At 37.5% G+C, this 72,089-nt stretch overlaps 1 protein-coding gene across 1 annotated transcript; it reads left to right on the forward strand.

Moving 5' to 3' along the window:
* Positions 1-19,851: 19,851 nt before the first annotated feature.
* On the forward strand, positions 19,852-58,228 carry LOC150091671 (uncharacterized). Its single transcript, XM_090369187.1, has 7 exons — positions 19,852-20,174; positions 27,090-27,143; positions 29,866-29,969; positions 47,466-47,491; positions 52,128-52,382; positions 54,435-54,743; positions 57,188-58,228. Exons 1-7 carry the CDS (start codon positions 19,852-19,854, stop codon positions 57,911-57,913), a joined length of 1,797 nt encoding a protein of 598 aa, XP_090225313.1. The 3' UTR covers positions 57,914-58,228.
* The last annotated feature ends 13,861 nt before the right edge of the window (positions 58,229-72,089 follow it).

A 72,089-nucleotide genomic window follows, 5' to 3' on the forward strand; every position in this document is an offset into this window, starting at 1 on the left:
CAGAACATGAACCCAACAACATGCCTTAATATCGCTTGCTACTAGATTCTAGAAAAGCGATCCACGCAATTCAAGTATTAAAACAACATGAATTATTGGTAGTGATTTGCAAGTTTAATAATTTGCAACTTACCAATACGAAAAGAGTTACTTTCGCACTTTCTTTTTAACACCGTTACGAGAAAAATATTCTATTATGAGTAAGTAACTAAGTTAAGACATCAGAGAGAGTTGAGGTAATAGTCCTGTTCTGTTCCAAATCTATTCATTTCGAACTGGATTGTTTGGATTGTGTTCAGCTGGAATCCTTTCCTTTCTGATTGAATTTGAAGAATCAGAATGATATATAGTTACTAAATAGGTTTCTTATCTTATACAGTGGAAACAGCATCATATGAAGAAAGGCACATTAATCATTTGTCCTTCCAAGGCATTCAAAAGAAAATAAGATGTTATCAAACTTTTCCCCCCAATCTTTCTTTGTTATTACTTCTTTCTTTCTTACTCATTGCATGAAATAAAAGGATTGCATCATTGTGACTTAACTTTAAATCTCCAAGTAAATTCGCCTAATAATTCAGACAGAGAGAGAGAGAGAGGTCCAAAATTGCTACTGGAACACTGTCATAATCAAAACAGCTTCTCACGAGCTAGTATCGTTGCTCACGTTGCCTTCAAAGCTAACTTTAGCGGAGGCGTCATAGTTTTATCTAACGATCATAATCCTCTCTCTTGTTTTTGTTTCTTTCTTTTGATCCTATTGTTCTTTTGGATGCTGTCATTACCCTTGTCCGCATTCCCCGCTGTTATTAATGTCCGCATTTGGATCGTTGTGTTGTTCTTAGTGCCCACTTTCTTTGTTATAGACACTGCCTCCTAATTAATTTTTCGGGATGAAAAAAATGACACTTTAATGAATTTTATTGTAATACACTAATCGTGTTTGACTTAAGTACAAAAGAGCGGATTAGTTTCTCAATTATTTAGTAATATTCGACCTGCAATAGAAGTTTTAATTTCCCCGATGCGTAACATACCTACCATCTTAAGGGGTGTACATCCGACAAGTTTACTGAGAGTTAATTTTTAATTTTAAAATATTTTCTTAATTTAACCTACTTTTTTAAAAATCTCTGAGAATTATAGTAAGAGAAATTTTCAAGTTAAAATTATGCATCAGTGAAGTAAAACATGACCTTACCATTCTGATCAGCTAGTTTCATATTACATGAACAGATAGACATTCACGTTACTTCCGCCAGTTTTTTATATAGACTTTTGCATGTCGAAAAAAAAAAAAAAAAAACGTTAACAAGAGCACTTAATGTACTACATGCTGACAACTTTCTCTTATTTCCGGTTTGCACACCTCGCAGCCTACTTCCTAAACGTTGCTATGAAAAACTAGCAGACAAAGGATAGTTGTTCGGTAAACTTTCTAGATAAAACTGAAATCGCCTTAAGTTGTTTGGTTCATAAGTTGCAAACAGGTAATTCTACAGCTAAAATAATAAATAGACCCAAAACAATACAAAAAATAATGCGTTTTAATTTTAATAACAGACCTGGCGTAATATTTTTATTTAAGAGTAAATATTTCGTTATAATATATTTCTTATATAACTTTAATAACATAAATATGTAGCAAGTTGCTTGTGTGCATGTGTTCTCTTATCACTGAAGAATAAGATGTCCGATGGTTACCACACCTTGAGACAAATCTGGGTCGAATTTTCACTTAATGCAAATTAGGTTTGTTGAAAACTCTTTGCCCAGTTCTCTTGCATTAATTGCATCATCTTTTGATATTAGAGTTAGTATTAATATTAAAACAAATTGTGAAAGGAAGCAAGCTTATGCAGTATTGGCCAAAAATAAAAATATAATAAAGCATAACCAGTGTCACCTTTCCTCATTTCATATACAGTACTTATTTCTTTCAAATAATTGTCCAACCTTTCTATAAATTTAATTAAACAGCCAAAAAAGTAGATGGAGTTTATTCCAACAGTAAAATTACTTCCTTGACTAAATGAAAATTTTCTATTCACGTCTATTCTACAATCATCTCCTCTAAATTTAAATTTATTAATTATAATATTGGTAATTATATTTATAATATATTCAAATTTGTAACCGTTTCTATTTTTTGTTTCCCCCATCAGCATGGTCTGATGATGGGTATCGGTAAAATACCTGAAAAGTCACCTTAATGTATAGTAGTTTAGGCGAATAGCTTAATAAGTAAGATACCTGAAACGTATCCGAACAGCCTATCTATTCACAGATCTTCATATCAATATGAAGTTATTCTCAATTCCTTTTCATATCAACTAGTTTGAGTGTGGTACTGTCTAAATGGTAAGTTTCTCTAGTATTATGCTACTCATATATAAGACTTTGCATTTTAATACCTGAGGTCTCCATAGCCCACCTAAATACGGTCGATCTGCCAACCCGCACTAGACCAGCGTGGCAGATTATGGTCCATTTTCCTCAACATGAATTGTTGAGGAAGCTTCTACCCTCCAGTGGGTTGATAATGGCTGCAGTTTACCTCTTTTTTTTTTTTACCTCAGCTGCCAATCCTCAACTTGTCCCACAGATCGAATAAAATACATTTATTCTGTTCGATTTGTGTGACTACACAAATTTCCATAGGCTGCTAGGATCGACTGAATTTATGTCGAATTCTGCACACACACACACGCTTTAAATGAATTTTACATCTACACGCTTGTAAAAATCTAACAGCCCGTTGTTAACGGTATCTTTTTTATCTTTTTCATTTAAGTACTAAATTGCTAAATGAATCGGAAAATCTCTAGTACTGTTATACTATCGACAACCAAACTTTTGTTTCGAATTGACCTCTATTTTTGTTTGCGGAAGGCCACGCGTATATTCTTCACGAACGGTTAAGTTTATCTTGAAAGAACACTGTAACACAGGAAATGGGATTGTTCTCTTATATGTCCCGAAACCAGTATAACCAATATCCTGAGTCCGTAGGATTTAATTTTTGTTTCTTTTGTCTTTTTTATTTACTAATTAACCTATTGCACACTACAATAATTATCACTTGCACTTTTTTCCCTCTGCCCTGCTGATTCCACCTTAAACTGTTGTTTGAAACAGTTTGTTTCTCCCCCTAAGGCTTTGTTTCCCCCTAAGTTGTCGACCATCTGTTGACATCCATAATTTAGCTGACTGGATCTTAATGACGACTTGTTTCTCGTGATGAGGAACAAGTTCGTTGCACGCAGGCACTGACAAATGACCTACAAAGAATGATAAACGCAATAACGAGACGTACTGTTTTATTTTGGCCAATAAAAAATAGAAAAGAGACAGGTACATTCCACTACATCATTTTTGTACGTCAATATTCAAAGAACAAAAGGAAGTCACCAACAGTGTTGACGTGGCCGAAGGGTCTTCATCGCAAAAATGTGATTCAAAACACAATAACCATCACTGTGCTTCAGCGGAGAGCCAGTTGGCATTCAAGTTCTCACCTTAAAGAGGAGATGAAGATTTCACAGACATATCTCCTTCCATATTTTAAAATGCCTTTTTAACAAGAAGGAATTTATAAAAAATATATTTAATATATTTTTACATTAATAAAAATATTAATACATTAAAATTTTATACATTAAAAATATTTAATGTGAAGAAAACATAAAACCACCCTCACACATTAAGTGATCTAAATCATAAAGAACCACTATGTTTTGTTTATAATTAATAGCATTAAACGTACAATAGAAAATATACTCGTGGTTCGTTATATTAGTCTTATGAGTTAAATAAGTATGTAATTTAACTTAAAATTTCCCCTGAAAATCTTAAACTGTAATATTTTTTTGATTACGACAGAAACCATTACTTAAATTTGGTTACCTTTTATTTTCTATTCGTATAATCTAAGTTGTTTGATTACTCTCGAAGTATTATTTTTTCCTGGGAGAGCAAATCATTGTTATTGGGATCAAGGACATTATGTTGTCGTTTTATATATTTTTGAAGAAACCTGATCTATAACGATTACGCTGGTGCTATTTGTTTTCTCTTTTATTATCAGCTAAAGAAGCCATTGGTTGTAATGGTCCTTAATGCTTTCGAATATTTTTCTGGCATAGAATTCAATAAATTTGTGTCATCTCACGTGAAGTAGACAAAACGTGTGGAATACATTATTTTCTTCGAACCAAATCACACAACAGATTTAAAGCAATGTTGTTTACCAAAAGTTATACATTACTTTAAAATGGAGCAAAAAACAGTGGACAGTTACTTTCCGAACTGCAGTAATTCAGGCAGTAAATAACTGAATCATCGTTGTAGTGATAACAGAATTTACAGCCCAAGGACTACATATTGAGGTCAACTTTTGATTCTTATATATATCGTATCTGATTTAGTATAGTTTAGTTCATGGGTTTCTACCTCCTTGATTATATCGTTTTGTTTGTCAACTCATGCATGTGTTCTTGCTAGTAGACAGTACCTAATTTGTTCTGGCTAAAGTTGGATTTTTAATTGACGTCATCGAAATTTAATTAGTCCAATATTCTTCTCTCAAATTGCTTCGTGGCGCATTCTTCTGATATCTTTGATCTGTTAATGATGCTATACACATCTTGCTAGTAGACGGTTACGGACAATGAAATGTAGGAACCATATCAAAGGATCTTTTCAAATAGATTTTAACTACAGAGTTCACTGTACTGTTATTACTGAATTAAGATTCTGATTTTTAACTTTGTTTTGGTATTTTTCTATTTCAACAAGGCAGAACTGATTTTAGCTTAAATAATTTCGCTTAAGAAGTCTTTATTGCAATAAAGAAGGACAAGATGTATCAGTTGCACTGATCTTCACAATACGTACTACAAGTCTAACATCAAAAATAGAAATAAAATTACAGCGAAACTTCGATTTAACGGACTAAATCCGATTTTACATTAAACTAGAAAGAAATACATAAATTCGCCAAATGTAAAGGTGCTGCACTATAAAAATACTAATATTTATACTAAAGACACTAAATGTATATCGCTACATTTAGCATGTGGAATAAACTAGCTTGCAATTTTGTCTTGTACTATAGTGGTAGAGGAACCAGTGACTAAAGCTTTTTTTCAGTGTGAAGTGTTATTGAGTATCCTAGCTGGAGGTTCAAACGATTTCCTAATGATGTCTCACAAGCTCGGCAGGCTGATGGAAGGTGACGGTTTTAAAAATCCTGCTCATTTGCATTCTATACAATGTGAATCGTGCAGGATATATACATTTGGTTTGTTTTTTTTGTACAGTCTCTTCATAATAGCAAGAACTGTACAACCTAGGTACAGAATTTAAACAATTTACTTCAATGGTCACACAATTTATGAACACTGAAGGATGTTTCGGTTTTTCTATATTATTATCTTATACAGTAATGATTAAACTAAAACAGAGTCATTTTCCTCATTAGCTGTGAATTAAATTAGGTTCATCATTAACTAAACTGTTTTAACTGATGGTAAATACCATTAGACTGAGGGATTAAATCTAGAGTTTATTGCAATGGTCTCCAAACTTTTTTGGTCGCGCACCCTTATTTTACTCCTGAATAAAAAATTAAATATATTAGTTTAATATTTTTATTTTAAAATCATTTGCATGGAAGGCATTATATCTAAAATCACATATAATTTTAAAAGATCACAAATAAAAAAAAAAAATACAAAACAAAATTAAACTGAAGTTCAAGTACAAAATGCATGTACTTGAACGTGCATGATCGATGGCATGATCAAATAAAGCCGCATATTGAAGTATTAAAAAAACATCTATTTATAATTTTTATTTTCAATTACGTTTCGAAAAACTAAAGTTTTAATAATTAATAAATATTGATTTATTGCAGATTATCTCGTGCACCCAACTTTGGAGACCATTGGTTTATTGTATAATTATTTTACAAGAATTAAGCAAAATTATTGGAATAAAAAATAATTAAAGAGAGAGAGAGAAGGCACTTGGCATTTATAGACTTTCTTTTTTTTCTTTTTTTTTTTTACAAGGGAAAAGTGAGTCTTAGGCAACATTTGCATGGATTTTTCTCCTGTAAGTAGGATTCTCATCCCCAAACCTAAAAAAACAACAACAAAAACAAAAATTGACTTTGTAAGGTACGCAATTTACAGACAAGATACATCGAAGCTTTTTGGTCTTAGTTCCTCTGTGTGTCATTTCAACCAACTAGCCAACTCCTACTGGACAAGAAGGCCTCATAAATAAATATAATTGTTGCGTATTATTTCATTGTCAAGTGGGATCGCCTTTTCATGTTTCTGGTACCTCCTGCGTATATTACTACTCGTAATGCTTACTGGAACTACCAATTTTGAATAACATCGCATTAATATTTCACTTAAGTTTGCCGATCAACGGATAACAGATATATTTTTATTTTACACCTAGAACACACGACATGATTCAGCGGTTATATAAATTATGACAACTCTAAGAGATCTTTCTTCCCTACTCTTAAGCCTTGTTCCGGTAGGCTATTTAAAATAGGACACAGAGATATCCTAGTTTAGAGTAGACCAATATAACCGTCTTCCATTCACTCTACCTCATTATCCAAACGAATAGTTCTCTGCTAGAACTACTTTCTTTCCCTTTATCAAACCGGTTACTTTGAGACCCAGAGGTGTACTAATCGTGCTCGCTAGTGTGGAAAAGAAGGGGGAAGAAATGTTGGAATGCTTACGTTATTAAACAGGGACAGTCAGTTGGAGGGGAAAGAAATAAATAATAAAAATAAAAACCGCATTTTACTTGTTATCCGCAGGGTGTCGTGCCTGTTGACACATAACCAAAGTAAACAACCAGAAATCCATTCACTTCTAGCATAGTGCAATTGATGACCACGGGTGTTGCATTCTTTTTTGGTGGCGAGCATTTGGAACCTGAATTGTTCAATTCTTATAAACTGTTTTGTTTTAATTACAAGGTCACTTTTCTTATAACTTCCTAAAATCGTTTATAAATGAATGAAAAAGAATGGGGAAGGAAAGGTTATACTGCAAATGCCAGAGCATTTAAAAACCAACAAGAAAAACTATAGAAAACTTCTGATAATAAAAAAAATACGAAATACCTGATGTTATTCGGTAACAGAATTTTAAAAGTGTATATATAAAAAAAAAAACACTGTACATTTGAAAATAGCATAGCACAAGAAGCAACTTATCGAAAAGGTAAAGTGGTCCTGGGCAGGAAACTAGGATCATAATAAGAAGAATTTTTCATAAGAAATTTTCACTTTTCTGCAGACATACTAGCCAAAAAAATGCGAACCGTTATTCAATATCGAATCGGGGTGCCTTTGTTTCGAATAACAGCAAGTGTGCGGCATGGATTCTACAAAGTGTTTTAGTGCGTTTTGGTCTAGTTGTAACTATTCTTCCGGTAAAACATCACGTAGCTGCGACGAAGTTGAAGGAAGAGGACTTCGTTTTTGAATAGCTCTCTCCAGCATATCCTACAAATTCTCAATAGGATTGAGATCGGATGAATGTGGAGTCCAGAGAAGATGGTAGAAATCCGTGTCATGTTCTCCGAACCATTCTTGCACGATGTGCTATTGCATTGTCATTCATAAAGTGGCCATCACCTCCAGGGTAAAAGTGTAACATTGCAAGGTGCAGTAGATCTGATACAAAATTTAGGTATTCCCTGGATGGCATTTCACCTTCCACCGATCAATGGACCCAGTCTCTGTCAACAGACATTCCATGATACCACCTCCAGATGCTTGGTTTGTCTTAACAAGGCAAGCAGGGTCCATTGCTTCGTGAGGTTCTCTCCACACTCTCTCTCTCTGCCTACCATCAGTACAAAACGAAGTGTATCGTGATTCATCTGACCACATAATTCTTCTATTGTTCTACTTTTCATAAACGTTCTCGGCACCACTGCAGGTGGATTTTTCTCTGAAACAAGTGGTTTCCGAATACCCAATACCCAATTTCTTGAATTTCTTACACATGACTCCTATACATAGGGCAGTTCTTTGCTTGGTTGAATTCAGATGTTATTTGTTGCATACTGGACGCCTTTTTTCCCGTAAAGTCTTCCTTAGAATACGACGGATTCGCTCTTGAAGAATTGTTTTTCTATCACATTTTCTGCCTTTGAGATGTGGCAGAACCCCTGTTTTGGGGTTCTAAAACTTTTGAGATGGATGCTCTTGAGAAACAGTTACGTCTTTCGTTTCTTGAATTATGGCTCCTGCTGTTGTTGTTGTTGTTATTTGGTTTTTAGGAGCATTAGCAACTAAGGCCATATTGCTCCGGGAATATGCGGTGGTCATTCCCTGACCTTTCCGCATCCTCCGTATTTGGTGGTGACGGGCTCGAACTCCGGTCTAAATCAAGACGCGTGTGCTACGCACTGCTGCTCCTTCCCACCTGGCTACGAAGGCGTCCATGGCTCCTGCTAAACGAACACCCATGATAAGACCTTTTTCAAAGTCTGATAGATCCCCCGTTTTCTCCATTCTGGTTTCAGATTGCAGTAGAACAGCTTGTGTAATATTTATACTCAACGAGACAACAAGCCGCATTTATTTGCATTTCTTCTTCTATGTATGTCTTAATACCAAGGTTCGTATTTTTTTTTGGACAATGTGTGTATTTTCTTAACATTTCATTACTTATTTCTGCACAACAGGCGACAGCAATCATTACCAACAATCAACGTCAGTACATAAGTTATGGTATTCATGAATGCCATGGTATGTCATGGCATTCATGAATTCAATGTTAAGTAACTAAGCCACCTTGTCACCGTTCACATAGCTACTCTAATACAAGGCTACATTTCAATGCACCGATAAAAATATTTTTATTTAATATTTAATTTTTTTATTTTACGGATATTTATCATTATTACATGTTTAATGATCAACGACAAACTGGTAAATTCGACATTATTCAACATTTGTATGACTACTTGCTACATGCGGATGAATGCCAAGCAAATTATTGTGCCGTATTAATCAAATTAGCAACATAACTCATTAACACTAGCAAAAAATTAAAATACCACTTTTCAAAAGTTTCCGTCCTATTTAACTACCTCAATAAAAATTTTCTTTTTTTGCTAGGCTGTGTTCAGGGTTATTTATGCATGATTACAAATGCGTGTTTGTAATTAAGTGTACTTTTACTTTTTAAGAAAATGTCAAATGATTAAGTGGATTCGTCGTTATACTTATGAAATTTATAAATGCTTGGGACTAATACATTTTACGTTACCATTCACTCTACTTATACCGCTGCTGGTAAGGTATGCATTATATAGGTTAATTCTAAATGACCTTCCCTATTTCAAAAAGCTCTGATAAAACTAGGCTAAGTACAATGTAATTTTTTTTTCCATGTCGAACAAAGGATAATAGACACCAATGGTAGTAATCGCAGTCTTCAAAGATTGTGGTTTCACCTTTTAAGATGTGTTTTCTGGTCTTGCATTTCATACCATGAGGTGTTGCGTTAAACAGGAATGCGAAGAAGGTATGCAAAATGTTTCATCAAGTGGACCATCCAAAAATCAGTGATATCAAACACTTACAAAATAAAGCAGCAGCTAAACGTGCACGATAAACTTTCCTTCATAATCCCAAAGAATCATCTAATCAAGGCCGTCATGATCTTAATGTACCCAGACAACTATGCAGAGTTCTCAGTAAACGTATCAACTTTCACCGACATATCTCAATCCCTCGAAGACAGCATATTTGTTATGGTCATGTCCTCTCATATCGTATGTCAGAGGACTGGGTTCAAATCGAATTCATTCTCCACTCGGGAGACTTTTATAATCTTTTCGAACAGCAATCGAGTTAATTGGTGTACAGAGTTGCATTTTTTTTCTTCTCCCAGAAACTCTGGTTTTTCATCCCACAAAACAGGAAAACGACCATAAACTGGGTTCAGGTTAATTCTAAATGACATTCTCTCTCTCTCTCTCTCTCTCTCTCTCTCTCTCTCTCTCTCTCTCTCTCTCTCTCTCTCTCTCTTTCAGGGTAACTCAGAAATTTTCTTTTGGCTGGTGCAGCATAAGGTTCAAGCTTCCTTGCGCCATACGGATGATGATGATAATAATTGGGGAAAAGAATGTGGTTAAATGTGAAGAAAAACTAAAAAGAAAAGTGCAGAATAAGATTGAAGTATGATGTACGAGTAGAATAAAACACGAAAGGCCGAACTTCAATTCGTTTAAAGTTTTTTTTTTTTTTTTTTTTTATTAGTTGCTCTGTCTTAATATGAAATTTTTGATTATATCCAGTATAATTTTTTTTTTTTTTTTTTGTGAAATCTGGAAAATCATTTGGAATTACTCTGCACTTATTATATACACATAACCTATAGCAGGGATTTCTGTCACTGTTGAAATGTTATTATCACTAATGTGGGTTAGTCGAAAGAAACAAGATTTTGAGATAAATTGTGCAGAGAATCCCGTTACACTTCCTTGCAACTAAATCTACTAACAATTGTCAGCCAATTCACTTTAAATGATTCATAGAAACGAGGCTATCCAATTAGAATAGAAATTCAAATGCGTAGGACGAGCAAACGACATTTGCAATACAGAACAGTTTCGAAGAATTAAGGTGAATGAGAGTTTGAGGTTACTACTCATTCGCATACGTTACTAGCATTTTTAGTACCTGTTTATTAAAACTTGTGCCTTTCCACTATTTCGATTATACCCAGTGATTACTTTTCTCTTTTGGAGGTAGCGATCTGGTCTCACAAATCTTTGCCTTTTGTAGCACTTTAATAGCAAATTTTGTCACGTACGATATAGATATCAGTCTTTTGCATTCAGCTGTACTATCAACTTATTAAAATACATGCACGACTATCTGTGATCCATCTTCAATTTCGTTATCTCTTTTATCTAAAAATGTCAAGGTTATTATAATAAACAAGGACTCAATGTAATCCCAGACATCCATAACTTATTTTAAGAAAAAATAATAATAAAATAATAATCAGGTACGGCAAAGGAATACATTATATATGCATCCAGGCGCTTAAAAGTTGACACAGCCCACAGTCACGAATCTTTAAAGAATATTTTTGAACTAGAAGAACTCAGATAAGAAAAATGATACATACAATTGGTTTTTAGTATTTCGTAATACGAGTTGTGATTAAAAAGTTCGGGTCTGAACTAATAGTTAAGAAATTAATCTTACCGGATGTAAGATCCATCATTTCGGATGTATCTAGAAGGAGTCTCCTTGGAATTCTATACACTGATACTAACGCTTCTGCAACTTCTAGAAGCCTTCTGATAGGTTTCATTTGGAATTGTTAATATTTCCTGTGTCGCGTTCTGAATAATTTCATGGGTCGTTGCAAATCTGTGACCTTTCAAGGGAGGTTTAGTTAGGGAAACGAAAAAATTTCACCACAGAGCTATCTAAATTCAGTGAATATGGCAGATGAGGAACCACAGTGATGGAGTGCTTTAGAAGAAATTCTTGAATGGAAAGCGCTGGGTGTGCAGTGACCTTTTCCAGCCATTTTCTCCTAACAGCATCACACAATCGCCGTAGAACTGTTCCTGGTGGTTCATTGTTTGACTACGAGGGGAAAATTCATAATGAACATGCACAATCTTCACATTTGAATTCTAGGAAGAAACAAAGTGTGGGCCAGCAACAGCACGTTGGCGAAGATCCTGACGTGTGAACTTGCTGGTCTCTATGATAATCAGCGAGGATGGGAGACACAAATCTGACTGAAATTGTCACATTCTAAAATCTTGTGTAAAAATTGATTGACAATGTCTCATATAAAATTAAACGTTGATCACTCCTGATCAGATCAAGAACACAAGCAATTGAATCATTGAATTTAGAAGCCGAAGAGCTAGAGCAAGAATCCTCTTTGAGTGATAACTGGCCCTTTTTAAACTTTGCGAACCATTGAAAAGTTTTCGAAAAACACAGCATCAGCTGCTCCAAAGGCAGTTTTTAACATTTCGTGGGCTTCTATTGCACTTTTCTCTAATTTGAAACAAAGTTGAAGCAGATTATCTGCTGAGTAAAAACGCTCATTTTAAAATTCATAGAAACACAAAACACCTTCCATTTATCCAGCGCTAATTGAGAATGACAGATAATCTGGTGATTCATACGTGCAATACCTACATGAGCCACCGAACATGTCACAACAAGTCGCAACTCACTCCACGTTGCAATTTCAAGATATAAAGTCAGTCCCCGAACTTTTTAATCACACCTCGTATATGGAAATGATGTACTGCTAAATATGTTAGAAAAGTCTTGAAAAAATTTGAGTGATATTTTAAGTTTGTATGAATAAAATCAGGATTTGGGAGGAATGTGTGGTTAGTACCAATGCAGCATGAGGTGTCATAATATTATACCTGAAAATTGTATTCCAAGGACGTATTGTCTGTGAACATGAAATAAAAAACCAAGGAAACTCTTAGAAGAACGCTAGGCCTTCTAAGACCAATTAGCCAAGCTGCACTTAGAAAAGATTCGATAAGTTTCTTTCGTTGTCTGTAGGATTAGCATTTCGATATTTTAATTTTTTTTTAAAATTTTAATTAAAAAAAATTAATTGCCATGTTGCATACAATAGGCCAACTACATTTTTTTAAAAATCTGTTCTACACATTGTACGCAGCATGAGAGAGAGATGTTCTTAAAAAAGAAAAAGTAAGCGGTCACTTGTGATTTATACGTCAGTAATACTAAAATACCTTTTTTTTTTTTTCACATAACCAAATACAAGGTGACCTTTAAACTTATTCGAACATAAAAGATTCAAATACCGAACCTTCAAGAACGTAAACAGGTTATACGTATAGCGGATACAAGCAAAGGTGTCAAGGATAAAATAAAAATACATTTGTATAAACCAAAGGAGCAATTAATTTTTTTTTTTTTTTTTTTTTTTTTTGTGACAAAGGTAGCTGAAGTATATCACTAGCAACCAATTTGGAAAGATTAAGGCTCGAATCCATCGATGACGCAATGAACTTATTGAAGCCTTTTCGCACGTTGCTAAGTTAGCAAATCTCAGGGAGAAGAGTAGAAATTCTGTAAATCGTAACCCCCCCCCCCGCATTTTTTTTTTAGCTACACTCATTCCCAAATCAAAAAATTGTTCTTAGAACACAATACATCGATTCCTAAGAACGAACACAGAAGAGCACATTTTCCAGTGGATGACCAAAGCATATTCGAAAAACATATTCGATAGCGAAATCGTAGCGGCTTTTGAGACTTAGTTGGAGTGATCAGGAGCGGGATTGCAGTAGTACACGCTCCACGCTCTTTGAGTAGACCTGGGTTCAAGCCCCTAACTGCTAAATACGGTCGATCTGCCAACCCGCACTGAACCAGCGTGGCAGATTATGGTCCATTTCTCTCAGCATGAATTGTTTGAGGAGGCTTCCATCCTGCAGTGGATTGATAATGGCTGGTGCTTTATTCAACCCAGATGTTCGGTCTCGAATTGCTAGGTTGAATACTGCCTACAGACTGAAAGTGTGACCAAGTATTGCGACGTCGTGCACTGTAATCGCGAGGTCAAGGTCAGTGGCATTGCGCATGACATCCAGTATATGAGACATATAAGAATGAACGTTACGCAAAACTTGAAAAGAAAAATGGAGTATGGTCGACAGGATGGAAAAACACTTATAGTTTCCTCATATGCAAAATTTTCATCATGATGAAAATTGTAAATCTTTAACGTCAGCACTCATTTAAACAATATTTTTAAAAGTTTAGCCACTATTCCCATATTAGCTGGACTTCAGAACATAAATTTGCTTAGAATAATTCTTCTTTACACACTCGCTTTCCCTCCAACCCACTGACACGAATTCCACAGTATTGTCAGTATTGGGTGATTAGCACAGTCTTAACTGGGATATATTAGTACCAGCGATAATCCCAACTTGTTCTATAATCGCATCCTTCGCTGACTTTCTTCACCATAGCAAAATTTGAATGTCTATATGAACCTTTCGTTTTTCACAGCTAATGTTTTGTCCTTAATTAGATTATTCAACCCCATCAATGGTCATCGATCTACTTTCTTTTTAAACATCTAGCTATTAAATTATTTTATTTTATTCTTCTATCGTTCCGCGCTTTCCCTATGATAAAATGGGAGGGGTATGGGGAGGGGCCTATATTATGAGTGGTAGTCAGTGTTCACATTTTTAGTCCATATTTTTGGCCCTTCCCCATACCGGGTGGAAAAGACCTGCGTTCGAGTCCCGTCGATGATGAGGAATTTTTATGGGCCTTTTTCACAACATGGCTGAGTTGGTTACTCTCAGACGAAGATAATAAGGTTTTTTCTCTCGGAAACTCAGGTTTCGACAGAAAATCTACCCCAGAACATACGCAATTTACAGACAATATACACAGAGAAATGTGGCTAGTCACTGATACTTGACAAAGATTAATGTTAGTGGTTGGATTAGTCACAAAAATTGGTGTTTAAATTAATGATCCCACTTCGTTTCGATCACTTATTCCGATGAGTAAAATATAACTGAATAAAATAAATTCAAGCAAGATTTCTTTTTTAAAAAAGTATTGTTCGACTTCTTCTTTCTAAAGCTGAGCAGGTTTCCAAAGGTGTGGCGCACGTCTTTGCTGACTGAGGCACGAATTAAAGCGACACTCCCGTAATCATAAAGCAGAAATGCAACACAGGTTTTGGTTTATTCTTATACTTCCTTGTACCTTGAATGGAAACAAATTCCACGAATTTGAAGCTTAAAGACCAATACAGGTTATGAACTACGTCATATCTATTACTTTTATAGGAATTATGAGGATTACTCTTATAGAATTCAGCGACATCTGATACAAATGGAAAGTAAATACGAAACGAATCAGAAAATTCCTGGAGTAAAATGCAAGTAAACAGCCTTGTAAAATGGTAGGTTTTCAACCTTGATTAAACTAGACCTTTTTATCCTTGTGACGTCCAAGTATCCAACAGAGCACAGGGGATCACGACTTCCCTCTGGTATACAGCTTAGACCTTCAGAATACTGGACTAGCAGGTTGAACTATGACAAACAAAATCTTTCCAAACAATCTGTAATTGTTTCCATAGTAGCTAACATAGAACTACGTACAAGAACAGAAGAAAGCAACCCCACTAAAGTAAGAAAAAAGTTTTCCTGATAGCACCTGGCGGGCGTTACCCAATCACAATCACTGGCCATTGCTGTCGACGTGCGTTCAAGTGAACTTTCAAGTAGTACCGAAGGCGGAGTTCTGAGGGCGTAAGCAGGTACATGGCCTATTCGTAAGATGCCTTCTTGTGCTCTATGTGCGTGGCACTTGAACAAAAAAAAAAAAAATAAATAAATAAATAAATACAGGGGGGGGGATCGAATTGTCTAAAAAGGCCTTCATGTTCCGCGATCTTAAAGTAGGTTAATTATGCGCGCGAGAATCTGAAAAACGCCGTATAAAAGCGCAAAAACCGTCGCGCACGTGCCATTCTGTCTGACATTCGCCGATCGACAAGGTAAGAGTCCTTTTGCTCTCTGAAGTTTGGCCAATCATTATTTCAATATCAATTTATCGATTTAATATCAATCAAATATTTGGCGATTAGTAACGAGGAAAAGTGGGCATACAAGATGGATTTTAAATGGTCAACGAGGAACTAGATCATTATACTGTGATTTATCTAGTGGACTCGTAATTTATATTCTTTTAGGGAGCGTCCAATATTACGAGAGTCTACCCATAATTCCGATATCGGTGATCTTTTATTTTAGAAAGGAGAAAGGAGTTAAATACTTCTTTTTCTTTCTGGATGAAACATGAATAATCAAAATGGAAGCGAAATAATCATTTATGACGTTTTATAATGTTAGATATACTAATCCGAGTTTACTGTATTTGAATGTATTCTACAGTCGACGAGATGATAATATAATTGGGGCTTATTCAATTGATGATCCAATCTATCGGTTGATGCAGCTTGGGAAAGTTTCTAGAAATGTATATTATTTATTTATTGTTTTATTTTAGACAGTGGACAAACGTTGATTATCCAAACCATTCGCGAACTAGCAGATAACGCCCCTCATATGCGTTGAATATATGTCAGTTTACATCATTATTAAGATATTTTAATTCATACTGCAATTTATTTATAGCATGGGAAAGTGTTTGCTAATCTTCTCAATTCTCTTACGAGTATTATAATATTTTTCTCTTCTCGGAACGTGGCTTACAGTAATGTATTCAGCATCGTGATTAACACGGTTAGAGTTTTCATAACGCATTATTAGAACATTGGAGTTATTTGAGTAAGCTGAAATATCAAATAATAGAAATGATACTTTATCCGCACACTTTACACTTAATGTTGGCGTACCCCAAGGTTCATCTTTGGGCCCATCTTTGTATACGGTATACGCCATTGACCTATCTTATGTAAAGCAATTTAGTTTATATCAGTGATTAAAGTCTTTAAATCGGTTGGTAATGTTTTTAGAATAATCATTAATAATAATAATTTATTTTATTTTGTAATTTAACTATAATTTATTATTTATTAAATATTATTTAATAACACATGATTATATTAAATTAATTAATAAATATATTTGTCTACATTTTAATAAGTGCATTCATAACTATTATAATTAGCACTAATAATTACTGCCAGACAGCTCTGCTGAATTTTTGATAGTAACGATATTTATGATTGATGATTTCTGTGGTAGAAGAATGATCCTCCTTGCCACCCATTAGGAAAGGATTGGGTTCTAATTCCATTTTGTACAAATGTCGTCTGATTTGTACAGAGTGGCTTCTCGGGGATTTGAAGGTTCAGAAAATATGAGATGATTTAACTTTAATTTCATCTTCTTCTGCCTTCTCTCGTGTCGACTTCTCCATACAGACTTCAGCTTGAATTAGCTGATGTACACTGAGTGGCAAATTTATGAGTTGCGCCCACCCTTTAATGGAAGGAACGGAGCGCTTCTTCAATAACAGCATCATGATTTCGTATCATGCCATGTAAAGCAAATGGACAGATACGTAGGGATGCTGTATTGTGGAATTTAGTGCGAGAATGAGCGAGATGAAAGATGTGACTTTGAACGTGGTATGGTAGTCGCTGAAAGACGCTCCAGTATGAGTGTCACCCTGCAACCCTGCTAAAGTTTTTACGTACGACCGTGTCGTGAGTGTATCGAAACTGGGCCAATAACCAAATCCTCGATGGAAGCCTAGTCTGCATGATGAATCGCCCTCTGCCACTCGCTTGGAGATGTCTGGGTTCGATTCGGTCGATTACTGAAGAATGTCCTCTTCATTCGAGGCTGTAGTTAGCCGAACTCAGGCGGATGGGGATAAGGTTACCCCATGATTTATTCGCGTTTTTCAGCCCACACAGCATACAAATCAGACTTAAACACACTTCTACAGACATAATAGAATTATGGTTATTAGCGCACACTTGGGGGGCCGTTAATACTAATAAAATATAATATGGTCCAATAACCAAAAATCTTCCAGCGTGTTTGCGAGAGACATCCTCGCGGTAACAGAGCAGCTACAATCAATCAAATAACAACTCAGTGCAACAGTCGTAACCAAAGAGGCATTTCACAACGCACAACTCGTCGTATCATGTCACAGATGGGGTATCACAGAACTGAATTGCACTGCTGTCAGCAAAAAACAAGAAGGTACGATTACAGTGGGATCGGGAACACCAACACTGGACAGTAAAGATTTAAAAAAATCTTGCCTGGTATGATGAATCCCGGTTCCTGCTGTTTCGTGCCGATGGGAATGAAATACGGAGAAAACAGCGAGTTCTTAGACGCCTCGTATCATGTGTAAACAATACAGGCTGTGGTGACTGTTTTCATGGTGAATATAAGGTCCCTTGCTATATGCAAGCCATGTAACGATATATGTAACCATGTAACGCTATATGCAAGCTATATGTAACCATGTAACGCTATATGCAAGCTATATGTAACCATGTAACGCTATATGCAAGATATATGTAACCATGTAACGCTATATGCAAGCTATATGTAACGCAACCAGGGCTATAGCCCTGGTAGTAACGTATCCATCTACAAATTCGGTCTGCCTACAGGATAATGCCCAATGTCACAAGGCCACACTTGTACAGAACTGGTTCCAAAGATTTCAGGCTACTATGGTGGCCTCCCCAGTCACCAAATCTCACTCGAATAGTACGGGTTGGATGAGGTGGAACGCGCTCTTAAGAGTGTAGTCCAAAACGATCCAATTTGCAACAACTGGACTTTAGCAAAGCGGATGGATGACTTAGCCCGTAATTTTAGGAAAGATGTAGATCTGCTGGAATGTATACAGAGAAGGGCAATGAGATTGGTGAAGGGAAAGAAAAGCTTCAGTTTTGCAAATTTCAGCGTCTGGAGACTAGGTCAGAATTCCTCGCAGGTTAGGCACCTGCGAGGAATTCTGACCGAGGTGTTTAAGGCTTTGAATGGATTGAGTAAGCTCAACCCATTCAATTGAGGGCATTCTTCCTCTTGCTGAAACTACACACACATGAGGGGACATAAATTTAAGTTGAGGAAGGATGGTTGCAGGATAAATGTGTGGAAGTTAGCCTTCAGCCGGCAGGTGGTTGATTGTTGTTGTTGTGGCCAGACGCTATATTATATTATGCTATATATATTAACTGACCATAGTGGACATAGTATGTTTGTAAGGCGGTTCGATTGGTTTCCCACAAAACCGCACTTAGTGGCACTGTGAAAATGCAAGACTGCAAAAGCCAGATGAGTGGGCGGAATTTTTTTTTGGTACCGCGAGTTGTGTGTTGGCATGTTGTTTGTGTTCTTAATCTGGCCGCTTAGTTACTGAGAAGCGCGATCACCAAGGAAGGCACTCACAGCTTCCGTTCACGGCATGAGGAGCCGGGACAGGACAGTAGAAGGATATTTACGAGGCTGGCTCTACTGTGGCCAGGACAAGAACAGAGGAGGCCTAAAGCGAGACCTAGAGAGGAACAAGTAAGGTAGGGGAATGATGACAGAGAAGGAATTCCCCTGACGAGTGCGAAGAGAGAACCTAAAGTAGGTGGATGGAATAGGGGACTACGACAAGTAAAAGGATGACAGGCAGAAAAAGCCATAGTGATCGTAGTGCGATCGAACACCCCATAAGGAAGGGTCCAGCAACACCGAGGGTCCTCAGAGGAGCGGAAGAACCCACAGAGGACAGTATGCCGTCAGCACGAATAGACTAGGACTGCAGAGAGGTATGACTAGAGCACTGGTCGAGCGAAGCAGCAGAGGTGCAGGTACAGGAAACCAATCCAGAGCGAACCGAAGCAGCAAAATGAAGCAAAGCCGAGAGACGGTGGCCAGAGCACTAACGCCTGTGGTAAGAGGCATGAGCTGCGGATGGAATACTGCACCCGAGGCAGTGCAAGCGGGCTTTAAGTATCCAAGGTAGTTGCTTTCACGGTGGATGTAGTCTTTGCCCATGAAAGGTGTGGCGTTAGAAAACAGTTTTAACGTACGAGGTCAAAGCTGGGAAGGCTTCTTTGAATGCGATACGCTGATGTTCAGGTTGAAATGTCGTGATACCCAGAGCTTGAAATAGGTTCAGTCTAAGGGCAAGAGAGATTGGACAAATATTCATGACGTGGTGCCCAGTTTCCTCTTTTCCACAAGAACATAACGCATCTTCATGGATTCCCAATCCCGCAATTTATTGTTAACAGTTCCATGTCCTGTGAGGAGAAAAGCTGTCTGAAGGTTTGGATTCAGCCAAGTGCTTGTCTTATTCATGATAATCATGTCAGAAAAAAGTTTTCTGGTAATTTCACCTTTTGGGTTGGCTGTCCACCTATCCTGCTACCGGCCAACATGATCCCCGTTTGTTCTCGCGAGGGACATCGGTGTTGTCTTGGTTCTGATATTGAAGCTCTCTGTGATTTGATTGTGTTTAACGGAATGAGAGAGCCTGCAGTAGGCAATGTGGAGGTCAAGTGGGAATTTCCCAGTAAGGAAAGTGCGACGATGGAAGCTGTCGGAGATGCCATGGAAAGGTAAAGAAGGATGGTTCACCGAATGTAAAAAAGTTGTTCAGCTACAGAGGTTTTATCTGTGTGGGCGAACCAAACTGCCTGCCACTCCGTACGTGATAATGTGGATGAAAACAGTGCCGTACATCAATTGGAGAGAGCTCTGTCCTTCAATCCTTACTCTCTTCTTATAATTCTGGCAAGAAGAACAGTGTACTTCTTCACTTTTTCTCTGAGGTGCTGAGCATGCGTCATGAAGGTTGTTATCCAAGATAATGCCAAAATTTTTTTTAACAGAACAGCGGTTTTGGAGAGACTTTATGTGCGTAGACCTCACATGATTCGCTCCCAGGAAGCGCACATAAAGCTTACCTTTCAGCATTAATGTGCAATATTTATTAGGAGAAACTGTAAGCATGTAAGTGGAGGCCCAAGTCAGAGAATCTTCTTTAAGATGTTGTTGGCAGTAGTTTCCAAGGCCGCTCTTGAAGGTTCACAACAATGGCTAGTTCATCAGCATAAGAGGACATGGCAACATTAGGGAACGAGCGAGTCATCCACACATCAAAGACTATGTTTCATGCGAATGGGCCAACAATCGAGCCTTGGGAGTAGCCTCTAGTGAAGGGTCTGGAAATGTGAGAAAACTGGTCGAGATGGTCATTTTCCTGTTGGAGAAATAAACTCTGGAAACAATAGCACATCTTTCTAGAACAGCCAGCTTTGCGTGCCCTTCGGTTAACTCTAGGCCACCAGAAAATCGAAAGCACCTTGGAAATCGATGAAAATTGCACACACATGCTTGGAAGTAGAAGAGGCGGCACTCTGTAAGATGTTCAAGGTCTGGACAGTGGAGCAGCCTTTCTTGAAACCAAACTGATGGATACTAGTCAAATTAGCTGCAGAATTTGGAAAGACTCAGTCTGGCAATTAAGATCCGCTCCAGGACTTTCTCCAAGATAAGGAGGAAAGCAATGGGTTGGTATGCCTTACGTGGATCAGAGGAATTGAGCGGACTTTTAGGAATAAGCCTAAGATTTTCATGTTTCCATCGAGTTGGGAAGACGCCTCTCGGAGACAAGCATCGTAAAGAATAATAAGCTGTGAGGCCATAGACCACAGATGCCGGATAGCCTCGTATTCAGTGAGGACACCAGCAGTTGCCTTTCTTTTTTTTTTTGATACATTTAACTGCTTCTTCCACCTCCTCCCTAGTGAAGGGTGGTTCTCAATGAGTCGTTTGAAAAAAAAGGCTATCCCGAATGGTCTTCAATTGGCATTTCTTGTTGATAGTCAGATTATCCTTGATGATGATGGCAACCAGGACAGTGCCCATCGTATCGCCCTAGTTCATTGTTTCTTGATTATTATTGTTGTTTAAAGAGTTGATATCAGCAGTGCTGGTAACTTCGTGGACAATGGCCCAGGGTTTGAATTCTCTTCCGAGCGAACCAGGTTTCGCCATTCTGTCTGCTTTTCATGGCATATGGCACTGCAGAACTGGCGTTGTGCATTCTTGAATTGTGAAGCTAAGACTTTATTTGGTTGGATGGGCCTCTTCTATGTGTCCCAGCCAACTTTCCTGGTAACCCCGCCGCCTACACTCCTCCATAAATTTAACAGAACAAAACATTTTTCATGAATATTTTATTATGAGCAGTATTGCCAAAGGCGAATATTTGATATAATAGGCATCCTGGCAAATTCCGAGTATCCAATAGAAATCGATCTACCACCTTACAGAGCCGCACTTTCTGCAAATTATTCATGTCTATAAAAACACCGGTTGCGACTACATCACTTCATTCCGTTTTTTTGGCTCAATGGGATAACCATATCTTCAATACTGAGGATTGCAAGCCATCGTCATTTAGATGATTCTTTGAGATGATGGGCCATTGGAAAACTTGAAGCCGGGCAGTCGCAGACAGAGGTGGCACATTGACTTAATATGTCACCCAGTATTGTCTCGGAACCAAGGAAGCAGTTTCAGGAGAGAGAGAGGAAGCATTACAAGAAGAGCTGACCAATGTCGCCCGCGTGCTACGTCAACCAGAATAGACAGCTATCTGGCTCTAACAGCAAGACGGAACCCTATGATGTCCTGTCATCAACTGTATTTTGAGGTTGCTGCGGCCACAGGTGAAAACATTTCCAACCGGACTGTGTTAAGAAGGCTCTATCCATTGGACTTTACGCAAGAAAGCCACTGGTTTGTATCCCATTAACCTCAAACTACCGCAGAGCTCGTCGAAACTGGTGCCATGAACATGTTACTTGGAGCTCTGACAAATGAGGTATAGTTCTGTTCTATGATGAGACCGGTTTTAGCCTACAAATATATACGTTATTTATATGGAGGCAACAATGAAGGCGGTACCATCCTTCCAAAATCTGAGAAACGGACACTTATGATGGGGGTGGTGGGGCGGAATAATGATCAACGGTCACCCCCTTCACGTTTTTGATAGGAGTGCCATAACTGCCAAGATGTATCGAGAACAGATCCTCGAACCCTATGTGCAACCTTTAAGGGTTGGCCCAGATTTTCTTTCCTTGCAAGTAGAGCTCAAGTGGTGGAGGAATATCTTGGAACTGAAACTATCCAACGACTGCCATGGCCAGCACGATCACCAGACTGAACTCCGATTGAACATGTGTGGGACGCCTTTGGGCGTCGTATTGCACACCGACAGCCAACTCTTCGGCCACTTGGTGAGCTAAAGTCTGCGCTGGTGGAAGAATGCGATTTGTTGCCACAGAATCTTATAGACACCCATATACCGAAGATGGTTCACAGGCCTGCTTAGCCGTTGGAGGGGATCAAAAGTCTTACTGATGTCGTGTGACCATATTTTCGAACATCTTATATCGACTTCTGTAAGGTGACTTTTTTGGTAATTCTTATACAACCCCTACAAATGATCCTTATACCTGCCAGATGTTTCTATCTGTTTCATCGTTTCTATGGTACACCACCACCATAACAAATTTTGTCCCTCTTCATCGCAAGCTGCACGAGTAACACCACGTTTTCTACGTGTTCTGTTAATATTATCGAGCAGTGTGCTTACAATACTGCTGATAATTACAGACTTACAGCCACTAATTAATACCACTAGTGAAGCAAAACCTTAAGCAAAATCAAAGCAACTATAAAAGTGTTGGGGATAGAGTACCACAAATATCACACACAGCCAATATGTGTCGAATTGGAGCATATAGATTTCAAAGAGATCGACTGTCGGATAGCTTATCTATCATTCGTAGAAGAAGAAGAAGAATCGATCGTAGTTGTCCTCTACTACAACATCTTTATAAGTGAATCAAAGCTGATTGATGTTCTGAAGAGTTAGTTCGAGAGTTTGTGCCCTTTTCCAGAATCACTGTGGGCCTGTCCTCAACAGTTGGAATATAAGAGTAGACGACCGTAATGCTACTAACCGATCTAATGTTACGGTGAAATAATGGTGCCTGGAGCATATTGAACGGATTACCAGCGATTGATAAAGGGTTTTTCTAGTATGACGAATCAATCATCGTACCTTTTAAATCATGAATATTCCAGCGCAGATGTTCCCAAACTTTTATACTTTGTGCCCGTCTTAGTATTTCTAAATTTCATCCGCCTTCCATCTTACAGAAAAGGCGAAAATAAAGAGAGTTCACATAAACCTTTGCTATGAGTATACATACTTTTTTGAATTAATATATACTTCAATACAGTTAATGAAATAAAATCCGTTTCACAGCTGGATTAGTGGGATGGTTTGTTCATAGGTATCACGGAGTTTCGAAAAGGCGTGATTGTGGGAGTTCGTGCTTTAGGTGCTTCCATATCGGATATGGCACGTCTTGTTGGTTGCGCACGGCCCACTGCGGTTAAGATGTACGGTTAAGGTGTTAAGGTTAATGGTGTCGAACGGTTAAAACCACCTCCCTCCCTCCCGCCGACAGAACTGTAAAGGATTGCGCAAGGTGGATGTTCCTGTTGAGCGAAGGGTGCAGCGCGTTGTGCAGACTCAAAAGCAGTTCACTGGGCCACAGCTGATATTGCAATATAAATTGTGGAATGCAAGAACAATATCTCAAATGACGATTTGCTGCACACTCAGACATATGGGGGTGCCACAGTAGATGACGTCTCCTCACCGCTGGTCATCGTCGATGGCGAATGCTGTGGTGTCAACAACACGCGGGTTGGACATTGGAGGACTAGAAATGTGTGTACTGGTCGGATGAGTCCAAATAGCTGGTACATGTCAACGGACGCCTTCGTGTATGGTGCAAGCAACGTGAGTCCATGGACCATCATGCATGGTGCTCACTGTGCAGGCAGATGGCGGTGGTTGCTTAATTATTATGGGGCATGTTTTGCTGGCAAGAACTAGAACCTCCGGTGCGTATGGACCAATATTTCACTCATAAGGCCTACCCGCTGCTCTTAGGAGAACATGTGCACCCCCATGTTGCAATTTTTCCCAGACAGAAACGAGATCTTCCAAGACGATAATACCCCTTGTCATCGGGCCCACACTGTGCACAAGTTGTTCGAGGAACACAGTGAAGGTATTATACATCTTGATTGGTCTCCAAATTCGCTTTCAATCCAGTCGAACACAGGATGTTTGGAACGGGAAGTGAAGAGTGTGGACATGTAACCGTCATCTGTTCCGACACTGTATAAAGTCTAGCATGGCTCCAGATTCCTATGGACGTCTTCAGACATCTGGTGGAGTCAATACCTAGGGGAATAGGCCTGTTCATGCTACATGATATTATCAGTACGAACGGTGGCCTACCACGGTATTAGGTAGGTGGTTATAATTCAGTAATCACTGTGTGTTAGAGCCATCTTTACCTGTACCCGGTCTCAACTCTGTTGAGCATACTTTTGGTAGGCGTCGGCAGGAATTTGCCTTTATTCCTTCTGCAAACCAGGTTCAAGAGTCTGAAAAGTTTTGGCCGCAGTCTAATTCGAGCTCCGTTTGTCATACAGAAGTTCCTTGGGATTTGAGTTATGGCCCTGAGCCAGCCAGTCCAACTTTTCGAGTTATTTAAAATTAAGATTACTGGCTAGTAATTATCCACAAAGAAGTTCTGTATGACCGCTGTTCATGACATGGAGCGCTGTCATGCTGATACTGGTAGATTCCGTTTCGATAGCAATGCTACAGTATAGGTAGCGGATAAATTTTCAATGCATCCAAGTAGGCGATTGACTTCCTAGTTTCAGGCAGTACCCCAACGAACCAAATCCTACCAGCTGAAATAGCCCCATATCATCAGACCGCCAAATTCATACTCAAGACAATACACCAGGAAATCTCCACACCCAAACATGTCCATCAGAACGAAACATTGTGTTGTCCTTGTGCGACTGTTCTAGAACAATGAATGCTGGAAACGACACCACTCAAAATGCCATTTCGCATGTCGATTGCAATATCTGGCTCATTCGTATCTTTCTATCGAATCCAAAACTAAGCAGTTCACTACAGATGATTGATGTATTGATGGATGTTCCTGTGGCTCTTAGACATACTACATGATGGTTTCTATAGAGGTATATAATAATATGTGAGGCATCAACTACCCTTTTTATGATTCGTCGAACCTTCTGTCAGTTTGTGAAGCCGTTCAAACCTTGTTTATTTGAGATATCACCTACGGTCCTCCACCTATGAATAACATCTAAAGTTCAGAGGAGTCGAAGTTACACATACGTAGGGGTTATTGATACAGCATCCAACCACAAATCCGTGTTGAAAAGTCTGTAGGTTCGGTTCGCGACCTATACTGGCTTTTATAATACTTCCACTGCATATGCAGTCACCATGAGATTTATACTGGTATTTCTGAGCCGATGAGTACGCGCAGAGGACTTCTGATGCGCTACACTTATTCATGGAGGGATTTCAGAACACTTTTGTAATATAGTGCATATAAAATAACACATTATACAATACACTATATTATATAACTTTACTACACTTGCAGATTTATTAATTTAGTATGGCAAACGTACAGTGATGGACAAAAGTTAAGATATAGTCGAGCTTGCACACTTACTCCCTGTACAGCGACCTGCACATAGATCAAGCAACTGATGCAAATACACATGAACAATGCGCGAGTATGTGTATAGCATTTTAATATACAAATACTGTATAAATGGTTTTAATAGAGCAGCCTGACCATGACAGCACAGCCACTCTTTTCTGAGATTGGAACTGCCTCGTGACGGATCTTCCCCCCTCTCCTCTTATCCATTTCCTCTTATAGTATTGTGTACCTTAGGATTCTCTCGGCACCAAGCTTTTTATCAGGTCTTTTCAAATTTGCGTTCCATGTTTAGAGATTTGAATTTTTCTAAATGCATTAAGATCTGAATTATCTATCACATCCATGTATATCAATTTGAAACAGGACCCCAAGTCAGTGCAGAGGTGTGGTTCTTCTCTAGGGGTGATCACCACTATGACCTAGTTCTCAGAATATTCTAGTATCGGTTAGCCAATCATAAGTGGTCACTACAACTGACAACATGGCTTTCACTTAAGATATATCACTTCCTCCCCAGTTAACAATAAATGTTCTACATACCTCGTTCTAGGGTATGACACTCATATGGGTTGCTATTGATTAAACAATATGTGTTTCTCTACTTTCATTTATTCATTATGAAAGTTCTTTGAGTATTAAACCTATGAAAGTTCCTTGGTTTCATAAAATTATGATCATTCTTCAATTTCCATGTACAAGAGATTGAAACGAATTTCAGTCACTTTGTACATTTCGTCCAATTAAATTATTATCATATCTCTAATGTCAACGTATATACACGTCTAATTTGTTTAGATAAACAATATATAGCCTGATTATTACTTGTTATTGTCAATGTAAAAACGGCAATAATATTTGTCTAATATTTTTCAGTTGCCTGGACATCTATCATGATGAAAATCTCACTTTGTATTGTCTTGTTCCTTGGTAAGTATTAATGTTTTGTAGTTTGTAGCTGTTCTTATAGCGTTCTTTAAGGACAAATAAAAGTCATAAACTATAACTGTCTTATTGTGCAGTCATTCTTTCTGTATTTTTTTTTTTTTTTATTTATGAAATTTGCCACACGTTATAGCACCATGCCAAGTCGACCTATATCTCAGCTCCAATGTAGCGAATGCTAATCATAAGCATATCGCGTGTAGTGATTCGTGAAAGGCAAGATAAACCCCCAAATGGAGCATGACTAAAATCCACAAAGGGCGGAGGTGGAGTTGTATTTTAATAGTGAGGCCTTGTACTTTGGCCATTTATTTGAGCGAAGCAAATTTATCATTGAGTTTTGTCTTTATGAATGAAATATTTCTAGAGCAAAGCTGTGCAGTCTGGCGATTCGACCACATGTGATCCCTTGATTTTATACGATCCGCTCCCATTGCGCATTTAGATGTTATTATTTTTGTCTTCGTGCTGTTAGACCAGAGGAACTAGTTGTGATAACCTACATTTTCTGCTGCTAAAATGAAGTAATTTGTAGAAAAGTGATGAAATGAAATAACGCATTTTTGCTCACGTAAATTGATAATGGATATGGGTTGGACATTTTATGGCTTCGGAATTTGGGTGATAGAAACAAGTGATGTCTGGTCACCTTCCGCTCAACTCCTGAACTTTGCATTCCCCAATGCACTTCCTCTATGTTTAATAACATATAGGAAATGCACACCAGTTTGGAAATTATGTAAACAGGCTGAAGGAATAGTTGTCAAAAAAGCTTGTAACACTCTAGGCAATTATTTCATCATATTTTCTTTCATACTTCTTATTGTAAAAGTGTTCACAATGTAATTATAAGCGCTGTTGTAAACCACGTGATACATGTGGCTGGTTTTCGAAGGTCTCTGTAATGAAATGTAGAAATATGTCCGATTTATTTGATTTATCTGTTGAATAACACCTGTACAATTTCAGATCTGGTTTTATTGTTATTCATATCTTTTTCAAAGGGAACTTATGCGTTATCTCCCAACAAGTGTAACACAAAATAGGGATAAATAAATTATCAAATACTTGGTAAGAAAAAACAAGGCAGAGGAGGGAGAGGGCAAAACCAAGCTACACACTGAAAAAAAACAAAAAAAAAAAAAACACGTATTTTTAATAATAATAAGAAACACGTATAGGTTTGTGCTATAGCATCATGTTTATGCGTAAGCAACTACTAAGTAGTTATTCACAACTAGTTTCCATGGTATTGCACTACCTCGAATAAGTAGACTTATTCGAGGTAGTACAATACCATGGAAACTCGTTGTGAAGGCATTCATAATATCAGATATATTTAAATAATGCCAATTTTGTAACTACTTAGTTGCCTACGTATAAACATGATGCTATAGCACAAATCTATACATTAGTTAACTTCTTCGTAACCTGAGGTTATTGCCCTAAACAGGGGCTCACATCTGGTGAGTATGGGCATGGCACACCCAGGGTCCTGAGCTGGATATCATCATTCTTCTCTTTCTTGGTGATTCCCTTCTCTCTCTCTCAGGGTAATTCAGATTTTTTTTTTGCCTGGTGCAGCGTAAGCCTCAGGCTTCCTTGCACCATAAGGCTAATAATAATAATAATAATAATAATAATAATAATAATAATAATAATGTAATAAGCAAAACTTGCTTGCTTTTATGGATTGCAACAAGTTTCATTCTTTATTTAAGCGTTTTTTGTTTTTTTTTTTCAAACTGGAAAAAATCTAAGAAAAATTATGCACTGCGGATATTTGTGAACATTTGTCATTCTAAATACCATGGACATGTTATTACAAGTATCTTAAGCATGCAAGTTGAATGTTAAACGTCCAAAACTAATTAAAAAAAAAAATATATATATATATATATATATATATATTAACAGCAAAGATCTAATAACAAATAACTTACTGTTGTTGCGAGCAGAGCGCCATCTAACTGCAAGAAGACCATACAACACGCTAATAGCGTTGACCAACGTGAAACAGGTGCAATGATCACTTCTCACAAAACACTGATGAACTGAGTATAGAGAAAGGAGTAATTTATTTTAAACAGCCTAACTTCGTGGCGTTTTTACAGAAACAGAAAAGAAATTATAGTTCAAATGAGGTAAGTAATTTTACAAAAATAAGAAAGCAAAGGTGTGATGTCTATGTAATTAACAGTCATAACTAGGGCAGGTCAAGCAAGGCAATTGCCCGGAGTGCATCTTTTCTCAAATTATCTAATACCCAGTTATTGGATAATTTTGGTAAAGACGCTATTTGTTAAACTTAAGCTTCTTGTTGAACGTAAGGCAGCGTAGCGTTCTCATTAAACATAATGCAGAGTAGCAGGCTTTTTCTCAACGCAATGTACGCTAATATGTGTGTTGGTGATACGATTTCTGAAATTGAATGAGGGCTAATTACAAATAAACAGATCTTTCAAATGAAACAGCCTCCTTGCAAATCGAATTTGGATCCACTTGACTTCTATCTATTCCAAACTATCAAAACTGTTTTGTAAAAGACATAGAAATCGTTATCGGTGAATGAGTTCATGTAGCGTTGCCTAGAACTACTTATACAGTCATTCCGGGAACTTCATATTCATGCCTCACCTGTTTTGTCGATATTGCATCATTTTTATACTCTACTGTAAGTCTTTGGTGAATATTGGCTAAATTTTAGCCTTCTTCCACCAAAAAAGTCGTATTTCATTGCTCTACCTTTCTTACCAAGTTCAACAGACGTCATCGTGTCATTTTGTGGTGTGACTATGCCCATGCGCACAAGTATGATTAGTTGAAGAGGAGAAGAGAAATTAAACTCCCTCCTCACTTAAGTATTGGTGTAATTTAAAGGTTAAGGAGGTCGAGAGCTCCTTAATACAATGCAAAGCCATTCCATTTTTTCTCAATTATATTTTTCTGTTTCCATCTAATTCAGGATGAAAATTCAATGTGCAGTCAAAGAGTATTTCTAAGTATCTATGAATAGAAAAATTTGAAATATGAATGCATTTTTGAGAGAAAATTAAGTGTTATAGATTTTACATGGCTGAAGGCTAGTGAGAATTTTAACAAGAGACCAATTGCAGGATATTTTGGTTTAGTTATAATTTCTTGGGAGAAAGACCTACGCGGAAATTAACTAATTGTAATAAGAGATTAAACAACACTGCACTCCAAACTAAATTTTAAAGTAAATAAATGATCGAGTATTAAAATAAGAAAACATTCCAATAACCGAACCATTTAGAGGCCAATTTTGACAGTACAAACACTGTACAGTTTTATGAATTAAATAAATTAAATGAATCCACTGAATTGTAATTAAAATTCATAAACATAATATGTTCACGTTCATGACATGCACCTCTCCTTCAGTAACAGCCTCACGTGTATGATAACATGTGAGAGAGCGGACGTAGGGATGCTGTATGTGTGCAGTGCAGATTGAGAGTGGACAAGACGAAAGACTTAAGTGGCTTTGAATGTGAAATGGTATTCGGCGCCAAACAGGATTGCAGTATCTCCGAAACTGCAATCCTGTTGGGCATTTCACTTGCAACTGTTTCGGGTGTATCGGGATTGGTTCATTAACGAAATAACATACAGCATGGAGATCCACTGGTCGGAAACAGCTCTTTCATACGAAAGACTAACAAGACCTGTACAAGTAAAACTCCTGGCCATATCGCCGTGATGAGTATTATTGTCTCTCTCTAGTACATGTTCTGCTTATCAGCAATAAAGAATTTATTTAAGAGTAACCGAAAGCGCACAGTCAGCCAAATAACAACCTAGTGCAACATTGTAACAGAAGCGGCATTTCAAAAAATCACAACTGAACCGGTTTACACTCCAATCAGCAAACCGCAAGGTGCGATTACAGTGGTTGTTGTTGGGTTTTTAGGCGCATCGGCAACTAAGGCCAATGCTCCTCCATGTATATTGTCAGTAAATTGTGTGTTCTGAGGTCGATTTTTTGTTTGCTAGACGAAAAATCCGAGTTTCAGCGAGGAAAAACCATGCTACCTTCATCTGAGACAAACTAGCTCAGCCACGTTGTGAAATTCCTCTCGTCATTGACGGGATGAACTCAGGTCTTTTCCACCCGGTGGGGGGATTACGGTGATCCTACCAACTGGGCTACCCACGAGGGCGATTAGAGTGGGTTCAGAAATACTAACAACGGAGGACTGGAAAACCACTGCCTAGTCTGACGAATGTCAGTTCCTGTTGTTTTACCATAATGGGAGTACCAGAATATGGCATAAAAAGCATGCGTCCGTGAACCACCTTGCCAGGTGTCAACGACACAGGCTAATGGTGGCCGTGTAGTGGTGGGGAAGGTGTACGATTTTGTCTTACGCATTGAGCTTCTTGATACCAGTGGAACAAAATTTGGATGCCACAAATTATCTAGGGATTATTTTTGACTAGGTGCGTCCCTTCATAGCTGCAGTGTATCCATCTGCGAATCGATTCTTCCAATAAGATAATGCACGATGCCTCAAAGTCAGATTGAACAGAATTGGTTCCTGAATTATGAGAAGAGTGAATTCTTCCTATTGTGCTAGCTTCTCCAGTCACCAGATCAAAAACTAATTGAGCACCTGGGACAGATGGGATGAATCTTCGGAGTAGATATCTGCAATCATCCATTTTCAACGACTGTAGCAGGCAATTAAGCCAATGTGGACTACCATTATTATTCAAGGCGTGCCTCGTTAAAGACTTCGACCCCTTTTTGAGTCCAGCAACGACAAGCTGATCTCAGAGCTAAAGGGGCTAATGTTGCTAATGGATGTTCCAAAGTTGAATTAACATAATCTTTAATCCTTCTCTTAAAAGCCAATCTGTCAGCCTCAGCAGATGGCCAATTAACTGGTATTCATGCTGTGGTGTTTCTCTGTGTGTTTCAGAGTTTGGACGATGGCTGTGGTGTACTCTGCTCTCCATGGTGCCAAGAACAATCAGCTGTGCTGAGATCTCATCCAACAGGAACATAAAAGCCTTCTTGGGTAGCATTGGCAGGATCGCCATCCTCCCCAAATCTGGTCGAGTCCCGTTGATGACATGAGGAATTTTTATGGGCCTTTTCACAACGTGGCTGAGTTAGTCGGTCTCAGGCGAGGGTAGCATGATGTTTTTTCCCAGAAACTCGGGTTTTTCGTCCAGCAAAACAGAAAATCAACCTCCGAACACACGCAATTTACAGATAATATACACGGAACAATATAGCATTAGTCACTGTACTCTTAAAATCTCATAACAAACAAACGAACAGTAATTTTCAGGTATTTTGTTGTACTAAAGCAACTATGGTTATGAGGCTTCAGTGTGTTTTGTCTGTCTGTAAATTGTCATGCATTTTATAGTCAGTTTTCCCATATTTCTGTTTTTTCATCAATAAAACCGAGATTACAGTGATACAACTGAAACCTTAACAGGAGATTGACTAATTCGGACACGATATCAAAATGCCCATAAAAATTCCTTGTTGCTTGACGAAATTCGAAGCCGGACCTTTTCACTTGGTGTGGAAAAATGTCAATTATAGCTACTGAACTGCACGCGAGACTTCTTCTTCTTCTTCTTGGTCCTTAGCTGGCAGCTGGGGGAGGCGGTTGGCCACTCAACCAGTATGCTGCTGTAGGTGCCGCAGGGTTTCGGACTTGCTCTGTGATGTTCTTCCATACTTTACGATCCATGGCGTCAGTCCTGGCCTGGTTAAGGTCGAGACGTCGGCTCTTCAAGTCATTTTCCACTTGCTTGGCCCACGTTTTCCTAGGCGCGGTCCGTTGAATGCTCCATTGGGTGGGTCGTTGTCTCCAAAGGAGTGTGGATGGTATTCTGTTCGTGAACATTCTACATACGTGGCCAAACCATCTAAGCCTTCGCTTCTGGATGTGGTCGGCAATGGTTGGTTGCTGTTGGCATCTGGCGCTGATGGTATCATTAGTGATGCGGTCACGAAGTGAGATGCCCAAAATCTGCCACAGGCATCGCATTTGGAATACCTCAAGTTTGTTTAAATCTAGCTTGAGACAAATCCATGTTTCTGATCCGTAAAGGAGAATGGGCAGGATCAAAGTCCGGAACAGTCGGATTTTAGTCTTTGGGGAAATGTTGGTCCTCTTCCACAGACACCATTTGAGCGAGCGAACGCAGTGGCCGCCTGTCCAATTCTGCTGTGGATTTCCATGGTGGATGCAACTTTCTTCTCCTGGACCAGCGACTCAAGGTATTTAAAGTCCTGCACTTGCTCGATCTGGACGCCTTCGAGATAGATGGTGGCTTGCGACCCATCTGTTGTCAGGGCCTTTGTCTTATCAGCATTGATCTTCAAACCGCATGGCCGGGCAATGATGCGGGTAATGTCGTAGAGAATATCCGTGGCTTCAGAGTCGTTACCAGCAAAGATAGCACTATCATCGGCAAACATCAGGTCAGTCACATAGTGATCCTTGTCATATTGTATGCCCCGTCTGTTTCTGAATGCTTGCCTCATAATGGCGTCGACCACGATGTTGAAAAGCAACGGGGAGGCTACATCCCCTTGGCGACTCCAGTTTGGATGGTAAATTCCTCAGATAAATCCATCTGGCAAGGACTCAGCAATCCTGGACTATATTCTGATCAACGCCCGATTTCGCTCATCATCATGGACGTTCGTGCCATGAGGGGACCTGATTGCGGATCTGATCACTACCTCATCCGGGCTAAGGTGCAGCTCAAATTACGGCATGCAAAAAGGTCATCTCGGTCAGCCAAGCTGGACTGGAGGCAGCTAATGAATACTGCCAACAAAGGGGCATGTCAGATCGCCCTATCCAACCACTTCGAGACGCTAGCCGTGCCCGAGGATATAAATGAAGAAGAAAAGCAGATCTCTGATGCCATCCTGGAATGTGCCAAGCCCCTATGTCCACCTGCCAGACGTCGAACGCAACCATGGATATCAGACGAGTGCCTCGACCTCGTGGACAAACGGAAGCAGGCAAAGTTGGTCGACTTTGAACGGTACCGGCAGCTAAACCGAGAAGTCCGACAGAGGATGACAGCGGAAAGAGAAGCATACTGGAACCAAGTGGCAGACGATCTTAAAGTGGCGGCATCCAAGAACGAGTACCGCACTCTCTACCGCACCCTCAGATGTCTGAGTGGAAAGACCAAATTGACTAGTGACAACATCAAGAATGCTGATGGGACCTTCGTGCGATCACCGTCCGAACGCCTGCAACGGTGGAGTGAATTCTTCAAAGCATTGTATAATCACGACCCACCTCAGGGACCGCCAGAAGCCGCACTATCGATTGATCCCCCTGAAGTCTCCATGGTCGATGTTGAGCCTACAGTAGAAGAAGTGAAAGCAGCCATACAATCCCTAAAGAATGGCAGGGCACCAGGAGTGGACCAAGTCACCACAGAAGCGATCAAAGCCGGGGGAGATGTACTGCTTCGCCGACTACACTCACTCCTCAAAACCATCTGGTGCACTGAACAAATTCCGCTAACATGGAGGAAAGCCATTATCGTACCGATCCACAAGAAAGGTGATAACCGGGATTGCAAGAACTACCGTGGCATCAGCCTCCTTTCCATCATCGGAAAGGTCTTTATGAAGTCAAGGCTGCAAAAACATCGCGAGCAAACCAGTCGAGAAGAACAGGCGGGATTTAGACCCGGGCGAGGATGCTGTGATCAAATCTTTGCCATCCGTCAGCTGATGGAGGAGAGGATCCGGTGTGGACAGCGAACCGTCATTGTTTTCATTGACTTTAAGGTCTGCTTTCGACTGTGTCCATCGGCCTGCCTTATGGAAACTACTAGAGGTCGAACATGTACCTCGAAAAGTCATCACACACGAGACTACAATTCGCATCATGACCGTCTAGCCTTTTGAAGCCCGATTACGCGATTCTTTTGAAGATCCTTGAATTGTGTATACGCTGCTCGTAAACGCGACCTGGGAATCTTAAAAGCTATTCTCACAAACTGACTTACTGATATTCGATCTTTTTTTGCAACTAATTATGGCATACAACATACGAACTGCTTCAATAGATTTATATCGCCATATTTTCGCTTTCGGTACAGCCTGCTCAATCCATTGTGCGCATCATGACGATGCAATGACCTGCAATTTTTCAGATAGTTCCATCAATGAACTCTTTTTAGGTGGTAAAATTTTTCTTCTGGGATAAATGCATTTTAGGTGGTGAAATGCAAAGTAATATTTGTTTTATATTCAAGGGCAGTAGAATTATTTCAAGATAAAAAAGAGAAGAGGAGGTTGGTTGTTATAGGGATTTAAGCACATCAGCAATTTAAGCCATATGCGCTGTTTATAAATTGCATTAGTGTTCTGTGGTAGATTTGCTGTTTTGCTGGATGAAAAACCGGTTTCCGGAGGAAAACCGGGTGGCTTGTTCAAATAGCAGATTGCTTGCTCAAATAGCTAACAAGGCGGTCAAGTAGCTAACTTTTACAACTCGTAAAAAGGTGGACTGAAGCATTTATTATTTTTTAGAGCTCGGAATTTCTCTAAATAACAGTTTTAATTTAATTTCAGGGAAATATATTTTTATTTTTTTTTTTTTCAAAAATAGTTTACTGAAATTAATCAAATCTTGTAACTATTTCAAACCCTCTCAACTTTGTAATTTGAAAAATTACTCTGGTTTCATGGACATCGTATGTTTACTATTGTATACAGATAGCTATTAAATTTCAAAAAGTATGAGCGTCCCCTGCCAAAAAAATGTCATACTTCGTTTATGATTTACCTCCAAATTGCTTTTAGCCAGCGTGTTGTTAATTAGTAGAATACACTGGTATGCAAAACTTAAGCACCAACGCTATTTCTAAAGGTTACAACCACACAATCTTTACTTAAGGTACTCTTTACTGATGAGAATAGATTCAGTCTCAGCAGCGATTCTGGACGTCAGCTAATCTGGCGAGAGGTTGGCACACGGTATCACCCCGCAAACATCACTGAAAGGGATCGATATGACGGTCGAGATGTTCTCGTCTGGGGAGGCCTTACCTTGGATGGACGCACTCAACTCCAGATACTGGAAGGCGGTACTGTAACCGGTGCACGCTACTGTACTGAGGTAATCCTTCCCCATGTGCGTCTGTTCCTAGGTGCCATTGGTCCCGAGTTCGTATTTATGGATGATAACGCCACACCCCATCGCACTGCAGCTGTTGATATGCTTTCGGAAAGTGAGGACATTATTCGTATGGATTGGCCTGCCCGTTCCTTTGATCTAAACTCCATCGAACACACCCCAAGAACTTATCAACAACATTGTTCTAAGTATGGACTGGCGGTGCAAAGCTTGCATCGATATTAGGGGTGGCCATATCTCCTATTGAGGACCACCTCTTCCCTTTGTTCCATCTTTGGCAGTGATGTATCTGTATCATGGCAGCCAGTGCTATGTTGCCATTTTTGAATATACTGTACCGTTTTGTTTCCGCTTTTGTGGCTGTGTTGTTTCCTTCGTCATTTCTGTACCTCACGAGGTTCCTTTGGTATGCTTTTCCCATATCTAGGCCACTCCTATGAGAAGCCACAGGTGAAAACCTGACTGGTCCTTAAGTTTTGCACACCAGTGTACGATACCTGTATGGGTAGCACAGACTGACAGCGTGAGGAAACTCAAACGTTAACTGGAGATAGTTACTGAATAAGGAGAGAGACTATAATTTGTTTTTGTTTTTTTTTAGTTTTTATAGATTTATTATTTTTTATTATTATTACTCTTACCGTTAATTTTTATTATTTATTTTATATTTTTTAGTTATGTATTTTATAATTTTTAATGATATTATTAATGATATTATTATTATTATTATTAAAATTTATTGAGTTGCTTTGACTGGAAATACGATTAGCTGCTGAATGAAAAACTCGAGTTTCCAGAACAGCTACTTTCCTCACTGAACGATATAAATGAATTTATTTATATTGTAGTATGATTTTCCAATCATAATATCATAAACAGTTCGTTTTTTTTTTTTTTTGTTTTATTAGTTATTATTTTCACATTTATAGCAAGGAAAAAACAATGATTGGATTTCTCAAATCCCATAAAATTTTCTAAAAGACATAATAATAATAGTGAAATTTCTCCTTACAACTTTATCCTTTTCCAGTGTCGGAAAATATATTTATACGAGGGGTAATCATTTAATTCGCGAGCTGGTGCAACAAGTTCTTATCTTAATTTTCATCATCTGAATTTTCTGTGGGTTTCTCCTCGAAATACTCTCCCTTGAATTTTACACATTTCGCCACCGTCGTATCCACGCATTAATTGCTTCTTACAAGCCATTTTTCGAAATATTGCGAAGTGCTTCCGTTGTGGTTCTGCGAGCATCATTTTGTCGGTCGCGAAACGCTTGCCTTTCAGAGCTTGTTGTTGTTGTTGTTGTTGTTGTTGGTGTTAGATTTTAGGAGCATCGGAAACTAAGGCCATGTTGCTCCGTGTACATTATCTATAAATTGCGTGCATCCTGAAGTCGATTTTCTGTTTGCTGGACGAAAAAAAAGAGTTTAGGGGAGAAAAAACCATGCTACCCTCGTCTGAAGCCGACTAACTCAGCTACGTTGTGAAAAAGACCCATAAATATTCTTCCCGTTATCGCCAGGATTCGAACGCAGGCCTTTTCCACCCGGTGTGGGGAGGACGGCGTCCTACCAACTGTGGTACCCGCGAGGGCCCTTTCACAGCTTTCTTCAAATGTGGAAACAGGAAAAAATCACAAGGAGCTAAGTTCGGCGAATAAGGGGGATGTGGCAGAACCTTGGCATCTATGGCAGTGATCACTGCCTGCACAATATTAGTAGTATGGCGCCTGGAACTGTCTTGATGGAGAAACCACTTCACACCGGAATATGGCTGTTCTACCGAGACACTTATTACCATACGGACCATTCATCTCTTTAACTGTTTCCGATGCATTTAATCCCCGTATGACACAATAACGAATCACATGTCGCTGTTCAATCTGTATGTCTGACACGATATTTGCTTCCAAACGATCATCAGGGACACGCGGCTAAAAAACTCTTCACGCAACGCTAGCACGACAAGTACTGGCATGCACACACAGTCTCCTCAGTAGAGAGAGCGCCTCTAGCGGCAGTTGTGGAAAGTGCACGCGGTAATTATAAAATCTTGCACCATCCACGATTTAAATGATCACTCCTCGTATACAAAAGAAAAAGAAGCAAAATTTGCCATTCATTCGAACGTATGAGTAACACAGAAATTATGAATTTATGTGTAATATATGCACCAAATATATATTCAAAATATGCACCAATTATATATTTGAAAAATAGGCACCAAATATTATACATCAATAGGCACCAATTATTATACACTAATAGGCACCAAATATACACACCAATATGCACCAATAGCCGAGTGGTCAGCGCGAGAGTGCAGTAGCACACGCTCTTTGAGTAGACCGGGGTTCAAGCCACAGACTGCTAAGTACGGTTTATCTGCCAACCCGCACTGGACCAGCGTGGCAGATTATGGTTCATCTCCCTCAACATGAATCGTTGAGGAGGCTTCCATCCTGCGATGGACTGATAATGGCTACAGTTTACCTTTACCCTATGCGCCAATATATCAATACCAATATGTAACAATATATACCAATACATGCACCAAAAATGGTTACAGAGATGTAGTCAGATGGTCAGTAAACCTAATGAAGCTAATGTTATCACGATACTTTAAAAATAACAGATTGACAGTCAAACCAAGGGTATCATCATTCTTCTCTTTCTTGATGACTCCCTTCTACTTCTCTCTCTCTCTCTCTCTCTCTCTCTCTCAGGGTACTTCGGGAATTTTCTTTGGCTGGTGCAGCATAAGCCTCAGGCTTCCTTGCACCATATGGCCAATAATAATAATAATAATAATTGTACTATCAGCACCAAGTCTAGTGTATGCAGCGTCTAGTGGTTTGATGCAGTCGGTTTGTGATGAAAACGAAACAGCCATTTAAATTTCTGTAAAGCAAAATATGCTGAATTCATGCATTACTCTGTTATTTCAAATGGAAAGTGACAAAAAGCAATGAAAACTGGCCAGCCACAGGCCGCTTGAAGTAAATAGAGACGTCAGGTGCGTGCATACAGCACGGGAAGCCTGCCAATTAATTTTTTCTAGAACAGCAGAGCAAGGACGATCGAGAGTCATCATCCTATTACCTAACACTAACAGCTGGCTTCAAGAAGAGCAACGCCCTCTTCGTGCGTGTGTAATTTCAGTGCCAACAGGGACGTCTGGTGTCTGCCTCCATGCCAAGGAGAACTCGGTAATGACGCGAATATTTTCTGCAGTAGCATAACTCGGCTGGAGAGTTATCTTAATGATGAAGTAGAAATACAATTTGGCTATTATGATACCATATTTTTCTAGAATGTCCACAGATTAATGTACCACATTAACGCAGAGGTACCTAAACTTTTATACCTTGAGCCCCTTAAAATTTTCAAAAATTTCACATGCCCCAACAAGTTCCAACATAAGTGCAAATAGAGTGATTTGACATAAAATTTAGCAATGACTATGCATACTTTTATAAATTAATATATACTTCAATATATGTAATCTTAAAGACATAAAATAATAATAATATAAATAAATAATAATAATAATAATATACCTGTATTAGTGGGATGGTTTGTCCATATTTAGTTAAAAAGTGCTTCATGGAAACAACAAGCGTCCCAAAAAAACCAAGTGGGCCCCCAGAGAAGGCTCATTCCATACTTGCGAACCTCTGCATTAACGAAAGATCATCTGAATGATTATTTATTGAAAGAAATTTAGCCGAAAAGATTTTAGCGAACTTATTGAATTAGTGAGAGCAAAAGATCGAAGAGGAGCTCAAATAAACTGAATTTTACTACATGCATATATATTTTTTTATTTTAATATGTTATTTGTGTCAGCATATAAATAGAGATATCAGTTTGTCCCTTGTTCGTTATATTAATTAACAAAGCTATTACATAATTCGTGGTACTTTTGTTGATATTTAATAAATGTTAAAAAATGTCTCTTTGATTGCTAGTCTTTGAAGTGTTGACAGTATCTCTCTATTCAAACATAAACTATGGGCTCGGTATTTCGTACAGAACACTGTCCCCTATTTGAGCGAAATCGAGCTATACCCCATTTCTTATATCTGAATTGTGAGATCTGGGTAATAGTTCTTTCTCTTTTTTTGGCTGGTGTGCGCACTTGAGGTATTTGGAATAAAGGTCTAGAAGAATATCTAAAAAAAAAAGTCCTGAAATTTTGAAAACGGTCAGAGCTGCCGTCCAAAATTATCGGAATATTTTTGCCAGGGCAATATTATAGAATCGGAATTGGACCTAAATCTCACCAGAGACCAACAAAACATAAGGTGAAAATTTGGTGTCCATTCGACTTTTCCCTCTCGAGTATTGCTCGAACACCCAAACTAAAAGATTTCTGCATGGCTGTAGATTGTAAATTGATCGTGAAACCTTTCCAGGAATTAACAAAATATATCCTAAAAATTTAGTGTATATTTGATTTTTCTTTATCGAGTAATGCTCAAACATCCAATATACACTTCCATTAATGTCTAATAATTGGAAATTTATTTTGGACAACTGGAAGTTTTACGAAAAAAATTAAATAATAATTGCCGAATCTATATTGGTCGAAATTTAATGGAATCTGGAATTCCTCGATAAATAATGAAATCTTTCTAAAAGACCGAAATATAAAATTTGATGAAAATTCGTCAGCTGGGAGTCGAATTGTTACAGCAGATGGACGGAAGGACAAAGTGATAAACAGTGGGCAAAAAAAACTAAATTCTGAGAAAGTAAAAACGTAGAATTTTTATTAGTGTACTATGAAATTATAATCTTAGTAATTAACTGATAAGATAACTACATTTACTTTGCACTTTAGAAAGGCATAACGGCATAACAACTATACTAAAACAGTCATCGGGTACTCTGCCTACTCGAGAGTTGTAATCGCTTCAAAGGCACTGTATAGTGGGAGGGTTTACACAACAAACATTGGGACAGACAGACGATTATTCCGAAACGTGTTCTTTATAAAGGTAAAATTCATGTCGGTCCAGTGGGAGAAGTGCCTCAGTATTTCGCGTTGTAAACGGCGTGTGCACCAAGACTGATTTGTTCCTTCGTGAGATGAAAAATCCATGATAAGGGAAAAACATTTAAAAAAAATTATACACCTCCCGTATGAGACTGGTTTCCTTAGCTCCACTTGAAAAATGCTTGGTCGTCACTGGTTGTATTCGAACTTGGTAGTGTACATCTTAGTAGGCTATTTATTAATTAATTGGGAGGCACTAACTTTTTTTTTTTTTTTTATTGGCAGAATACTACAAATCTTATTTCTAATTCTGGGAATTGGAGATCTTGCCGACTACAATGAATCTTTAATAAACGTGAGAAAAAATCTATTTATTAGGGTCACCCAGAATGTTAATTCAACTAACCATGTGTATTGGTTCTGTTCTCCGATCGATTTGCCTGTTTTGCTGGACGAAAAACTCCGGGTTCTGTTGAAAAACCTTGCTATCTACGCCTGAGACCGAATAACTCAGCCACGGAGTGAAAAAAGCGCCATCGACGAGAATCGAACCCGGGCCTTTTCCACCCGGTGTGGGGAGGACGGTGACAATACCATTGTGCTACCGCACAGACGATAAACCGTGAGAAGTGCTTCAAGCCGAAATCAAGTTGATATTATATGTATACAAACTTCTGCATTATGCTGGCTGCGGTAGCACAGTGGTTATTAGCATTACCATTAGCATTAGTAGATTGCATATGATGCAAGAAAGCAAGCTTATGCAGCATCAGCCAAAAAAAAAAAAAAAAAAAAAACACTCCCATTTCACCCCTCCGTTCGTTCGAAATACCTGTCCAGCTGAGCCTTAAATTTATTTAGGCTATCAACTTCCACAACAAGGGATGGAGGTCTGTTCCATCAACCAACTACCCGCTGGCTAAAGGCAAATTTCCGCACATCAATCCTACATCTGTCTTTCCTCAATTTGAATTTATGACCTCTCAGCTGATTATTCTGAGCAAGAGAAAGAATCCCATCGGCATGAATCTCATGAGCATACTCAAACCATTCAAGGCTTTATACACCTCTATCAGATCACCTCGACGGTGCCTAGCCTCCTGACACTGTAATTTGCAAAACTTAAGCCTTTCTTCGTAAGAGCAACCCTTTGTTCTATTCACTAATCTTGTTGCCCTTCTCTGTACTCGTTCCAGCAGCTCTACATCCTTCTTGAAATGAGGACTCCAGACCTGTATACAGTACTCAAGGTGTGGCCTGACCATTGCCTTATACAAGGGGATAATCACCTCCTTATCCTTGCTAGAAAAATTCCTGTATATCATTGACAAGATAACATGAGCTACTCTTGCAGCCCGTCTGAACTGCTCAGAAAACTTCATATCTGCCTGCACAACCACCCCCAGGTCCTTTTCATTCTCTACCACTGTCAGTGTAGTACCACACAGTTGATATATTACTCTGGGGTTACTGCTTCCCATATGCAGTAATTTACATTTGTCAATGTTAAACTTCATATGCCACCTCTCAGCCCATCTGCTCAACCTTTCCAGATCCTGTTGCAGCAGCATAGCGTCAGTAGTGTCCTTAACAACCCTGCCAACCTTTGTATCGTCTGCAAACTTGGACATTAAGCTAGATATACCATCATCATTATCATTTATAAATACAGAAAACAACAATGGACCCAACACTGAACCCTGACGGACCCCACTAATAACATTAATCCACGATGAGCAGTGTCCATTGATTACCACTCTCTGTCTTCACCCCCTCAACCATCCCTTTATCCACAGCAGCAATTTATCTCCAATGCCCCACTGCTCCAATTTGTGCAGCAGTCTTCCATGTGCAACAGTATCAAAAGCCTTTCTAAGATCCAAATATATAATATCAAAGTTATTTACTGCATCCAGTTCTTTGTGACTGCATCATAGTATCCAATGAAATTGGTCAGGCAAGACTTTCCCTTAACAAACAAATGCTGTGTCCGAGCTATAACTGAAGTCTTGTCTAGATGATCCTGCAGTGCTTCTTTAACCAATGCCTCCATTAATTTTCCTGGAACAGAAGTGAAACTCACAGGTCTATAATTAATTGTGTCAGCCTTTGATCCTCCTTTGTGAATTTGGAGTCACATTTGCACATCTCCAGTCTATGGGTACCTCCCCTGAGTCCAAAGAAGCTCTTATAATTATGGCTAAGGGTTTGCTTACTTCCTTTGCTGCCTCCTTTAATATAACTGGATAGATCCCATCCACCCCGGGTGCCTTTTTTATGTTTATCCTCAACAATTTCTCCTCCACTTTCCTCTCAGTTATATATATCTCAAAATCATCTAGCTCACTGCCAGAGTTTACTTCACCTCTGGCATTCCCCTTTCTGAATAACTCCTCATGTGTGAATGTAGATGCAAAATACTCATTTAGTTTGTTAGCCACCTGAGCAGGATCGTCAACAGTTGAACCATCAATATCCAGTGGACCAATCTGATTCATCCCTTTCCTTCTAGAGTTTACATAGGTAAAGAACTCTTTTCTGTTTTTCTTTGAATCCTTTGCCAAGGATTTCTCATAATCTGCCTTTGCTTGCCAAATCTCCTTTGTGACTTGGTTACAGACCAGCTTATATCTATCATAGGCTTCCATGTCACCCATTAATTTATATGTAACCCATGCATTTTCCTTCTCTGCCACATGTCTCATTAGTTCATGACATTTGTTAAAGCCTAAACCTTGAACAATATTTCTTAGTTGGTATGTAAAGCATAGTAGCTTCCAAGATAAATTATTTGAATGCTTCCCATTTTAAATTTGCTGTTGGTAACATCATCGGTTGGTCCCCATGAATAGAATTTAAATACTGTCTCAGACTATCGTAGTCGCCTTTACGAAAGCAAAAACCCTCTCTTTACCCCTGATGGTAGTTATCTCTTTGAGTAAATTCCACTTCAGCACATTGTGATCACTGCCACCTAGTGGATCCTTTATCTGCAGATTCTTAATGCATAAAGAATCACTACTGATAATCAGATCAAGAGTATTACTCCCTCTAATTGTCTGCCGAACATGCTGATGTAGAAAACAATCATCCAATAAATCCACAAAAGCCTTGCTAGTGTGTGAGTGACCAACCGCAAATTCCAATCAATATCTGGGAAATTAAAATCCCCCATTCTAAGACTCTCTGATTTACAGGCCCACTCTATTTCCCTGTACAGTTTCTTATTATACTCATCAGAGTCATTAGGCCTATAGCACACTCCTACTCTCTATTTTGATCTCCCAATGCTTATGTCACACCAAACTGACTCGACACTGCACAGTCCAGCGATGTCGACTGGCTTCACTTCCTTGGATTTTATGTGTTTCTTAACTAATAGCATAACCCCTCCTCCCTTTCTATCCTGTCTATCCTTCCTCTACACATTGTACTCCCCAAATTCCAGTTCTGCATTCCTTATATCTGTGTGACACTACGACTCTGATATCCCAACAATATCTACCTTTGACCTTTCGAGCAATACCTCAAATTCATCAAATTTATTTTCCAAACTCCTAGCATTGGTGTATACGCAAGTATACATGCACCTGTTCCTATTCTTAGCTACCCTAACACAACCCATGTGTTTACTTGTACCGCAATGATTCCCAGCAGTCTCTGAAATACCCTGCATCTTGTTTTCCAGGATGCTGCTCATTCCAATAGAAGCAGTGCAAGAATCATTTTCACCTCTACCAGTGGCTACTGTTAATCTATTATTCCTTGTATCCCCCCCAAGCTAGCAGTTTCCGACCCACCTAACACTGCCTCGATAGCATCAGCAAATATTCTTACACCCTTTCTATTTAAGTGTATCCCATCCCTCTAGAAGCAGTCTCTCCTGTTACAGACCATGCTGAAAAAATTCTGTCCCTTGAGCTTTGCACAGCCTTTCCAGGGCCGAATTGGTCGACAAGGCTCTCATCATATACTCCCTCCTATCGTGTCTGGGCAGAATTGCAGACACTTTCAAATTCAACCCTAATTCACGGCTTTTTTTCAACAGTGACCTGTACTTGTTAAGTAATTTTGCCGGTCTCCTACTCTTAATATCATTAGTGCCAACGTGTACAACTATATCACCTTTTGTGCCCTTAAAAGATGATATCCGCTCTACAACGTCATCAACCTTTGCCCCTGGCAGACATACCTTGGTCCTGTTCCACTTATCCTTTTTACATACCATGTTTCCCGTTTCCCTGACAATAGAGTCACCAACAACTACTAGTTCCTGTGGGACCAGCGCATTGTGCTTTGGGGTTGCCGTTGTGTTGCGTGATGACCAAGTGCAACCTCTGGCGTTGATGTGGGCAGCTGAGAGCTTGATGGGCCCCCTCAAATTAGATACTTCGAGGGCATCCACCCTGTCCTTCAAGCTCTCATATAGGCCGATAACATCGCTGAGTTGTCGCCTGATTTCCTTACACTCCTTACATCGCGCACCCCCCCAAAGGACATCCCCCATGGCAATATCATGTCCCGTACCCAATTGCTCCACAAACATTGTTCCCTAGTCTCCAACCACTGCAAATTGCAGTGGTTGGAGACTAGGCACCTGCACGGTGATCCGATTGAGGTGTATAAGGCCTTGAATGGGTTGAGCACGCTGAATTCTGATGGGATCCTTCCACTTGTTCAGATTACGAACCTAAGGGGGCATAAATTCAAATTAAGAAAAGACAGATGTAGAATAGATGTGCGGAAATTTGCCTTTAACTAGCGGGTGGTTAATTGCTGGAACAAACTTCCATCTGTCGTTGTGGAAGTTGATAGGTTGAATAAATTTAAGGAGGAACTGGACAGGCATTTGGAGGGAATGGTGTGATTTTTTTTTTTTTTTTTTTTGGCTGATGCTGCATAAGCTTATACACTTGCTTTCTTGCATCACATGCCACTACTACTACTACTATTACTACATCAAGCAAGTAGTGCATTTGAAAAGGCTGTGATTCAGAGGGCAACTGCCCCCTCAGTTTTCCCCTGAGCCACAGCTATTTAATGTCAATCAGTACAAAATTATAACCCTAAACTTGTATCCCAACGCAGTTATAACGCTATATATATTTTTCAGTATCGAGTATTATCTACGAGTTCCGTTTATATAACTTCCGTATCAAGTTATGTATTAATTAATTATGTTACGTTTATAACCGCTCTCTTACTTACCTTGTGGTAAGGTCTGGGTTCGAATCCTGCCAATAGCGCGAGTAGATTTTTCGTTGACCTAGTTAATCGGCTCCAAGTGTAAATAGTAGTTTTTTTTTTTTTTTTGCCTTAAACTCGGATTTTTCATCCAGTAAACCAGGCAATTCGACTAGAGAATACATGCAATTTATGGTCATAAGTTAATAAATTCAGTGGTTCCCAACTGGTGTTCCCTGGCAGATTGGTGCGCCACGACCCTTTTCTAGTGAACCGCGAGATTAGGAAAAGGTCCATTGAGTTCGATGGCAATCACTATTTCGGTGTCCCATTAATATTCGCCTTTTAACTTAAAGTTGTGACTTCAGTGACAAAGGATTGGGAACCATGTTAGTTCTTGGGTGGCACTTGGGTGAATGGGACAGTTTTTTTTTTTTTCCTGAATTAAATTCGAAGTTGGCGCAATTTAAATACTTTTTATCTACCAAATTTAGAGTAATACAACTAATCAAACTATAAGTTACGTCCAAAAATGAACAATGAAAAGAATTTCTATAAAATAAGTATATATTTTAATGTTTTATAACATTTATTGAGGCTTTTTCTGTTCGTAGTCGTGACCTGGTTGAGTTTCCTCTGATACAAATAGTACAGTAATCCTATCACTGACAAAAATGAGAACGTAATAAATCAAGTTAACTAAACTGGAATTCTGGCGAAGTTTCAGCTCACTGTGGAATCCTGTAAATAGTAAATTAATTAATGCCTTTTGACGATATATGCTACTTTCCCAGGAACTGAAAGTGATATAATTCAAGGTCAGAACGCAAATCTAGATTCTGATTGAAATTATAGATATACATCAAACATATTTTATTGTGTTTATTTGATATACTTTAGATTTAGACAACCTTCTTAACAATTTTTATACTAAACTCTTTTCTTGCTTTTCTAGGTGTCGCTGTGTTAGCAGAAAGGAAGGTACGTTATATTTACGTTCTATAACCTCACTTAAAAATTAAAAACAATTAATATTTATAGAAATGGAAATTGCTGTATAAAGCGAATGGAATCTGAGAAGAAAAAGTAATATCTATTTATAAAATTATCATTTCCTGTAACGTAAATTGCATTTTTTTTTTTTTTTTTTTTTTATTTTGGCTGATGGTGCATAAGCTCATACACTTGCTTTCTTGCATCACATACCACTACTACTACTACTACTACTTACGCTATATATGCATATTATCCATATGTGCATATCAAAAATGAAATAGAGGTTTCGGTAGAATGATAAAATATAATTAGTTCATATGTGTCCCTGTCTCTTCATATTTTAAAACACAACTTTTAACTAATAACAAAGGATAAAATAAATTTATTTAATGCAGTGCGTAATATTTAAATGAGCGCCGAAAAATATATACATACATGCTGATCAAAATATTAAGAGCACCCTGACTGCCTCTATATATGTCTGGGCAACCTCATGCTTTGGCTACAGCCTGCAAAAGAATGCATTCCACAAATTTTGGATGCTACTTGCAGTCTGCCAAACCCCATTTACTTTTTCTGACAGAATCTCAGTTATCGGTTGATTCAACTACTGCTCATCTCAGTTGCCCAAACTATTCGCTGTATGATTCCTTTCGCCTCAAAGGTTGTACTTGTGCATATATCAGTTCCGATATTCTCTGTCAGAGACTTGGTAATTTGGAATCTCCTCTTTTCGATCTTCTCTGGCTTAAAATCTCTCTACCTCATTCTGTCAAATTCATTAGTTGTCTCTACCGTTCTCCCAACTCCACTAATCACTTGGAGCTCTTTGACTTCCTCTCTTTTCAACTTTACTTTCTCCAGTTCAACTTTCCTAACAGTGAGGTAATTTTCCTTGGTGATTTTAATGTTCACAACTCCAGCTGGCTTCCGTTTTCTAGTCACACCGATCCAGCTGGTCGAGATGCTGAGGCTTTTGCAATTACTAATGACCTTGTACAGACTGTTTATTTACTTACAAGAATACCGGACAATCCTAACCATACAGCCAACATGATTGATCTTTTTCTCACAAACAACCCTTCTAAGTACACCGTCGAAGTGAGTGGTCCTTTAGGCACCTCGGATCACAACTTGGTGATTGTCTCTTCTCCAATGGAGCCTTTATCTCATGGCTATTCCCAACCTCGTATTGTTTGGCATTACAAGAATGCAAAATGGGATGACCTGCGAGATTTATTTTCTTCTTTCCCTTGGTCGGATTACTGTTTCAAAACTTCTGATGTCAACGTTTGCTCAGATCGTGTCAGTGAAATTATTCTTGTAATAATGGAATCCTTTATCCCACACTCCACTTTAAAATCTCTTCCTTTATCTAAACCTTGGTTTTCCAATAAATGTGCTAAGGCTGTTAAAGAGAAGAACGTTGCATATTGTAATTGGCTTGCTTCCAATTCTTCAGTTTCATTTTCTGCCTATACCAAAGCTCGCAACAATTGTAAAGCAGTTATTAATCAGTCCAAACTAGATTTTGAACAGGCTAAGAGTAGAAAACTTGCTTCTTGCCCTAATGGTAGACGAGCATTCTGGTCATTTGCCAAAACTATTGGCCGCAACTTTTGCCCATCTCTGCTCCCACCCCTCTGTCAAAACCAGATGATTCTGTTGTCACTTCAGCCAAGGATAAACCTGACCTGCTAGCATCCCATTTTTCTTCCAACTCATGTATTAATGATCTTGGTAAAGCACCTCCCCATTCCCAACACACTCCATTCAATGCCTCCTGTGGTCTTTCGTCAGAAGGATTTTGATGAATCTTGATGCTAAAAAAGTTCCAGGTCCTGATGGTATTTCTCCTCTTGTTCTCGAAATCTGTGCTTCTGAACTTACTCCTGTTCTTTACCGCCTTTTTTCACGTTCGTATTCCAAAGCTGTTTTTCCTTCTGCTTGGATATTTGCTCATATCCAGCGAGTTCCTAAAAAGGGTGACAAATCCCTCCCATCCAATTGTCGTCCCATTGCACTTCTACTCTTTCTACAGTAATGGAGATATCAATTAACTGCCAACTCTTAAACTACCTAGAAACCTTCCGTCTGATCAACGATCGCCTGTATGGATTCCGTCAGTGTCGATCCACTGGTGATATTCTGGCTTATGTTACCTATTTATGGACAAATTTAATGGAAAAGTTTGGTGAAACACAAGCAGTTGCTCTTGACGTATCAAAGGCTTTCGATCGTGTTTGGCATAAAGGTCTTCTAAACAAGCTTCCATCTTATGGTTTGCCAACTGTTTTTTGTAACTGGTTATACAGTTTTCTCTCTGATCGCTCACTGAGGGTGATGGTAGATGGCTCTCTGTTCTCTAACTCCTCCACTAATGCCGGTGTCTCCCAAGGTTCAGCACTTTTCCCCACTCTTTTCCTCTTATATTAATGACCTTCTTCCATTGACTGGAAGAAGGTCATCGGCAAAACTATGGATAGTTTTGCCGATGATAGCTCATTGCATTCCACTTTCCATTTTGAGAAACCTTGACCTGCTCAATCAGCTTCAACTTCTCGAATATCCGCTACCAATTCCTTAAATGCCTTTAAATTCCTTTAATTTCAATCATTCTAAAACTTAGTCTTTTCTTATATCTCGCAAAAAGGATTCTTCTGCTCCTATGCTTATCTTTGGTGACACTCCGATTTCTAAGAAAGATGACATATCTCTTTTGGGGATTATCCTGACTTCTAATCTCTCTTGGCACAAGCACATTACAAATACTGCTTCCTCTGCATCTAAAAAACTTGGTTTTCTCTTTCGCTCTCGGTGTTACTTTTCTTCCAAACAGCTGTTCACTCTGTACAAATCGCAAATCCGCCTTACCATTGAATACTGTTCCCACATCTGGGGCAGTGTCCCAAAACCTCTCTCAGGCGTCTAGATTCCGTTCAGAAGAAGGCAGTTAGGTTAATTAATGACTCCTCTCTAACAGAGTCTCTCCACTCGCTGTCTCATAGACGCACTGTTTCTGCTGCATGCCTTTTCTACAGATACTTCCATGGACAGTGTTCTTCTGAATTGGCTTCTATAATTCCCGCTCTCTCTCTTTCAAAACCGTCGGAATACGTGCCACCACCAGTCAACATTCATTTACTGTCCAACTTCAAACTCACAGAACCAACTTTTCATCTTCCTCTTTTATTCATTCAACTGCTGTTTTCTGGAACAACCTTCCTTCATACGTATTTCCTGAAAATTACAGTCTACAGAAGTTCAAGTCTAATGTCAACAAATATCTTCTTTCGTCTTCTTAACCTCCAACCAAAGTACGGTACTAAGTACTGTAGGTTCTAATACCTCTCGTGTTGGGGGTTTTCAAAAAAAAAAAAAAAAAAGAACAACTCTATATTGAAATGTAGGCTAGAAATTATTATTATTTTTTTTATTGGTATACAGATGATTATTTATTTTAGAATAATGCGATTGACGCCTTTTATCTTTTATAAAGCGGAAAATGAATGGAGTCATAACAGTGAGTTCTGAAAATATAAAACATTCTATTGATGTACAGCCTAAAATTATAACTTTTTAACGAATCAAGTGACCGGTTGACAATGTGTTTTCTGAGTTTGATTGTGAGGTGGACCGGTGTCCAATATTAGAAAAAAAAATATATATATAAATCGCTGTAGTTTCTACGCTCTTCAAAATTTACTACAGATGCTGCGTTGATCGAAGCATTCAGCGTAGAAGGGCCCATAACAGGGACTTCAAATAACCCATCAGTTAATACAATATTACGATACTTCGAACAAAAAGGTTTTAGCCTGAAAAATGATATTTTTAAATCAGTTTAGTTCAATGAAGAAAACTGATTTAAAAAAAAAATTGAAATAAAAGGACTTTTGAAATCACAACCATTGACCTCATTGACCTCATTTTATCTTTTCTAGAAATCAAAGCAGAACGGTATCACTTCTTTACTTCCTTCTCTTTAATCACGGTTCATTCTCCTTTAAAAAAAGGGAGACGGCGAGTAGTTAGTGGAACTAAGGGCACATATTTAAGAATATTTATAAGTAATCTCAGAAAAGAACTATTCATTATCAACGCGTTTGCTTTAACCTTTCACACATCGCAGAAAGCCCGACAAGACTAAATTGGTAGTTTCCAATAGTCAATCTTTCCCTCTATCGTAGTTACACGTGCATTCTTTCATTCTAGTGCTCCAATTTGCCTTTATATTCTGCACTTTTTACGTCAGCAGCTCTTAGAAATTTCAGTTAACCATAACGTTTTAAGTGGATCATTGTTGGAATTGGTCTCCTTCGTTAAAACTTAACTACCTATTACAACCATTAAATTAATAACTGAAATACCAGAATCTATGAGTAATATTCTGAAGTACTGAGATGAAAATATGTACAATATGTGGATAATCCTGAATATTTTGACGAAAATATGTGGATAATTCTGATTATTTTGGCGAAAATATGTGGATAAACCTGAATATTTTGATGAAAATGGTCAGAATCATCGAAAAATGCACAACTTCATTGAAACAATTTCAATCAAGTTGGGTTTTTTTTTTTTTTTTTGTTTTTTTTTATGTATACTTTCTCTCCCATAGGCAAAACGCCAAGCTGGTTATTATCCAGCTCAAGGAGGAGGATATGGAGGAGGGGGAGGAGGAGGTGGTGGTGGTAGGGATCACCAATATGCTCCTCGGGAACAAAGCTATCAAGCTGCAGGATATCCAGGGGAGCGCCCTCCAGCAGGATCCCAGTATTATCCCCAAGAATCGCATGGTGGAAATAGAGCTTACGGAGGAGGCGGAGGCGGAGGAGGAGGAGGAGGCAACCAACCTAGGCCATCCAGAAATAGGGTATTAGCTTTAATTTCAGTTTTATTGAGTCTAACTATTAAGGTTTACATAAACTTATCCAGGTTGTTAACTAACGAATGTAAACGATCATTATTTAACGATGCAGGCTTTACTAATCGTGACTTTTCTTCGCGGGTTATCATTAAGAGATAACTGCCAATTAATACACTATTACACCGCGATTATTGCCTTTGTTAAAAGCACTGAACTTGTGACCAGTCCCTTGGTTACATGCACTACCAGGATAGTGCATGTGACCAAGGGACAGACATAAATACAAATATATTTTCAAGTATACATGCTAACTGCCCTCTGTTCTATTATCCTGACCAGCGTTTCGTTTAATAAAATTTGTCATTTCGAACCCTGTGCACTTCTGAACTCCTGTTCGCATATAGCAGCCCCAAAGTATAAAAATCAAATTTAAAGCACCCGAATAATTGGATGCTCTAAGTTTGCTTTTAAATTTACACGGTATGTCCTCAAACCATGCAAATTCTTCTTTAATAATAATAATAACCACGCTATGTACTTGGCATCTCTCGTATTGTGGACTTATACTTCATAACAACAACAACCACCCTGTGTACTTGGTGGCGATACCCGTCATGTGGTGGAACCCCCAATCAGGGAGAAATAATATAAGAGCAATAATAATAATAATAATAATAATAATAATAATAGCTACCACAGTTCGGATCCTCTAAGTCAGACATTCGCAACCTGATACTCGTAGTGGGGTTATAAAATGTTCAACAGGTAGATATTGTGCACGTGCAGCTCCATTTTAACTGACTTGTATTAATGACGAAGGATTGGATTATTAAGATGCTCATCACCTAATATAGGTTGACAAATAATGTTTGTCATGTTTTACAGCGCCAACACTGTTTTTTTTTTCGTATTTAAATGGCGGATAGGTATACTTATACGAGATACAGTATAGAAGTTAATTATTATTGAACGGGTCAGTACCTTTGCACCACGTTTTCTTCGTAGTGAACTGTCCAAGTCGATAACTGGCATCGTTTTAATTGTATCTCATATTGTGAATATGAGATACAATTAAAACGGACTGCACTGCTTTGAATAAGCAACTCTTCACCAGTGGAAGACTAATGTTACTTTTTCTCGGCGAATACCACCACCCAGACGGCACCGTTTGAAAATTGGTACAGGATAAAACGCTGTATTATCCACATACTGCCCCTATTAGACTTAGAAAAACAAAAAGTCGTAGGAAAGTGATAGCAGGAAAGGAAGAAGAAGAAGAAGAAGAAGAAGAAGAAATGCAATCGAAAGGGACAGTTACTCCTCACGGTCACTCACTGAACTAAACCACTCATAAATCCCCTGAATAGGCAAAGCTTCGTAGAGAAGCTTTGCCTTTAGAGAAGACTGTTGTTACCTATTCGAGGTAACGAGGACCCCATCAATACCCCCACCCAGGTGGCACCGTTTTGAAGCTGATTGGCTTCTCATCGGTGGGTGGGCAAGTACCCTGGTGTTGCAATAGTGACAACCTAGTTATGAAGTATAAGTCCACAATATGAGAGATGCCTGATGGTGTGTAATAGTATAAACTAAGGCGATTATTTTGCATGAAGCATGGGACTACGCTTAAGGTTCACTATGAACCGGTCAGTGCCTTTGCACCATGTTTTGTTCGTAATGAACTGTGCAAGTCGATAATTGGCATCGTTTTAATTGTATCTCATATTGTAATACCTTCACAACGAGAAGTTAATTAATTAAATAATTAAATAAATAATGGAGTTCACTAGATGTAACTTTTTAAATTTTATAAAACAAAATGTCATTATAATGTCGTTAAGACAGTCGACGTTTGCTTTAGTCAATCTAATTTCTTAACAATTTAAAAGCTTAATTTAAAGCATAACTTAGAATTTAAATGAACGAAAAGTCAAAAAATGGAACCTACATAAAATCTTTTGAATTTGAATCTTAGGTTTCGCTGGTATTTTTTGTTAATCAATGAAGTGCCAACTCTTCGATGTATACCAGTATAAAACTTTTGTTTTATCTCTCCAGTACGCAGGGGGAGCCTCGAAGCAACATCTAGATGACGAGTATGAGCCAGAGGAAGAGAAACGCCCCGATCCACTTAAAGAACTGTTAACAGGATCAAAGTTCTCCTGTGGCAGTAAAAGGGATGGTTACTACGCAGACAGCAGTGTCAGCTGCCAAGCGTTTCATTACTGTGTTGGAGGAGCACAGCACTCATGGATGTGCCCCGCAGGTACGATATTCCATCAAGTTCATTTGAACTGCGTGCCTTCCAGCGAAGATATCTGCTCCAAGTCTGATAAGTTCTACTTCGTAAACGACTATCTCAACAAGGTAAGATTGCGCAAAATAAAAATAACAACACAATTACTTAAGCAGGACAAAGTTATATAAAGGGAGTAAACTAATAACATTGACTATCAGGTGACCAAAAAAATTCGGTTTTTTTCAAGGTTTTTTTCGGTTTTTTTTCATTATTTTAACAAAAATTATGCAGGAGCCATTGCAGATGGCGATTATCCTCAATGCATTCGAAAGTACAAGTAACACGGAGTCACTTTTACTTTCGACACTGATGCTTTTCCTTATCAAACTTTCTTCTCAAGAGCCATAATTAAAGCAATCCAGTCACACCAGCAATTGTGATAGTTTCAAGGCATTCTAGACAGGCCCGTGACCAACAAATACGGAGGATGCGGAAAGGTCGGGGAATGACCATCGCATATCCACGGAGCAATATGGCCTTATTTGCTAATGCTCCTAAAAAAAAAAAAAAAAAAAAAAACCAATTCTAGACAGATTAAATTAAATCTAATAAGTTTTCGATACATCAATTTACAGATCAGTGCAGTTCATTATTTCTATAGTGGTATCTAACTTTCGAGAAGAGAATATACTTGTTGGCCTTCGATTTATGCAGACTGCAGTTTTCAAGAAATGCATGTGAAAGAAGGTTGTTCTAAAGAACAGAACTATTAAGAATAAATGAGGAAGAGGAAAACTTAGTTCTGTGTGTTTCAGTTAAATTGTTAAGGATGTTGTTTAACTGATGCACGTGTTCGGACTGGTTTCGAAGAAACAGGTGGAATTACAAGTGCTAATTCAGAACAACAATGCCTGTGGAAATATCCGTAGAAAAGGCAAAGGCTGTCAGGGTTACCCTACAGTTAAGATATGTGATCTTGTATGCAAATTTGAGCGCTGTTGGAGATGAGCGGCAGACCTTTTTTTTTTTTTTTTTTTTTTTTGGCTAGAAATAAGACAGGACAAAAAGGGCTAAAGTTAATTAACTCTTCTCCTGCACGCTGGAGAATATCTGAAGGTTACTATTTAACAAACTAGTGATGGTGAATAATGCAGAAGTCCACGACTTCTCGATTATCCACTACCAGTTTCTTAAATCACAACCAACATTAAATTAATCTGCTTCCATTACATTAGATAGTAAGTAACACTAAGCCAGGAGAGCAAGATTTATAAAAATGGATGGTAGCGTTTTATCATCAGCTCTATTCATTAAATCCTATTCAGAGTTTGATAAAACTCTGAATAGGATTTAATCAATCAAAGGTCATTAATGCGAGCTTGTATGCAGTCGATAAACAGTGGACGAATGAACAGAGTCTAACAAAACTACTGCATTAGTTAGCAAGTAAAAAAAAAAAAAAAACAGAGAACCTTCTGCCATCGCTCATAGTGAGGGATCAAGGAAAGATCAAGTACTATTCGAGATAATGCTGATAAAATGAAAGAAAGTGTTAAGAGTGGTGTGCCCTTAACTGCACAAAAGTGGTCGTATGCTCGGTCAAGTTTGATGGAACGCATGGAAAAAATGCTTGCTACATCGATGAGTGACCAAAATAAAAACACATTAACATTAGCCTAGCGAAAGTGCAAGAGAACGTTTGTAGCCTTTATGATGATTTAAATGAACGTGAGGATGGTGAAGTTAAGCCCTTTTCGGCAAGTTCAGGATGGTTTGCGAATTTTCATCAACGATATGGTTTTCATAATGTGAAAACGTGTGAAGAAGCTGTATCAGTCGATAAAAATGCTGCGGACGCGTTCCCTGCGAAACTGAAGGCGATCATAGAGGAGGGCTAGTACATACTCAAACAGATATTGAACCTCGACAATACAGGCTTATATTGGAAAAAAATGCCTGATCGCACTTATATTTCCATTGCTGAAAACACTGCGCCTGGCTTTAAGCCTGCAAAAGATCGGGTAACACTTCTGTTTAGTGCTAATATGGATGGTCATAAACTGAAACTTGTGTGCATTTACCACTATCAAAATCCTCATGCCCTTAAAGGTTGCGATAAATCGTACATGCCTAGATGCGAGAGTTATTCTCATAGACCCATTATAGCAATTCTTGGTGAATTTAAACTGCGCGAGACGTTCTGGAACATAACCCTTGCGTAAATTAAGAAGTCACTGTATTAGAAATGCGTTTAATATTTGAAAGTATTAGAGGACTTTCTCTGTCCAAACTCCAAAAAAAAAAAAAAAAAAAAGCTTTTAAAATGCTACTTTTACAAGTTGTATTTCATACTACCACCTTCAAACGCTTCATACGACTCTATATCCTCATAAATACAACTAAAAATCGCAAAAGACACAAGTATCAAAAATCTAGTGATTTTAAGTTAATTCATAAGAAAAATGACAAAAAAAGTCAATATTTTATTATATTTTTCGTTCTTGTATGTATACGTAAAGTAATTTCTCAACTGTATAAGAAATAATTGTATTTTTTTATTTTTTATTTGCAGCCTCTGGACAATAAAGGACCTAATAATACTATACGTTACCATCAGAGATATTACCCTGATGGATATGCCGTTGGCGATCCCTTTGTTGCTCCTGCAGGAGATCGTGGTCATCAGCAGGAAGGATCAGCTGGTTATGATGGACAGGGCGGATACGGTGCTCCTCCTCCTGGAAACAGAGGCGGCGGTGGAGGAGGAGGATATGGGCCATCACAACAAGGTTATGGACCACCTTCTGGAGCCCCCCGTTATGGGGGACCTTCGGAATCTAATTATGGACCACCTCGGGGTGCTCCAAGCTATTCTCAGTCTGTCGACGACCATTCCTATCAGGGTCGTCCAGGAGCAGCAAGTTATAGAGGTGCTCCTCCCGCAACTCCTGCAGCTCAAAAACCTCCATCTTATGGGCCTCCACCTCAATATCCTGCTTATCAGAATCAAGGTTATGGCTCTGCGCCCGCCAGATCTCCTCACGGTTATGAAGGCAGAGAAAGGCGGTATGCAGAATCAGAAGACCGTTCACAAAGTGTCTCAAGATTTCCTAAACTTCCCGATATACCATCTGAATTCAGTGACCCAGCCAAGTTAGTGGTGCCTGTTCAAGCACCTGCTCGATCTTCCTATGGCGATGGACAAGATAGAGGGAATTCATATGCACCTCAGAATGCAGATGGAGGACGTCCACATTATTATGGAGGTTATGGAGGACCAGTGCGAGAAAAATACTAAGGCTCGTTAATTTTGTTTTGTACCACCAACCGACAATCAAGAAGGCTTCTTGTGCTTTCTGTTATTTCATGGACAAAATGTGACTATTTCTCTCAATTATCAGTGACATTATTTTCCTAATTTAAGAACGAACAGTATAGAGGCCATAGCTGTAAAGGAGTCGACATGATGATAACGAACAACGCCAATACTTATTGTGATGTAATATTCTATACTCGTCCGCGCGAGATCTTCCGTGTAGATAGCTTTATTTGTAGACAGACCAGCAATAACTTATTATTGGTCTTGTAGATAAATAACGAAAAATGTGTGAGCTGTAGCCAAAAAAAAAAAAAAAACAAAACAAAAAAAAAACCGCGTTTTTTAAATTTTGAATTAAGTAGACAGTTCCTAACGGCTCTTAACCTCGTTATATCTGGTATAAAAACGAAGTTAGAGAAATGTAATGTATTATAAGTGTACCCAATAATTGCAGCTAACAGTCGATAGTCGGATTAGAAGTTGTAGAATGTTTTATATGTGTAACCAAAATATACCGACTCATCTCCTTTTCAAAAAAAAAAACTACATTGTTGATTAAAAGAGCATTATTTTCATTTGCCCTATGGTTTAATAAAAACTGAAGGGTAAAAGGTGTTTGTATCAACATAACGTTAGTTATACAATAGAAAACACGCCAGCACTTCCTACTTTGTTTACGATTCGAAAATGTTTTGGAATGTTTCACATGCATGTGTGAGCTATTGATATCAGACTGTTTTAGTAACTTTTCTTTTAGCAAAGATACTCGTAGTCCATCATTCAGGCTACAATGCTCTTTTGATATCAAGAAGATAATATCAACAAATATTAAGTGCACGTAAGCTAGTAGTAAAAGATAACATTATTTGATCTTTTTCAAACCAAAGAATACTTGTGCCAGAATGCGACAACTTTTGAAATTCAAATTTGAAATGAAATGACGATACTATTTTTGTGATACTTTGCGTTTGATTCCAAGAATTTCGAATCAACAATACTAAAGTAATACAATAAGCGTGAAATAAAGTATATCGATATATTAATCTATATTTGGGACTTGTGCGTGCGTAGTAAGAAAATGAAGTGTGGTTAACTTATCCGAAATGTTCCCAGAATTTTGCGTGATATCCATTTTGATATCCACCGGAATGATCTTGAAGCTACTGCTACTACAGCATATTGTCTGTTATACATTTGATCTCCTGCTAGGAGCAGTGTTCTGGAAATGATTCTGAAAAGTAGTCACCTCTTTTCATGTAACCGAACATAACAACACGCATTTTCAACATGGCGTTTCTTTCAATTGTAAAGTTCTCTCCATCAGGTTTCGAAATCATGCATGTGGGCATTGCGTTCATTCCTTACCCACCATTATTTAAATTTATTGCTAATATTTCATCATGTTCACTCATTAAAGTGCTTGCCACTAGGTGAAGAAAAAAGTGGAAAACTCCTACACTAGAATAAAAGAATTGTCACTCCTACGTTGCGCTGTTTTATTTCGATATATTTTATTTTGGTGCATGCTTTACTTCCCAGAACGGATTAATTCTTTCCAAATCCTGAATCTGTCAAAATCCAATATTAGGCATTAATAAGAATTTTTATTGTCCTATTGAGATTACTCTTTGATGAGTATCGTGTTTGGTGAATGCTGTGGATTAACATTTATAATTTTATTCCACGGCGTTCATCTTGAGTACAGTATTCGGACTTATTAACAATGATCCTTTGTTACCATCTTATGCAGCCGTTAAGTTTTTCTGTAACTGCTCTTTCAAATTTATACCACCATTCCTTGCACTGCGTTGCTGTTCTATTTCGATATGTTTGGTGTCAATTTTTACTCACTTCGCAATACAGACTTTATGTCTGCATTATGAACAGATTTCAATATGTTAGCAGTAGCTAGCCAGACGACTAAGACCATTTTATAATGTAAGCACTAAATCGCTAACGCTAAGTGATATTTACACAGTAACCTACTTAAGGTTATTGTTGTTATGTTTAATTTATTTAATTAGGTAGAAAACAAAATGAAAGAGATTTTTCTCAGAGATCGTCGGAAGTTGTGAGAAAAAATTAAGGAAGTAATTTCTTTTGTTGATATCCATGGAGGTGTTGCCACGGGCTCGCTTGAGTTTGTTACTGGACTTCAGATAATTTCCGGCACGTTATATTAAGAAGACTGATCTGTAAAGAATGATTTCTTTTGAGTTAGCAAATCCGTTGTTAATTGTATACTGAGCCGTAATTAACTGATTGGCAATACACAGCTGCTTATATCCATGAAATGTTTTACTGTGTCCTGCTTCCCACGAAGTTTTACTCCGCGACATTGGGGCTTCAGAGAAACCTCATAATTTACCTTGGTAAATCAGACTATTATTATGGGAGATTGGAATACTAGAAATTTTAATGAAAGAACGCTATGGATTGGACTTCGGGGAAAGGGAGCAGCACTTATAAAAATATAAAAAAGGAATGGGAGCAGAAAAGATGTGATAATAATCCTTTATTTCTGAAACTATGGGGTAAGAAGTATAATTTTTAAAGAGGTTTAGGATGGGGGGGCCTAGAGGAACCGCATTTCTTTTGCATTATCCTTGGGTTTGGCCTTAATTGCAATACACTGTTCATTGAGAGATTTAAGTTATTAAGGAGAGCAACAAAGTGCGAAACTTAAAAACGTACTGTAGAAGCAGCTCAGATTTCCTTACAGCAATGGTATATATCGTGTTTTCCAGTGAAGATAATGACTTAAGGAATGTATTTTCCTTCTTCCGCCAGTTCCAACCCCTTTAAGAACGACATCTAAATATACTTTCTATTATAATATAAAAATTCTTGCGAAATCGATTAAACAGCAGATAAATAAAATTTTAATAACTAGAAGTTCAAATAAAATTAAAATAGTAAATATAAAGATAAAACAGATAAATAAATTTTAAAATAGCATTATATGCACTTAAATATACAAAAAAGTTTTCGTAACGAAGTGTAACTTTATCAGTTTGAAGGAATGGTGTAGTTAGCAATAATAATAATAATAATAGAATGGTACACTCGTGTGATCCCCCTGTCACGTGTCCAGACACAAACTGGTATGGATCATGCACAACTCTGAAGAAAAAACGCTAAATAAGAAAAAAGAGAAAGAAAGGAACACCGAAAGAAAAGAGGGGAGACCATTCATAGCTGATGATTATTTTTATGAATAGCACATCAATCTCAACCCACATTCTAATACTAAGATTCTGGACCGTAATTTTCGCCATCGATCATGGTTAGGAGCATTCCATATTTGTGTAGCAGGTAGCAATATTAATCAATTTTAGGGAGGCTCGCATATAACTTTTATGGAAACGGTTGCGATCGACGAATTCCTTGTAATGTAGCTATTGCGCAACGTTATCTCCTACTCCCCCCTCTAGACTAATAAGTGATTTTTCCACCTCTTCTTTCTTTCGGTGTTTATTTCTGTCCTTTCTCCCTTCTTTCTTATTTTGAGTAATATTCTTCCCCCGTTTTTCCTTCATAACTGTACTAATCCAAACCAGTTAGTGTCTGGACACGTGTTTGATGAGCCGTCTGTTTAAGTTGTATGCCATATCATTCCGTCTAGCTGATGATGAAGTGACACTCCATTCGGAAAACTTTTTATGCATACTTTAACGGTTTTAAGGGTATCGTTTTTCAGTTTTATCTATTTTTAATTTACTTCAACTGTTGTATCTGTATATTTGCTATTTTAATTTTTTAATTGTTTCTTTATTAAAATTTTTATCTAGTTATTCTCAGCCTCCGCAAGAAGTTTTACATTATGTCTATTGTCGATCTCGAGGCCCCTTTTTTTTTTTTTTTTTTTTTTCCCTAACAGGTTCAGTATGTTTGCCATCGGCACCTATCTGTTCGCCATTTCTTTTACTATTTTTAATTTAGAATTTTTAACATCTTATTTTAAGTCCTCACTATCTCCCTAATTCCAGGGTGATCTCTCTCTCTCTCTTCCCTCCCCCCTCTGATATCACTTTTACCTGGCAGTTGCTTTTCCAAAAGAATACAGTGTTTCCAAAATTGAATGTTTCAGGTACTGTAAATATATATATATATATATATATATATATATATATATATAAGGTAATATAATTTTCTTCATTTCATTAGTTTTTTTTTAAATTTTTCTCTTATTTATGTACATAAGATAACCCATAATACATACATTGCCCTCTCCTAAGTGTTTGGAGGACATGAAGTTATTGTTTGGTGACCTGTCACGAGACAAGTTACCAAAATTAAATATAGGTTCTGAATCTCCAGGAGAGAGAGAGAAATTTATATTATTTATACGATCCCTCCCTCCATACACACATTAACGAATCTCCGCGTACTGATGAATGCAAACATTCGAAAATATTCTTGTGGGGCTTTATTCCCATCAGCACCCATGGGGTGCTGAGGGGGAATAAACTTGAAGTACAATTATATAAAATAAAACTAAATGTTCTTGGGGTTATAAAGTCCCCCCAAGAGCATTTAGTTTTATTTTATATAATTGTACTTTCATGTGTTGTTGACGTTTATAAACGCTATCAAGTTTTCCATCCCTTTGTGAGTGCGCATGCACCATGACTGAAAAATAAGATTTTGCAAGACAGTGTTTATATCGGGATATAAACACTGTCTTGCGAAAATTATGATAGTGAATACAGTAATAGTATGTGACATATTAATCTGATAACAAAATACTGAATTGAATTTAAATTTAAATATTAATGTTTTATAGCAGCGATGGCGAATCAATGGCACGAGCTGCGAGTGGCATGCATAAAAAAAATCCCTTCTATCCCTGGCAATGCGTACCAAAACGTACTTCAAATAAAAAAGTATTTTTTATTTAAAATATTTAGTCTTCAAATGTCTTCAAATAAAAAAGTATTTTTTATTTGAAGACATTTGTTTTATTATCTATAGCCGCATATAGCAGTGAAAATCATGAGTACTTGTAACAAGTTCTTAATAGAAACTCTCAAGTATTTTTACTTTTTATGATATCAATAAAGACTACTAATTTCAGTTAGTTTTTTTTTTCTCCCTATGGTACGCAGAAATTATATGATTGTTACAGCTTACTTTTGGCATGCAGGCTGGATATATTGGAACTGTTAATTGTGGTTTCCTATAATTTAGGGCAAACAGATAGTCATCTAAATTTTAAAACGATAGCGCAAGAGGGAAAGCTTTAAAAAGCGGGAAAAAAATGGACAGACACGAGATCCTTTTAAAGGTCCCTTTTGTGTGGGGGATCACATTTACAAGGAAACAATTCTGTGGTTATTCTAGTTATGTTTCAAAAAATTAATGTCGTATTTAGACATATCAAGGTGAAATTTCAACTGTCATTACAATAGGTTGATTAAATAAATAACTGACAGAACAATGGAAGGAAATATCTCTACCAGAATCGACACGTTCTATAACCCTTATGTTCATATAGTGATAGTTGTAGTTGCTAGAATACTACACTATATTTGTCAGTTTTTGCTCGAGATTAGTTTGTAGAAGGCAAGACGAAACTCAGGAATAAAAAAGCAAATTTAAGGATTATATATAGATTAAAGAATCGTCGTCATATAATCCTAAACCCTTATGTTCATATAGTGATAGTTGCAGTTGCTAGAATATTACACTATATTTGTTAGTATACACTCGAGGTTAGTTTGTAGAAGGAAAGACGAAACTCAGGAATAAAAAAGCAAATTTTATGAAAGTGAATTTCGCTCATATATGTTTATGTATTTTTAACCTAGCGAAATACATTCGATGTATAAACTACAATGCCTACGAAATAAACAGATACAAGAACAGTAAATAAACTTAACAGGTTTATTATTATTATTGTTTTATTAATAGTGAAATTATAGTAACCTTATAATACCGTGATAAATCTGACTAAAAAATGAATAGCAAATGCTTAGAAAACGGTACTCACCTTGTATAAATCTGCAATAAATTTTGCATTTTTTCTTTTTTTCATTTACGTCTTTTAACCTCTTTATGACAACCAAGGATTGGAGATCTGCATTTCTACTTCCTTGCGCTCATTTTAAAATCTGTTTAAAATATTTTCACCCCATTCTCCGCCTTAGTTCTTTTTAATGCTTCTTCCAACCTAAATTTAACCGCCATCTACCAAAAAAATTTATTGCAGATTTATACAAGGTGAGTACCGTTTTCTAATCATTTGCTATTCATTTTTTTATTGTTTTATTAAAAATGACTAGTTTGAGTGTATTTATTATATTTGCATATTCAGCAAATTCATAATTTCTGTGCTGGATTCAGTTCAGCTAGCTTCGGTGGGAATGGCAACATCACCGCTGCTGGTTAAGTATAATTGATACTTTTAGTATTTGAGTAAATATTAATTAATTATATCACAGTATGTTCCAGTCATTTATATGAATACCACGATATCAAAAACAAATAATAATACGTTGTTGTTATAGCAGATATAACAACAACCACCCCGTGTACTTGGTAGCAATACCCGTCACGAGGTGGAACCCCCAATCAGGCAGAAATAATATAAGAGTAATAAGAAGATCAAGAAGCAGAAACAGTAAACAGAATTTGCTTTGCTTTCATGCGCCTTTTAGAAGATCATGATCTTTTATGTAATTAATTTCTCGTTGCATAATTTCATACTACGTAGCCAGTTAAGTATTTCACAGTTAGATAGCAACTAACAGACACGAACAGGATATAATCTATAGAAGTTAGAATTAAAAAAGAAAAGCCAAAAATTTTTATCATAATAAGCAGGCAAGTTGGCAGCTATTCAGATCAGTGATCGCCAACTGCTGTGCAGTGACACACTTCTGTGCAGTAACAGATCTCCAAGTGGGCCCCAAAGAAATACTGTAATAAATAAATGATAATAATTAACGAAATGTGAACGTGAATCGTGATTAGATTTTTGTATATATTGATTTATTTCCTTTATATAATTTTTGAACAAATTTTTACTGCTAATTATAATTGATCAGCTACTCGTATAATTTTTTTTTAGTTTTCGTGAAACTAACACTCCCTTATTATAGCAAGTTCTTTTAAAAGCATTTTCCAAGAAGTTATGACATATTTATCATATATTAAGTTTATAATAATTCACATAATTAATAATGAATTCATACGATACATTTCTCAGCATTTGTTATACACTGATACGCTGATATAACATAATACCGTCTTTCTATATAATAAAAAATATTGGTATTAATGGCCCAGAGAGGGCGCCTAAACCGTAAATTGTCTGTTGTAACTGCGGTGTTACTTGTCTTATGGTTTCATGTGCTTTTAACCTCAATCAATTGGATATGTACTGTTCTTTCGCCTTACAGGCTGTATTGAAAAATTTATTTTGCAATCAAGTTATTATTTTGGCCTTTGTGACATTTAAACTATGCAGTATAATGAAACTTATCTATTTATTTATTTAGTCAAAAAGGTATTTTAAAGTATATTTTATATGCTTTTGAATTTTATTTATTTATTATTTTTATGTGAGGTCATATTTCTTTGTTAAAAATTAATTTTAATTAATTACTGCATTTATGGAATATTCATGTTTAAAAATAATCATAGAGCTGTATTAAAATGAGAAAGAAATATTTGGCAATTGGGATATGAAAATTCATGAGTGCAAACAATATGTTATTAGGATAAAAAAAAAGAAGTAAAGTTGGCGATCACTGATTTAAATTGATGGAATTGGATAGTCAATAGGTAACCATTTTTAATGGAACGATGCTATTAGAGGGCTAAAATGTTAATAAAATATATGGAGAGAGTTTTCTTGCGGCGGTCAAGTTAGCGTTTTGTATTACAGTTATCTAATTGGCAGAAATGTAACGAAGTTTAGAGGAATATTTCTGTTAAGTATATTTTGTAACTAAAGATTATTTATTAATCGAAAAGTTGTTTTTCCGTTTTTTGGTAGAATAAGAATAATTCTTAACAAAATGAATACTTGAAACGAATTTATTTAGTCCAACTTTAATTACTAATAATTATTTCAGTTTTAGACTCTAAAGCGTTTAGGGAATAAGCCTCAAGCTATGGGAGAGTTTAGACTATGTATAAATATAGTGCAAGCGCATCAGAAATACATAGCTATATCTGAACAAATCAGAATATTAGTAAAACGGCATCGTTTTAAGTTATATCTCATATTGTGAATACCTTCACAACGAGTTGCCATGATATTGCACTACTCTCAGATGGATACCACCACCCATCCATCTGAGAATAAGTAACATTAGTCTTCTCCTTAGGTGAAGCGTTACTTATTCGAAGTAGTGCAATATCATGGTAACTCGTTGTGAAGGTATTCACAATATGAGATATAACTTAAAACGATGCCGTTTTACTAATATTCTGATTTGTTCAGATATAGCTATGTATTTCTGATGCGCTTGCACTATATTACAACATTATAATTTTTTTATAATTCTGAAATATATAGTATTTTAATATACTTACTTTGTCAATAGCAAGATTTTTTTATGCTGTGATCTTTACAAGAAATTATATGTATACTGTATATATATTTTAACCTACTTTGTATGAATTCTGTTTCATTGAATTTAAGTAAACTATAATGGTATATATATATATATATTTTTTTTTTTTTTCGTTTTAAACGTGTTTTTAAAGATCTGTTGATTCCTGTGTTGTGTGTTGTGATATATCAATCTTTGGGATTTTTTTACAACAGCGCGATATAAAGTAGAACATATTTATTCTTGAAACGTAGTCTCCCTATATGCAATGGGGAGTAGCAGGTTTCAAGGCAGGCCGATGACTTAGTCATATTCTAATTGGAATACATAAAACAATGTAACTGATCTTCTTTGACCTTGTTGTGGCTTAAATATGTTAGGGTGGGGTCATACCACCTGGTTGAGTCTAACCCTACCAAGAAGGTTATCTTCTTTAATTGCGTGATTCACCATTCTCGAGCGTGCTGTCTTCTTGCATGATTAAAGACATCTCTCCAATTTCTGACTACAGAGCAGTCGAACTTAGCCACCTGCTTATTTGCTACTGCAAGAGTAAAATCACGGAGCCCAGTGATTGTCGTCGAGTACAGTAGTACTTGTGTTTAAGCTAACCGTGGTTCTAGCTCACTTGACTGTTAAATACGGTTTGTGTTTTGTACTTTGCAAATACTTCTGACATTATGTTTGCGGACTAAAGTATAAACATAAAATGTATTTATTTATGCGACACCTATATACATAATTTTGTCTTCAACCGACGACGCAATTTAATAGCTTTCTAAGCTTAAAATATTCTCAGATTGTTAAATATGGTTGTCTCAAAATCAGTTTTATATACTGACCTGAGGCAATATCGCCTAAGTAGCTCTTTGGCCAGAAATGACAACAAATCTGTTGTAAACGAAATATTTCAACTCATTATTGTTGTGTAGTATACCCTCAGTTCTCCAGAATGTATATATTTGTAATTATCATGAAGTTTTTTTTGTTTTTGAGATGACTGTCTGGGATAATAAACTGATATTACAGTAATGGTGTATATTCCAGCTTTTAGCGATATGTAAAAAAAGTATGTGAGCAATTGCGAATGTCGCTTTTTTTTAAAAATGAAAATCGCATGCATTTCCATAAATACTGTAGGATACAGGATTTATGTAGTTAAAAGTGTAATATCAGGTTCAATTCTACATCACTGGAAACTAAATGTAGGGGGATATATATTTCTAGAAATTCAATAGGGCCATTCGTGTACGGTGGGTCTGCAGTTGGACAGCTGTGGCTTGAGATTATCCATTTTTCTATGTGTTCAAAACTAACATTCTTAGTTTAATAAATTTTTTACACATAGAAAAACGATATTAACGAAGACGTCATTCTCAAAGCAGAATGGATGAGGTTGTTGGGGCCGTCTTAGAGTTCAGGGGCCCAGGCACGAGGATAAATGTTGGTCAGGAAGAAGGAACAGCAAAGAGGATTTTGGGCCCTTTTTAGTCCTAGGCTAGAGTGCACCGCTGCATCCTCCGTTAAGGATCGGCCCTAGACATCGCCCTAATATTTTAGCTATAATAAGATAAAAGAAGGTTCATGTGCATCTTTACGTGTATTCCAATTAGTATGTGATCAAGAAACTCAGATCTGGAAATATAGCATTCCCCCAGTATTGTAACCAGGAATTTTGCTTTTATGGCCAAAAAATTAAAATGCTTTTAATTTTTCATTAAATTATTATTTAATAATTAAATCAAATGAAATTTATTTTTTACTTATTAAATAATAATTTTAAAAAAATTAATATTAATCGATTAACGTTGTTATTGTTCTGCTCAATTGATTACTTAATCCTAAAGTTCATTAAATTAAAAAAAAAAATTATTAAATTATTATCCAAAAGTCTGTAGCTTTCATATGATTATTTAGATAATAACAATTGTAGTTATTTTTTCAAATGAATTATAAATTCGGTTATTCTGAGCCTTTCTTAGCTTGGTGTTTATGGTGCATCAGCGTCTGTGGCATGGACCATATTCGCCATACTATAGTTGCGCCACTGGTTTTCCCTATAGTAAATTGAAAGTACTGACGTTGAGGTGCCTCCCTACATGAGATACTATACATACCGTGTATCATGGAGTTTGATTTTTCCTAAAATAGCTCGTATGGTGTCTCCGTTCTTTTCTTTTTAACTGATGTAGTCCTATAAGTAGGGGAAATGTTTGACTTTGATTACGTCACTAGTATCTCCTTTATCAACCTAAAGGAGAGAGTAATCGTAAAATCAAAATTCTTACGAGTTACTTGAGTTTTATTTCGATCATGGAGAGACTGCTCAACGAAGACCGAGAGCCGAGTACTCGGCAGTAAGGCCTTTGCTTACATTAATTTGCCACTCTCTACGGATTCTGCCTAATATGTTTTTAATTGTATGGATTCACCTGAATAAGTGAATCCGCGATGCATTTAAAAAATCTGAGACATCGCCAGGATATCTGTTTCAAAGCTCGCTGATTCTCATCATTTGATCTCGATTGCGAACATATGTAGAATTGTGGGTAATGTGTTTTGTCTTATTGAACAGCCGATGTACTGAAGTAAAACTGCCATTTTAAAACATAACTGTTATGTTTACTTTCGGTCCTGGAATTGGATTTTGTTTGCCCTGCGCTGTAAATAATGCTACAGGATTATTACAGAAGTATTTAAACGGAAGTTTTACTTCCATATACCGCTTGGCTGTTCAGTAAGACAAAATACATTGTCCATAGTTCGGCAATGCTCACTAATAGAGATTATCCGCCAGCTGATGGGAAGCCCGAAAGATTCGAATTAACTGTGCTGTGTTGTCTCAGATTTTAAATTCCTATTCAGGTATTAGGTATTAGAACCTATTCAGGTTCTGCCTAATACCTATTAGGCAGAACTGAGGCCTAATGCCTAATAGGTATTAGGCAGAACTTAGATGGATAGTTGAACCTAAGCCCAAGCATTAGCCGAGTGGCTCACTTTCGGTCTTCAGTGAGAGCAGAAAGTTACTCCATGATCCAAATAGAGCAAAGATAACTTGTATAAATTTTGATTTTATTTGAACTACTGCGTTGAAATATTCCTGCAGTTTTGTAATATTGTGCTTTATTCCTGTGACTGAAAAGTGAAAGTTCATTTTAGATATGCACTTTTGCGACTTTTACAGAAGATTAAACAACTACTTGATCTGGTTTAAAATACCGCTCTAGTTTAGCGTACGCAACGCTGTTGATGTAGTAAAATGCCATGGATTTATTAGCGCTGGCAACCTTCTTCTAGTCACAGCTTCACAGTGCCATGACAATGCATTTCTTCCAACCTTCCCTGTCTTCAGCTCTTCTGAATGCTTCTGCTAATGGAATCGCAAGGTAGCATGATATCAAGGATATCATGCTACCTTGCGATTCCATGGTAGCATGTAGGTAGCATGATATCAAGGATATCATGCTACCTTCTCATCTTTCATCTTCTCTTCATTTATTTTTTCCTTCAGCCCGTTTTTCCATAATAAAATCTTCAATGCAGTTTTTTGGATATGCACGAATATACAAGTATGTCCAAAAAATGTGTTTCCTTTTCCATATATGCATTGAAAGGCATCCTGCCCATTTTGGAGGAATTCAGTAATTTGTTATTTTTATCACCTAATAAATTCTAAAGATTATTTGATATCGGTACATTTTATTTTAAGCCACAATTAGGATGTTCTAAAATTAGCAATTGGCAACTGTAGATAGCTGTAGGAAATTTTGCCTGGCCCTTTACCGCTCCTGTTTAATTGAACAATTGTAGTGATGAAACTTCGCCCGGTACTCGTCTGATTCGCTTGTTAACATACTAACTAACAACTGATATCAAATTGCACACACATAGTTTCAAAATGTTCAAGTTACCGGGAAACCATCCGCTGTTTTTCTCGTAACAGTTATCTTTTCCATATAATTGAACTAAAAGAAAAGTTAAGTGATTTAGGTAAACTAAACTTTTAAAAAGAAACTAAGTTATTTAATCCCACAGCAATTTAAACAGTATATCTCTACTCTAATATGTTATTATGGAAAAGTTGCAAAATCTTTCTCTTAATTTGCATATTTTCTGAAGCTTCATAAGATTAATCTTTCTTCCTAAGACGCAATACTTTCTGAAACCTTCTATCAGACGGGCTGATTTTTCTGCATTTCAGACATAACCGATGTATCGTATTGTATTGTATCCTATACAGTATATAGTTAGGTTTGTGTATATAAAATGTTCGTTTTAATTGCTAGGTAAAAAGAAATACTTTCTCAGATTCTAAGATGACAACGCGTCTTTTCCCAACTCTGCATAGACGCCCATTTAAACATAGAATCTGTAGTGCTATTTAGAAATAGAGAATTTCCAGTGTGAAAAGCAATTTTACTGTTTAAAAGATGGCTTATCTCAGTTGCTGTAAAAACAATGACGTTGTAAACTGTACTTGCTGCTAGCTAGTAGTATCGGATTATAAAAGTAAACTTTTTTGAAAGAAAAGAAGGAATATTTTTCTCGAGGAATATCAATACCCGATCCAACTCAGGTTTTAACTTCTTTAGGTAGTTTATAAACGAGTCATATGCAAGTATTCTAATGATAAAACTGTTATGTTTTTATACAAAAAAATCTATATTTTGGCTACAGCTCTCTAGCTCACATAGTGTTATTTTGTTTTCTTGTAGAAAGATAAGTACTGTATAAACAAGATAATGTCCATGATCATAAGGAAAATCATGAGTTCGATGAAGTGCTTAAAGCACTCCCTACTCAGTGCAGTATTAAATATTTCAGATCTTACAGTAGTATGCACAATTAGTTTTTTTTTTTTTTTATTTGAAGCAAAAAATGTATTGTTCAAGTAAATAATATTTATTATTTAAACCTTCGGCATCAACAGAATAAAAAAATTAATTTTTTTCTAGTTTATTATTTATTATCAGTACTAAAATACTAAGGTTAACGTTTCAAATTAACTATTGTAGCAAATTATTTCCGCATCTCTTTACACGTCACTCATTTATCACAGAATCAATGCATGGGTGTTGCAAGAGAGAGACAGAGTAATTACGTCGTATAATTTATATCACAGTATGCATTATTATCTAATAATTGTCCACTTAGCGTTCGAAAGTCAGCGGTCGGCCACAAACCGACCGCTGAATTTCGTCACCTACGTTAATTTGAAAAGTAATTTAAGAATTCTTCTGAAAATTTTAATACCGGTAAATACAATACATCGCCTGTTTGAACATTTAGAAAACTGGATTTTTTTGTTTGCCTGATTAGCAACTCAAACACACGCCATGCTGGAAACTAGACATGCAAATATTTTATTGGGAGCCTCTCAAGAAGCATGCATCATTAATTACTCTTTGGCTACAAGGCGAAGATGTTTTTTTTTTTTTTTTTTTTTTTTTGACTCAGGTGGAACCCAAGATGTCAGCGAGCTGAGGGATGTCCTGCCAGGCGGAAGTCTAAACGCCCCCCCTCGATTATCTCTTTGTATCGTATATTAAAGGGGAACTAAAATGTGTCATTGTCTGGAGCACCAAGAT

Source organism: Mastigoproctus giganteus, chromosome 1 (assembly GCF_048544385.1).
Source record: "Mastigoproctus giganteus isolate SK-2022 chromosome 1, ASM4854438v1, whole genome shotgun sequence".
Taxonomy (NCBI): domain Eukaryota; kingdom Metazoa; phylum Arthropoda; class Arachnida; order Uropygi; family Thelyphonidae; genus Mastigoproctus; species Mastigoproctus giganteus.

Bases quoted from the DNA above. Each gene is read 5' to 3' on its own strand.
- LOC150091671 (XM_090369187.1), top strand. From the start codon at position 19,852: ATGTCCTGTGAGGAGAAAAGCTGTCTGAAGGTTTGGATTCAGCCAAGT. The intron at 20,175-27,089 runs GTAAAGAAGGAT...AATATTTTTCAG, and splicing joins GTCGGAGATGCCATGGAAAG to TTGCCTGGACATCTATCATG. The intron at 52,383-54,434 runs GTATTAGCTTTA...TTATCTCTCCAG, and splicing joins CTAGGCCATCCAGAAATAGG to TACGCAGGGGGAGCCTCGAA.